Source organism: Eublepharis macularius, chromosome 8, assembly GCF_028583425.1.
Source record: "Eublepharis macularius isolate TG4126 chromosome 8, MPM_Emac_v1.0, whole genome shotgun sequence".
Lineage (NCBI taxonomy): Eukaryota > Metazoa > Chordata > Lepidosauria > Squamata > Eublepharidae > Eublepharis > Eublepharis macularius.
In genome coordinates, this window is record NC_072797.1 from 86,713,822 (window position 1) to 86,785,910 (window position 72,089).

Consider the following 72,089-nt stretch of genomic DNA (forward strand, 5'->3'; position numbering starts at 1 on the left):
TTAATAGCATTGCAAACTTAAAACAAGTATGATAAAAATATGTAAGCTAAAGCAGGGCATTACAAGTTTTTGTTGACTCTAGGAGCCTGCCCCAAAATTTAGAAGCCTGGCTCATTTTGCAGCCTTCATTATTTTGTATTTTAATAACCATATTTTCTCATTGTTTCTACCACAAAAACTCGATCCTAATTCAGTTGTTACCACTTTACATTTTCTTATAATTATATTAAAGCTATAACAAAAGTATAGAAAAAATATAAATAAATATAAGGGTAACCCTGACAGCTAACCTTTTACCACATCATCAACTACATTTATTATTTCATTTATATTCTGCCGTTCTCCGCAAAGAGACCTAAAACATCTTAAATCATTCCTTTCTGCTCCAAAAACCTTATGATGTAGATTACAATGAGAGCGATTGAATGGCCCAAGGACTCCAAGTAAGCTTCCATGGCAGAGTAGTGATTCAGATCTGGGTCTTCCAGATCCTAATAAGAAACTCTAACCACTATACCACACCAACTTCTTTGCGGTGGCTGCTGCTGAACAGTATCAAGTAGCTGGGACTGAGTGAGTCACAGCTGGCCTGCTGGAGTCTTGCACAAGGTGAGGAAAGTGGCACCTGATCCACCAGAACCCTGTGCAAGACAAGGGGGTTATGATGTGGTGCATGAAGGGACAGGAGGGAGGCAGTGCCTGAGCCCCATGCAAAGTGATGGGAGCGAGGTGGTACCTGAGCTCTGCATGAGGCAGAGCAAGGGAGGCAGCTCCCAGCCTGTGGGAGCCCCACTCAAGGTAGGGAGAGTCAAGAGATATCACCCACGTCCTATGGAACAAGAGACATGCAGGCAGCCTGCCCAAGCCTAACATGAGGTGGCACATTGTCAGCCCCTCCTGAGGTGAGGGAAATGCCAGGACTTTGGGGGATGGGCAGGGAAGGCAGATTGCCTTTCTGCTCTCCCTCCCTCCTTTTGGGGGGTAGGGCTGGGACAGGCTATGTGTGGGGCCATTTCCAGGGCTGTTTTTTACTCCCATAATGCCCCTGCCTCCTTCCTCAAAGTCCAAAACAGTTCTAGAAAAGGTCTGCCCCTGTCTTTTATTTCAAAAACCAAGACCTGAAGTCTGCCTATATAATGTGGTATACAGTGTGGCCATTGTAATTCATTTCTTCAAGCTAAAGGAGCTACTTCTACTATTTGGGTTGTTTTGTCCTCCCAATGTGTGTGTTTGGATTTTAATTTTTTCTGCAAACCTGGGGCATTATTCAAATTTGGAGAAAGGTTAGTCTTGCCTGTTCATAGCCACCTTGAGAAATAGAGATATTGATTATCTGAAAATGTAAATAGTGGCAAGTAGACGTGGGCATGGACTGGTTCGGTTTGCCATTTGGGTCGTCGGATGCATGTTTTTCACAGACACAACCATTTTGGGGCCAGTCTGTTGGTCTGTGAATCCAGACATTCTGGCACCGAGCAATTAGTTCCTTAGGCAACATAGTGGAGTTGCATGCAGACCTTCTGCTGCCATTGGAACACACCAGTCTTAGCCCTGAAAACCGTGATAGGCAGCTCTGGCTATCAACCAGAGAGCTCCCATTATTCTCTATGAGAGCAAGCAGTATATACAACACCCATCACTGAACCATGGTTTCACTTTCCAGCCATCAGTTACCGAGGGAGGAACTGCTTGTTGTGGGAGTTTTTTTGGATTGCATGAGAGGGAGGCTTGGGGCTTGTGCTGCAGCAAGGCTCTGGGAACAAGCTTATTGGGCTTCTTCGGTCGAGGGCTCACTTGTATAATTTTTAAAATTTCTACTCTTATTTGCTTGCAATGTTCCCTCTAAGTGGTGCTGTGTTTCGAGCCAGAAATCTACTTTGTGAGCAGCAACTTGCAAGTTTTGAGCATGCCTTTTCCAAAACCAGAATCCATTTGAATTAGATTGTCTGAGGCATTGGCACTGAGTGCCATCAATATGTTGATGACACCTTCTTATGCATGTGGTTCTTGAAAGCTTATGCCTCAATAAAGTTGGTTAGTCTTAAAGGTGCTACTGGACTTTTTACTATTTTGCAACTACAGACTAACACGGCTAACTCTTCTGGATATTAAAGAGTGCATCTGCAATATATGAAATTCACTGCCACATGATGTGGCAACAGTTAGAGGATATTAGGGAATTTAAACATTATTAGAGAACTGTGTGAGTAAAAGGTTTATTTACAGTAATTTTAGCATAAGAGTTAACTGGATACTCCATGTATAGGGGCAGTATACCACCTGAGCCCACACCAGGACAACCCAGGCTAGCCTGATCTTAAATCTTGCAAGTTAAGTAAGTGATCCCTCCATGGTTGTTTCGCAGAGGCAGGTAATGGCAAACCACCTCTGCACATCTCTTGCCTTAAAAACCTTGCAGGATTGCTGTTTATTTTATTTTGTTTGCACTATCTATAGTCAACCTTTCTCACTGAGACTCCAGGCACATTTCACAGTGTAAATCAATACAATTAACAGAATGGGGCATTCAATAAACAATACAATAGGGAATGGGTTGCAGAAATTTGAAAACAACTAGAAGTTGGATACAGAGCTAAGAGTGTTAAGAAACAAGAACCTAATTTCCTTAACATTTATACCAGAAGCAGACTTGATGGGGAGAATACAGCATGAGTCCAGCCCTCAAATCTCCAGGAAGGTCCCTACCTGGAGCTGGCAACCCTAGATGTGTGTGAAGCATGCGAGCCAGCAGAGGCCAGGGTGCACCATGTAGCTGACTGCTCACCCGCGTTTGGCTGCCTGCCTGCCGCCGCTGTCTCCTCCAGCTCCTGGTGCCAGGACAGAGAGGCTGCTTGGTGAGCAATGGGGCAAACTGTTGGGAGTTTGTCCACCAGTGGAGGGCGCCTGGGAAGCCTATTGATTGATGTTACACAAGAGAGGGCCTTTTCTGTGGCAGCCCCATGATTATGGAACTGCCTTCCCTAGAAATCCACTCTCTATCTTAGGTAGAAGCTGAGGACAAGTTTTTTAATAATTGTGTTCAATTACTTTTACTATTTATTGATAGTTTTATTTAGTGATTTTAATTTTGTTATGTATTTTTATGTCTTCTGTAAGCCGCCTTCAGTGCCCTAAGGTAGAAAGACGGTTAACAGACGTTTAAAATAAATAAAATAAATATGGTGGACAGTTTTATTCAGCTGTCCTTTGGAATACATTACACATATCCCTGTTGCGGTCAGATGGAAGCAATTGTTCCATCTGACCACATCAAATGGTTGGAGTGATTGAGTATAACATCATGCCTGAGAGGAAGCGTTTTTCGTGAAACGGGGATTGATAACACAGCTGGCATAGACCAGTAGGCTGCTTGGAAGGACAACTTGCAGGTTCCCTTCAATTTGGAGGATGGTCTACACTAACGTGAAAATAACAACTTATCTGCACCAGTTGGACTGATTACTATCAATCTGGTCTATCTTTGGCTATTATAGCCAACTTTGGTTATTGATATATGTATTGTATGGATGTATTATATTGGAATTGAAGGGTTCACTTTGCACTTTGCACCTTATACATTTGATATTACCATAAATAATTTGATATTAATTTGTCAGTTTGATTATATTGCCTTCCCTTTTTGGTTTGGTTGCGGTAGCTTGTCTAGTGGGTATAGGCGCCCTGGGTTCATTAGCTTCTAGGTAGTGGCTGAAAATCTCTCAAAATTTCAACCAAACTCCAGCTAACAGTGATCAGTTCCCTTGGAGAAAATGACTGCTTTGGAGGGTGGACTCAATAGCATTATAACCTGTTGAGGCCCCTCCCCAAACCCTATCCTCTCCAGGCTCCACTCACAAAATCTTCCGGAATTTCCCAACTGGCAACTTTATTTGTAGACTACCTTGGCTGGTCTTGCGACCGTAATAAATGATTGATTGATTTGTAGAGTATCATGTCCTCTAGAACTTTTACTTTAACTGCTAATTTTAGCAAATCTCCCTCCCCCCATTTTTAAGAGGAAGGATTTTGAGTGAATATCCTTCCTTGAAAAGTGGATATTATACATGCATGCACATCATTTTTGTGAAGCTTTAAAATACATAATAGAAATAATTTTCTTTCAGGGTAAAATGTGCTTACTAAACTGTATTCTTAGCATGAATAATATATTTACTTGTTTGTTTTCTTGACAATGGAATTAATGTTTTTTGCAAATAGCAGAGTATAATCCAGCATAGCCATTTTCTCCAGAGGAACTGATCTCTATAATCTGGAGATCTGCTGTAATTCCAGGAGATCTCCAGGCCCTACCTGGAGGTTGGCAACCTTATAATTACCAAATGTGCAAGCAAGTGCATCCAGAGACTCTTAGGAGAAAAAAAGTTTTTCTTTTAAAACCTCAACAGCTGTTAAAATGTATCAGATTCAAGTATTTCTGGATTGATATGCAGGTCACCCCCTGTGTATGAGATATTCTAGCCTATATCCTTCCACAAACATCTGTTGTCATAAAGCTCATTATTCAGAACTTGAAATGTCAGAAATAAATACTTTGAGCAAAAGCTTCATGTATATTGTTTTAAAATTTCAGTTATCATTGCTGAAGTAAATATGTCTTCCCAATTAAAACAGGCATGTGGTGAGTGTTAAATACAGTTAATGTTTATTATGACTGACTTTATTTTTCCAAGAAATATGATCAGGATACTGTCAAAAATTACTTCACCAAATACCAAAATGGCTCATAAAATGAAATGCTGCCATGAGCTCTGAGAAGAAAATCCCAGGCTTTCTGTTTAAAAAATTTAGATTATTTTATAAATATTTATTAAATATTTCTGTATGTATCTGGGGCTGTTGAGTGAAATGTTTAATGTGATTGAATAGTTTTTAATTAGGATATTGCCAGGTCAGGGTCGAAATTCATCAGGTTTCCCCCCTCTATTTTCATAATTTTTGTGACAGTTCTTTTCAGTGGGGAAGGGGGGGGTGGATGCTGTGGAGCAGTTGTTTTTAGCACCAAAGTAGCTCAGAACACGTCCTCCCTCTAATCTAAAAAACCCGACATTTTAAGCAAATTGAACAAAGCGGGGTGATTTTACAGACCCCCAAAGAAGGTCTCTCTCTACTCAGCTGCAATAACGTCTCTCTGATTTCTAAAATGTCTTTTAAGCAGCAGCCAGCCAGAGCAGAGCTTCAGCCAGCTGCTAACTGATAGGTAGCCAATGGAGTGATTGTAGGATGGATGTTCATGCTGCTGCTCGCTCCTGATAACAGTCGAGCTGCATTTTGCACTAATTAGAGTCTCATAGTTAACTGAGATGGGAGACCTACGTATAGTGCATTGCAATAGTCAAGCCTTGATGTTACCATAGCATGGATCCAGGTGGCCAGGTTGGCTGTGTCAAGATAAGAAGCCATCTTCCAGGCTACAGTGAGGTTGTAGAAAGCATTTTTTGCCACTGCCTTAACTTGTTTTTCTAGTAATAACACTGAATCCAGTATAACTCCTAGGCTCTTCACTGAGTCTGCAAGGGTCAGACGAACTCCATCGAAAGTGGGGAGTACAATATCCTTCAAGATCTCTGCCTTCCCAACAAGCATCACTTCAGTCTTGTCTGGGTTTAATTTCAATTTGTTGTTTTTCAAACATTTCATCACAGCTGTCAGGCAGCGATCTAAGATTTCTACTGCATTCTGTGGGGACCTGGATAGTGAGATATAGATTTGGATGCCATCTGCATATTGATGACATTCAACTCCATAGCTACGAATGAATTTTCCTAAAGGTTTTATGTAGAGGTTGAATAACATGGGAGATAAGATTGCACCTTGCAGAACCCTACAAGATTGTTCCCATTCTGGAGATAGCTGATCTCCGACAGCAACACTTTTGAGTCCATTCCATGAGAAATGATTTAAACCAGTCCAGGGTACATCCTTTGATGCCCACTTCTATTTCTAAATGCCTCAACAGGATGGCATGGTCTACTGTGTCAAACACTGCAGATAGATCCAGGAGAAGCAATAAGGAGGCATGGCATTTGTCTACATTCAGATGGAGATCATCCTCTAATGCTACTAGTGCTGTCTCTGTCCCATGCCCTGGTCTGAATCCTGACTGGAAAGGGCCCAGAGTGCTGGAGTTATACAAGAAGATCTGGAGTTGTTAGGCTACTGCTCTCTCATGGGAGTTTCCCATGCTGTGCAGCCTCGCCTCTGCATTCCTCTCCATGTGTGCACCATGACAGCAGAGATCTCCAGAGGGAGAGGTGACCGGTAGCAGCCAAAATACTCTGAGGATGAGAAGGCAGTTCTGTATGGCCTAGAGGTGGAGCACATCAGCATTGCCCTCACTACTGTCAGAGTGTCTCAGCCACCACTCACCACTGGACCTTCTGGCAAATGGTGGCAGAGTGGGTATATGCTCTGGCACGCTAACTGGATGGAGATGTGTGTATGTTAGTGCCCTCATGGCCAGGGGCACCCCTTTCAGCAGGCAGTGCAGGAGGGTTTGATCGGGGCTGAGGCAGTAATGTGCACAGTGATCCCAACTATTATGGTGGGTAGTCTGGGCATCGAGGTCCTTGCCGGTGAGTGTATGACCCGGGAGCTGAGATCCTGGCTGGCAGAAACTGGAGATGGGCCTCACCTCCCCTTGCTACCCACAAGCACTCTTACATGACTCATGAAGGAGAAATGCTCAGCAGGATGCCACTTTGGAGTAACCAGGTGACACTAGCAAGGAGTCCAGGGGGGATGGCTGTGGGCTGGGAACTGGCCAGCCAGCCCTGGTGCCAGAAGAGATTGGGCCAGTCATGAGGCTCTCATCTGTGCTGTGGGGCACACTGCCAGAAACCTTGTGCTTAGAGCCCCTCAGCCCAAGGAAGAGAGCCAACAGGAAATGGAGGTAGCCAAGATGGGGGATGAGCCCAGTACCCAGGAAGCAGACACAGAAGGAGATGGATGCGAGGAGACATGGGGGGGGCAGGATCTAGCCCAAGTCCAGGATAGCAAAACTGGGACCCAGCCACTTGACTTGAGCTCCTGATTTTGTCCCCCCAGGAGGCTGTACACTGACATTCACTGCTGGAGTGACAGTGTATCTCCATACCCTGTCTCCATTGAGACAAGCCATGGCAGCAGACAAAGCTGTCCTCCAGATGCTAGGCATCACTGGGTCTGCTGGAGCTGGTAGCTGCTGAGAATACAGTGCAATGGGCCAATTTGATGTCCCCTGAGAGGGGCAGAACAACACCCCCTTGGAAAGGGGAGGGGATGGGCAGGGGAGGGGATGGGTCCCTTGCCATGCTCAGCTCATCCCATCCACTTTATCTGCCATACGTGCAGTGATTGAAAGGAAATGGCTGTGTGCCAGGGCCATGAGTGCATAACTGGGCTGGCTGCATTTGTGGCAGGAGCTGCGGACAGCCTGGGGGATCTGCTGGCTGTCATATGCAAGAGTGAGGCATGCATAGAAGAGCTGCTTGGGCATCTGATGGCTCATGGCCTGCCTCCAGCCCCCCTTCCCATTGCCCTGCCTGTTGGGGTGGCCCAAGGCACACCACAATGTAGTCCCTGGTGATGTGGGTGGCCCACAGGGAGGCCCCTTGCTGTTTATCATGGTGCAGCCTTGGTGGGTGGGTGTCCCCTCCTTGTCCATCTGGGAGTTGATGCCCTCCAGCCACTCCTGCAGCATGCTCCAGGGGTGCCTCGACTGGATCCCTCACCCAAACTGGCATGTTCCCACTTGGCAGGGCAGTTGCCCTATGCCTCCCTCACAGCAGCCTGTGCCTTCCAGGGAGGGGACATGTGACCACTTCTTAAAGTAGTGTCAGGGTAAGGGGGCTTCCAGGTGAGTAGTATGTTGGCTACTAGCCTCACCCTAGTAGGTGGTCAACATACACCCTGCCTGCCACTTAGCTGAGCAATCCCCCCCCCCGAATGTTTGTGGGGCCCCTCTCAGGCCAATAAACACTGTAAGGGCACAGCAATCATGCTAACAGGGGTCTTCTTGCTACAAATGTCTGCGCTTTGTAGGGGAAGGGGCAACATTGACAGGCAATGCTGAGGGAGGTATCTGTGAGGTGGCAGAGTCTCAACATCCCACCTACCCCCAGTGGAGAATGAGGAGGCTCATCCCTCCAGCACCTGGGCTATCCCCTAAAGAGGGCTTCTCTCAAGCTGGATACCTCTGTACAGGTGCTGTAATCATGGGGGCTTGTGTTTCCCAGCTGCCTGCTCTCTGGAGTGGGGGAGGCATTGACAGGAGGTGCAGGTCATGGCTAGTGCATTGGCTGCACCTTTACACGCCACAAACAGGCCTGTCAAGAGGGGCAGCGTGGTGACTGGTGAATGCAGGTGGGGTTGTCAGGGAGATGGGTGTGTGTGCACTCCCTGCTGTGGTATCACCACACCTTGCCAGCATCAGCTGCTGGTGTAGCTCTCCCACGAAAGTCCTTAGGGAGAGGATGAGCAGCACCACAGATCTGTGGGCATACAGGCGCCGGCAGGGAGGCAAGCTTTAGAATTGTACTGCCCATCAATTTTGCACCTGCTAAGTTCTTAGTTCATTAGGAAGCCTTTTTATAGAATTTTATAGAATTTTTTTTCTTTAAATGTGTGAATTTAGCTTTATAAAATCATTTCCTTCTCATTATGGTTAATTAAAAATTGTTATCGTCTATGCCATGATGAAATTGTAGCAACTTTAGGGGGTCAAATATTGGTCAGTGTGCTGAAAATAGAAAAGGAATCCAAGAATGTTTAGAATAAAAGGCAGTGATCAGTGCTAAATCAAGAGATAATTCAAAAATAACTTTTAAAAAATACCAGCGGATATTTTAGCTGGATCTCTTGTAAGTAACAATTTTTCATTATTTTAATTGTCTGTATTTCTATTTGTATTTAATTTCAATATTGGTTTTTGGAATACTTTATAAAATATTAAAATCATAAATAAAAATATCCATAAAATATATTTTGCCTTTTTGTGTGGGTGGTATATAATCAGTTTGCTTGTCTTAATTATACTTGCACTTTTAATGAATTAAGTAACAAATCTTATAAAAGTTGCAAAAGAAACAAAGCAAGATCATATATATTTTAATATCAGGGGGAGATTGCAAAGGTGATGAGTTGCATTAAACTATTTTCAACTAGCATTTTAACAAAGGTTTAATAGAACTTCTACCATTTTAATTAGAGCTGTTTAAAGTGTCTTTCTGCATATTCAGCAATGAATATTGATCCTTATTGACCCAGTGTGATACAATACCCCAAATATGATGACATTTATGGTGGAAGTTAATTGCATTTTCAACATAATATAAAATATATTATTTACACAAAACTTTTTTGAAAACACAATAATTATCTAGTCAACACATGCTAAAAATGTCCAATTATTTCCCATGCCTGAATAAATGAATTTCTAGCAGTATTACGGATGTGTTACACTTGAAAACCTCTACTTTTCTGAAAATACTTTTTAGGGCATTTTCAATACTATCAACTTCTCACATGTCACATTTGAATATTTCACTTTTGATTTAATTTTAATAACAACAAAACTCATTTAGGAGCCTGTATTCTAATCTTTAAAAAAATATAACTCCTGAAAAGATTATATGTTCTATGTAATTTGTTCAGCTGGTAACATTCTTCTGAAAGTGTGTAATGGAAAATTACTCTTTTAAAAACATAGCCAAATTTTATGCAGTTGTATGTGCTTATGTTCTTGAGTAAGTATTAGGGGTACACCTTCAGAATGTAACTAATAAAACAGAGCAAAGAATGCCCTCTTCCTTGAGCTTGTAAGAATAGCTAAACTGAAAGAAAATTCCTCCATTTTTCTTATCTTAACCAAACAGGCCAGTTCTGGCCATTTTTCTGGCAATTATCACGAAGTCTTTGGATGGCCCTGCTTTCAGTTTCCCTTTTCCACACTATGTACTGTTCTGGATGACTATGATCAGGCCTGATTCAGATACAGGCATGCACTTAAGAAGCCCTAAACATCTAGTTGGCTTCCCTGTGTCTGATTATTTAACTACTGGTGAGAGGTACACCTCAAATGTTCTGGGTTTGTTATGAGCTATTGTACAGAAGTAAATACTTTTAAAAAATCTATGATTCCATTCTAAGCCTTTGTTAAACCATGATCATTTAGCATGCTTAATATTAGCTCAATTAAGAGAAAATCATATCAGCCGTTATAAATTCATAGCTCATTAAAGAAATTAATTGCATGAATCACAGGAAAGTATCTTACCCAAAAGATAAGCAGGTCACAAGCAAAAAGCCCCATCTAAGAAGAATAAGCTCTCAATCAATTCAAATTCTCATATTTAAAGGGTTTCAGAATTATCCCTTAACATCAAGTAACGGTCATACTTGATAAGGTCCCCCATTCTAGGCTAACTAATTATCTTATAACTTCAAATGTCATACAAGGTTGTCTATAATTGAAACATCTTCTTAAAGTATATGAAAATTGTTAGTTCATTCCTGCTACTTTTTGTTACCAAAGTCCATGTAAAATTAGTGATTAAAAGTTCATCACACATATGAAAATGTCTGTATCAAGCTTCAGTTTATTGGCCATCATCCACTCCATTACCATCTCCAAGCACCTATTTCCATATTTTACTCTGTATCTTTAAAAAATCATAGGTGGCAGCAGCAGTAGACAGGAGATGATGGTAGCAAGAAAGTCCAATCAAGACAAATGAGAAATAGTGTAATGATACAAATGAGAGCCTGTGTAGTGTAGTGGTTAGAGTATCAGACTAGGACTTTGTGAGACCCAGGTTCAAATCTTCAGTTTGCCATAGAAGCTCACCAGATGACATAGGACCAGTCATATATTCTCAGCCTAACCTACCTCCCAGGGTTGTTGTAATGATAAATGGAGGAAATGAAAATGTTGTAAGCTTCTTCGGATCCCTGTTAGGAAGAAATGTGGCATATATTTCCAAGTAGCAGCAACCTTTATTGGCATTACATCCATATTAATGACAGAAACACTCCACAGAATCACAGCTCGGTCTACAAATACATAGCTTGCCCATAGACGCAAGATACAAAAATGTAGCTGCAGTTTTGATCACCTTTTGGTTCTGAGTAGCTAACAGAAAAATAATTTTACATTCATCAGGTTTCCCGATTTGCTCTCTCAGCAAGGGCTCGATAAGCATGGGATCACAATAATAAGTATAGTACAGGAAAATACATTCCAGGGTTTCTATGTCCCACCAAATACAAGTGCATAACATATTAGCCTATGTGAAATCTTCTGTAACGAATAAGCTCTGCGATAATGTGGGGCCATTAAATAGGTAAGATATGCTGCCCTATACCGATGGAGTAAAAATCCCACACCCAGGGGTGAGCACCTGCCTTTTGCAAGACTCCTAAGATTCTGAATCTCAATGTCAAGGAGTCTTTGTCTAATTAGTGCATAAGCTGATTTTTCTGGGAGGGAAAACAAATCTTCGATATTAATCATTATTGAGTTAATTTTCTCTTCTTTGTAGTTTAGCCACATAGATGAGTGAGACTCCATCAGCATATGAAAGATTAGGCTATCTTCATTATTCTTAAAAACGTAGATATAACCAAAATTTGATAGTATTAATCCATGCTTTAGTCTCAAAGAGTCTTTGATTGGTTTCAAGGCACATGGCTGCATAAGACACACATGTGGCATATATATGAAGTAAGTAAATAAATCAACGCTTGAGTTGTGCTTAATGGTTGAGACTAGAGATGGGCACAAACCAGGAAAATGGCAGTTTGTGGCAGTTCGTGGTTCATGAAAAGCGACAAACCACGAACCATGAAGCACCATGAATTTTCCCACTTCGTGAACCAGTAGAAGGAAGGATCAGCTGAAAAAGCTTCTTTCAAACTCCTCCACTTAAAAAAAAGAGGGGTGTTTGAAAGCAGCAACATTTTTCTTGCTGTGCCGATACCCCCTCCCATCAGCTGAAAAAAGCTGCTTTCAAACGCCCACCATTTTTTTCAGCTGAGAGAAGGGACAGGCATTTGAAAGCAGCAACACTTTTCTTGCTGTGATATTGCCCCTTCCCATCAGCTGAAAAATGGTCGGTGTTTGAATACAACACTTTTCTAGCAAGAAAAGTGCTGCTTTGAGCTTCGGTAAACCTGAAGTGGGAAATCCAAGAGAGTGCACAGTTCTAGTGACAAACAAAAAACAAACCAAACAAACCCACCTAAAGTTTTTTAGAAAATGCTGTGGTTTGTCAGAGATGGGCTCTAATGAACCACTGGTTCACGAACCACGAACTGCCAGTTCACAAACCACAGACCAGCTTGGTTCGTGATGAACTTTGGTTAGTATTTTGGTTTGTGCCCATCTCTAGTTGAGACTCCTTCACCTATGTATAACAAAGGTGCTTATGTGTTTTAAGCAATTTTATGTATTTTAACATCATAGTTTATTTCATGTTTATGTTTTGCTTATGTCTTTTATTTAAGTTTTATTCACTTGATTGTGATGGCCTTTGGCCGCATGCAATAAATATTTGGGTATGAAAAGTAAATAAATAAATAAATAAAATAGACACATCTAAATTAATTTGGACACATCAACAGCTTTTCAAACAATTGGCCCTCTGCTCATGATCTGTGAGCATAGACTTACCATTTGTTTGCTTATGTTGGGCAAACTCCCAGAGATATGATCTGTTGCCTGTGCATTTTCTAACATTTATTAATGCAACATATGAATTGGTTTTACATTGTATCATCTTATAAATAGAGTCACAAGAAAAACATTTCTCTCAAGGCTCAAAACATTTAAGGAAAGAAGGAGACCAGTTCAAGTTAACTTTGCTTCTGTTTCATAAATGACACTGAATATTAAAGGCAGCAATTATTTGCAAAAGTTGTTTTACAGAGCTTTAAAACATTGCACAGAAGGAAGTATTGAGCTGCTATAATTTTTGTAATATTTTATAAATTACATTCCTGTCTTAGATAAAATACCACTTCTAATTTTTCATTTCATCTCTGTTGGAGATGTAGGAAAAATAGATAAACTACTCTTAATTAGATAACAACTTGCATATGGTCTTTGCTTGAGGATCATGGCCTTTGCTGTGAAATCCAGAAGGAAATTATTATTCTCCATAAGGCTGGGCAGTATATTTTGACTGTAGTTTAGCACACAGGCTCATTTAAACCTCATCAGTTTTAAAAAGAATTAAGAGTATATAACTGCATGCTGGTTAGATCACACTAAGATTTGGACCCCAACAGAATCGATATTCAGTATGTTCCTAGCATTTCCGTATGTCTGTGAACAGATGCATTTGTCCACCACCTTTCTGTACTGGAGTTACTTCAACAATTCAAGTAAACAGGGTATTATCTAAAAGCTCTACTACCATGAAAGGGAGGCTGATTGGGTTCACTGTGAACTACCACGACAAAGAATGTCCCCAAATTCTTATGCCCTTGGGAGTCCCAGAAAAAGCAACAGGAAGACTGACGCATGGATGCTGAAATCCTTCATCTACACATATCTTTGAGATCACCTCTGCCAGATCAGGCAGGGAAATTTTTAGGTACTGATGTGGATCCGTTTTGCCTTTTAGATCTAAAACCAGGTAAAAAACACACCCTCAAAATTATGAGACTACCTGACAGTTACCTAGTGAATGAGATGGAGTCTAGGGTAGATATGGGCACGAACAGGGGGAAAAAAGAACTGTGCAGTTCATGGTTCGTCGCATTTCACGAACCATGGACCATGAACTTTCACGAACCTTCCCCAGTTCGCAAACCGGTTTGTTTGGTTCATGAAAACGTCACATCCAGATCAGCAAATCATCATTTCCAGGCCAGCAGAAGGTCACTTCCAGGCAGGCAGAAGGCCAATTCCAGGTCAGCAGAAGGTCTGCAGGAAGTCCATCCCCTGTTGCCTAGGAAACTGATTGATCACCTCCAGGCTGTCTGTCTGCGGTGATGAACCAAAAAATGAACCAAACGGACCAGCCTAAAGTTTGTGGCAGTTTGTCAGAAATAGGCTCTGACGAACCGCTGGTTCACGAATCATGAATCACATTGGTTCATATTTTGGTTTGTGCCCATCTCTAGTCTAGGGGTGTGCATAATAGAAAAAAACAAGCCAAAGATAAACATAGAACTGGCTGGTTTGGCTCATTAAAGTAGCTTCTGGGATACTGAACCAAATCTGGGAAACTAAATTGTAACAAATCCCTCCCACCAAAAAGTGTGAGTGTTTCATTTCATTTTGTACCTTCCAGCAAATGGCAGGCATTGGGCTTGCCTCGTAGGGCAGCAGTTGTTTTCCTGAACAGCACCAATCAGATCCCAAGGGGAGAGAGATCTTACATTATTAATTAATGCTGTTGACAGGAAGGGGGAATGAGACCAATGAGTGTGAGTGCATCTCCCCAACCCGTATCCTATAGCTACCCAGGAAATACCATTCTCTTCATCCCTGACAATCTGATTCTTGCATGGGGAGACCTCTCCCCTTCTATCAGCTTTGGAAACATTTGTAAGGGTAGCTGAAGTCACCCTTACAAATGTTTCCAAAGCTGATAGAAGGGGAGAGGTTGCAATTCAAAAGATACTCCCTGGGAGTAAGCACTATTTTTTAAATCTATTTTTACAAAAAATTAAAGAAAGAAAAAAAATACAGAACTATGTGTTACAAGGGCTATTGGTACAAAAATTTTATACTATTTAAGATATATATTTTCTAATAAACAACACATACAAAATTCAAACCTATTTATTACCCTTATCTTATTTCTGCATACATTTCAATATTTCAGTACTGACTACAATACATTGTATTCTATTAATTACCTTACCTTGATCAAATTGAAAAAAACATATCATTATATATACTATATATATCTTTTCGTTATGTAACATGTCTATCCATCCTCCATCTCAAAATTTAAAGCTTAAAACAAACAACTTATCAGTGGCCTCTAATAATCAGAAATCATAATTATAATCAAAATTACAGAGCTAATTTATCTTATTCATTTAGTTCTTTCCAGTTTTTATCTATTATTAGCAAAAGAAATTTCCCATTTCTATTCTGTTTATATAACTCATCAATTTTGCCATTATTGCATATTCTGACACTTTATCTTTCCAGTTTTCTCTGGCTGGGCATTCTTCATCTTTCCATTTGCTTGCCATTACTACTCTAGCTGCCATCAGCAGATACCTAAGTAATTCATATAATGTTCTGTCAACATTATCTAGCATTATTCCCACAGCACGGTCTCAAGTTTCATAGCAAAATCAATTTTTAAAATCTTCAGGATCTAAGCATGTATATGTTTCCAATTTTTTGGGTTTTTTGCATCTCCACCACAAATGGAAAAAAGTGCCACCTACTTCCTTACACTTCTAGCACGTACCTATATACTTAATATCCACTTTTTTCCAATATTTTTGGGGGTGATATACCATTGATAAACATCTTATACCAATTTCCTCTCAATGTTTGATTTGCTGTAAATTTTATGCCCTTAGTCTATACACTTTCCCACTGCTGAAATGTTATTTGCAACCCCAGCCGGAAGGAAGAGACAGACACAGGTTTGGAATAAAGGGCCGTTTATTAAAATGACCATAAAGGTAATGCACGGCAAGAGCTAACTAAGTGGTACAGGTCAAGCCCTGGGGTCAGCACACTGACCACCGCCTTGCCTGTCTGGGCGAGCCCCAATGCCCCGGGTGTAGGCCATCTCAGGAATGGCTGCAACCCGGCCAGCTAGGCCATAGGATCCCCACTCAAGCACCTGTTGCGCCCCAGCCGCCCAAGCATGAGGTTAGGCCTTGTTCCCGGAGATCCACTCAGGCATCTGCCCTCCCTGACGGTAGCCGCCCAAGCATACCGCCCTAATGACAGACCCTGTTCCCCAACCTTGGGGAATGCCACAGGGGCTCACCAGCCCACACCCTATTCCCAAAATCTCCTGCCACCGCAAGGGTCAAGCCTCTGCTTAGACCCTCGTGCCCCACAGGTGGCCTAGAGCCACCCGAAGCCCTTGCCGTAGGTCATCTAGGAATATATCATTGCCCTCAGGTGACAGATGGACACCATCTCCTCTGTAGAGGTGGACAAATTCAGCCCTAATCTTGGGGTGTGGCAATAAATACCCAAGCCTTGCCCCAAAGACCTCTTAATGGCGTGGTTAGCCTTGCGTCGGGCCCTCTCTAATGCCCTGGTGTCAAAGGCCTCCTGCCATACCTGTCATTGTAGCATCTCTGACCATATGATAAGCACACCCGGCCATCGGCTGCTTATGTATTCAAGGTCCTAAGCTACCTGCATCGACAGGGCCTTGCCCTGTACCAGCCCAAGGTCATTACCACCCAGGTTAATGACCACTATGTATGGGGGAGGACCTTACCGTCCCCTAAACAGGAGAGGCAGCAGCCCGGGCCATCTGAGACCACGCCTGCCCTGCCAATCCACCATGGCCACAGCTCTCAGGCCCAACTGGGATCCAAACTGTGTTCTCTTGGCTTGATTGGCCGCCCAGAACACCATGCTGTGGCCACAAATCAGGATTCTGTTCCTCTCCTGGCCCGACATGGCACCTGAGGAAAGAACAAGGAGTTTGCCATTTAGCACTGATGTAGGGGCCGGACATAGGACTGAAACGCCCTTGACCGCCACCTACCCACTCTCTGAATCACCTGCTGAGGGTATCCCATAGCAGCTGCTGTGGAGGCCGCTCCAATCCGGAAGGAGTGGGTTCCAAATATGACCCCCGACAAGCCAATTTTCATAAGTGCCCTCTCTGTCACCGCCCAAAAATGATATTAGTCAGTGGGACCTGATCTTCGTGGCGGAATAACACCCCTTGGGCATCCCCATGAAGCGTGACATATTCCCTGAGGGCCTTAACAGGGCACAGCTCCTGCTCAGAGCAGGGGCCCAAAAGCAAGGCGGTCCCCTGCTGCCGCTGGTCTGTCTTGGACCTTCTAATCCCAATGGAGACTTTGTCCCCCACAAATTTAATGTCCTGGGCCTTCAAGGCCCGTCCAGACGCGTCTGTACGCGATGAGGCCACCAGCTCACTTACTTGGGGGGCCCCAAAAATGCCGTTAAGGCAGCAGCGTAAAAAAGCTTCCGTTCAAACACGGATGAGCAGACTTCCGCCCACGCGGTCACCAGCCCCCTCAGCACTGCTGGGGAGATGGGCTGCCTTGGGTCACTTGGCATTTTAATGCCCCCTAAAAAAGACTCCAAAGCCTGTAGACCAGGAGGCATCAGGGGTGACTTGAAGTTTGGCTTCTAGCAAAAGCTCCTCCCTCCAAAAAGTCACCCCATTAAAGGTGTCAAGGAATTCCTTCCCCACCAACAGGTCATCCCGCGTGCCCTTATTAATTCTTAAACGCTGATGGGGCAACCGTAAGGCCCTCATAGCATCGTACAGCCACCTGAGGAAAGCCCTCCCAGGCACAACTGCCTTACAGGCAAAGTTTAAATGGCCAACTAATTGCTGCAACTCAAGGAGAGATATCTTGGCTCCACTCAAGCAGCCCTACAATCGAGCCCAAGATCTACCACCATCTCTAAGGGCAATCTTAAGGTCTGTTGAACTGTGTCTAGTTCTATTCCCAAGAACGTTATGACAACAGATGGTGTCTTGGTTTTCTCATGAGTTAAAGGAACCCCCAGTTCCTCGGAAAACTCCATGAACCCTGCCAAAAGCCTGGCACACTGCCCCAAGCCAGCTGGCCCAGACATCATAAAGTCGTCTAAACAATGGATGAATAGTCAGCATCCCTGCGCCTTGGGGAGACCTGAAGAAACCGTTCAAGTACCCTCAGCTTTACTGGGCTGGGCCCCTTTTCCAGGCTCTTGTTGGCCACCACTGCCCCCAAAGCATTTCCCACCCTGTCTTCCTTTGGGGCAGGCAGATTATGGGTGGGTTCCCATGCATGCAGGGCAGTCATGCATATACCTGCCCACTTTCTTGTTGCAAAGCTCCTCGGACATGAAGTCCCAACAAAGCAGCCGTAATTAAACCTGCTGCCCTGCAGAAGTGCGGGAACCTGAACCCTGAGAGGGTAGAATAATCATATGATCATTCTCGCTCCTATTCCTGAGGTTGGACTTGGCAAGGGCCATGACCTGCACCCACAGCTGTATCAACCAAGCCATCCCCTCAAAGTCTGTGTACCCCCTGTATATAATATTCATGTATTGGAAAAGGGGGAGAGCCCTACCTGGCTGTGCCCTAGCCAATACCCCTGCATAAACCAGGAACCCAGACAACCACTGAGTCCAGTTCCTGTCAATCTGCCTGCAGCAGATCTTCTCCTTATCCCTATCGTACAGATCATCTACATCCTTCTTCTCCTGTTCCCTGAAGAGAAGGGTAAAGACATCCATGTACTAACCCTTTGTATATTCTCCCCCCCCCCCTTGCAGGCAATGCCATATCTCCCGGGGGAAGCGTCCTATAAGGAACCATGCCATATCCCTGGGGTCCATAAGGGGCCAGGCCCATCTGCTTGCCATCACCAAAAGGCCACCCAGTCACAGGCAGAGGGAAGGCCTATCCATCCCAAATGGTAGCACAGCCTGATACAGGCAGTACTTGCGCCTGCTGCAGGTGCAAGGAGCCACTGGCATAACTAGGCCAAATAGTTGGGCCTGCAGAAGGCCAACCAAGCATGGGATATATCTCCAAAACAAAAGATGCAGGAGCGCCGGTAGCAGCTACCTGTCCCAAAGAGCCCCAGAGCCAAGTGGCACTCCGCTTGGGCAAAGGATCCTTACCGTCAGGCATGGGTTGTTCCACTGCTATGGCAACTTGCCCACTGTCAGCTGACCATTCCTGGTCAATGTCAGCCACACTCTCAGTTAATGTTGGATGGTCCTGGCTGCTGCCTCCATCACCTGCCACCACTCCTGATACTCCATCCAGGGCAGAAAGACAAGAGGCAAAATCCTTATTAAAATCAGCCCTTGTAATTGTTTTAGCACCCTTGCATGGCTGAACAGGTGCAACAGCTGATGCTGTACCACTCCTAGCCCTCTCAAGAGCAACAATGCGCTCCATAAGTTCCTGCCTGCCTGGGCCATCATCCTCGTCTGAGGGAGACAGAGCCCGAGTAGGGTTCCGTGGCACTGGCCTTTTTACAGGCCACTGCCCCATTGATGGGCCACCCCCTTTTCTGGGCGGCATAAACATTCCCAAATGATGACACAGCAGCCGTTAATAATGTGTTGGACTGGCTCGCAGCTTTACCCCTTAACCAACTGTTGACGCTAGCCTTGACAGGTAGCACTAAGCCCCAGCAAAAGTAGCAATTGCCAGGAGCAGTACCAAGCTGCCACACAAGATGGTGCCGAGCACAGTCCTGAGCAAATCCGCCTGCCAACAAAATGGCTGTCAGGCAGAAACAGGCCACCAGTAATTCTCCACCACAAGATGGCGCCGAGCACAGCCCTGAGCAAATCTGACTGCTACCAGAATGGCTGTCAGGCAGAGACAGGCCACCAGGCCCTCTTTTATGGCCCACAAGAATATAGGCTTAGGTGCCGCTTTACCAGTAGGCCAAAGTGAAGAACACCAGCTCTGTTTTATAAGTTACTTTATTTTACTTCTTGCCGGGGGTGGGGGGGAGGCTAAATGGAAACAAACAGGCTTATGGCAGGAAGAGGGGTTTATGTGTAAGTGGGGGGGGAGAGGGCTCTCACTCTCACTCTCACTCTCTCCAAGACAACTATTAAGGGGAGCGACCACATCCAAGTTGGGCCAAAGTCCCTCTGATACAGCCTCGTTGCCCGCCACCCCAGTGCCCAACCAGCCTGCTCAATTAAACTGCTCAATTACTCTAGCCCCAAAAGGCCCTGAAGCCCTGGCCTGTATTGTACGCTGCAGCTGCAGGTGCCAGCCGCCTCCGACAGCCTCCAAGAGCTGACTGCTATCGCCGCTTTCCAACTGCTTCCACTGCTGCCATCAATGCTTGTTCAGCACACATTCCTCCCTTCAGCTTCACCACTCAAAGGAGGGCAGAGCAAAGAGCTCTTGTTTCATCGAGCGCATGAAGAGACTGCAGCTGGAGAGAGCGGAGCCGCCTGGATCAGGCTCTTGGCTCCGCCCCCCAGCTAAGCCCAGGATGCCTGGGAAGGGAGCCTGTCTCCTTTCCTCCAGGGCGGGGCCGCAAAGGACGGCTCCCAGCTTGAGCGGCATTCTGCCGTGCTGGGAGAGCCGCATTCTTCACCTAGATTTTGCATCCATTTCAGCATACATGTTTTAACTTGCTCTGTTTCTGTATCATATTGGAGTAAAAGTTTATAGATTTGGCCCAAGATATGATTCTTCCACTGAATAATTATCTTCTCAAAATCCCTCAATTGGCCTCTGTAATCATTAAGAGCCACCTGAATTTATGCTAGCCATTGTATTTTTTTACCTTCGTCACTGATTTCTTACCACAATTTTATCTTTCCTTGAGGATTTATCATATTTTGATAAATTATGAAGTCATTGGTTTTCCTCAGGTTCTTGTCACAGAAGGCATCAATTAGTGACATTATTGATGATGTTGGAGGACTTGTCCTCATTTTTACTGAGTCCCAAAGTAAGCACTATTGAATAACATGGGACTTACATCTGACTAGACCTGTTTAGGACTGCTTCCATAGTCTTTTAGGGCTCTCTCTTTTTCTGAGTCAAATACCAAACATCTACATACTCCCCCTTCTAAAAACAATCCTTTCTGCCCCCACAGCAAAAGGAAAACTTACAGAGAAAACAGAGGTCTGTTTGGGCATGGGAGGGACAGAATTCAGCCAATCATTTTACCTGCCTGCCTGCACTTAAGGGATGGAGAAGAATGGGGGCAAGAATGCCCCTTTTTGCAAAGGAATGCTAAGCATCAAAAGGAAAGATTTGGATTCACCCCTCATTGTGGAAACAAAACTACAAAGAACAAGGAAACATAGCAGCTACAAGCAAGCAGAATGCAAAGCTAATAAGTGATTGGCACTATGAAGTGGAGAATGCCCTCAAGTCATAGCTAATTTAAAGTGACCCCTGGCGGGGTTTCCATGGCAAGAGATTAACATGGGTGGTTTGCCATTGCCTGCCTCTGCAACCCTGGCCCTATAGAAAAAGAAAAAGTGAACATGAAGCAAGGTTGTTTTTAATGTTGTTGCACTGCACTGGTTCGAATACTCTCCTACTTGGGAACACTTCAATACCTCTGCTCCACCCTCCAACACTGCCTTCTATGGTCCATTGTTGTGTGTGTGTGTGTGTTATTGTGCTTGAGGAAAAACTCAGTGGATCAATGGTTTACACCATTGGGGAACTAATGGTTGATGCTGTTTTTGGTTAAACATGAAATCAGGTGCATCAGAGCCTCATTTCCTCACCCCACCCCTCTTGAAAAGAATGCCATGCATTTGAGAATGTGTGGCCAACATGTGCACAACTGATTAAAACTCATGAAAATGAACAAGCAAAATGGATCTGCTCTGTGCCACACTGGCTGACCTGGAACAAACTAGTAATGAAATAAAATTATTCCAGAACTCCCCAGAACCAAAACTGAAATGGAAAATTTCTTGGTGACCTAAGGAAGTCCCTATAGATCACAATGGCCATTTCCACATGCTGTTAAAGAGACAGGCCACTTACTGAATGCTGATGTCCCCCCCCCCCAATTCCAGACACCTCCAATTTCAAAGCGGAAGCAGGCAGTTTGGCTTCCATGTGTTCAGCGTCTTTTCTGAGAACAGGATTTCCCAGTCTTTCTTGTGCCTGCTAAAAGACGCTGAACACACGGAAGCCAAACTGCCTGCTTCCACTTTGAAATTGGAGGCATCTGGAATTTGTGTGTGTGTGGGGGGGGAACACCAGTGTTCAGTAAGTGGCCCGGAAATGGCCACTGACTCCCCCTCTTTGTGAGTTGAATTGGAGGTTACTGCTGGACTGAGAACCTCAGCTAGAGTAACTTCTCCAGCAGTATCCATCTATTGCCCCTGAGTGGACAAATCCTGGATCATTCTCAATTTACAATTCACTAACTTGGCATTAAACCACAATGGATAGCTAGCATGATACTCAGGTTAGATTTGGATGATTGTAAACAGCACAAAAATATTTCATCTGCCTAGTCCTGTTTGATGTTCTTCATTATGAGGGAAACTGTAAGTGATGGCTTCTCTGGTTTTTAACCCATGTCTGCTGATACAATTTTTAATTGATTTGTAATTTTTTACACAGAAAAAATACTGCAGAACAGGAGCTCAGAGGGACAGCCCTAGTTGAGTAGGCTTGCTGACTGGCCAACTCACCTGAGGAAGATGCAGGGAGAAGACTGCAACCCAGTTGCCCCTCTCCACACATCTCTGATCATAATGAGGATGCTTCCTGTTCGCCTCCCCTTGGCTAGCCGAGTGCTGAATCCATGTGCAGGGAGGGAAAGGCTTGGCTTCAGCTTCAGTTATGCTTCTTTGTGAAGGGGACAGGGACAGAGAAGGCAGACAGGCATGCTGGACTTCAGCAGTCAAGAAAATGGAGGTGTCTAGTCCCCCTCCCAATCCTTTCACTTTGGAAGGTCCCCTGATGCACTGTGGAACCACCCACATGAAAACAGATTCTGCCAGCTTACAGACCCTGAACATGGTCCTGTGGATGCTGACAGCAATGGATTCAGGGGACCTTCCAAACTGTTCTAGGTCTATATGCTGGGCAGAACCTTTGCATTCATTTGAGCACTTTTACAATGCACCCCACCCCTTCTAGGATAATTATATGCCCATGAATCACCCTGCACTATTCATGAGTAGACATAGGCACAAACCGCATTACCAATTTCAAAAACCCATGAAATTGGCAATCGCATGATCGCAACCCGGCATTTCGTGATTGTCCTTGGCCAACGAATCAGTGTTCGGAAGAAGGCTGGTTTGGTGCGTTTGGCCATGGTTCGGGAAGCCAGACAGTCAGGCGTCATCAATCAATTCCCCTGGCAATGGAGCTGGGGGAATGCCTGAACTCTGTCTGCGCTCCTTATGTCGCCCTGGAAACCTGAATGGAAGCCCAGCTTACCTTGATCGGCAGGTCTTCCTTCCAACCATGGAACTGCAAAGCGGTTACAAGACCCAGGGGAGGGAGGGGGAGGGGGTGTTCTGTAGCCACGAGTACTCCAATCTCATCCCTGCAAACCATGATAGGCAGCTCTGATGGCCACCCACAGACCTCCTGTGTTGTTCAATGGGACCTCAGCTTGTAAAAAACACTGTGCTCCCAGTTCTGGTTTCGCTTTCAGCGAGCAGTGGAGTGGGAGAGAGCTGTTGCTTGCTACTTGCTAGCCTTTGGGGAGAGAGACAGAGAGAGTTTAATTGAGCTTGGATTTTGGGGATAGGCATCTATCTCCTCTGGTTCCAGGGCTGCTGCCTGGCTCTGGGGCCAAGCTCAGTGGGCACCTCAGCTGAAGGCTCACACTGTATTATTAGTGCCTGATCGGGTCAGATCAGTGGGAGGAGTGGGCTAGGGCTCTACTCCCTCCCTCCCTCCCTCTGGTGCCAGGGCTGCTGCCAGGCCCAGGGGCCAAGCTTGGTGGGTACCTCGGCTGAGGGCTCACATTAGTGCCTGATCTGTTCAGGTCTGTGGGAGTGGTGGGCTAGGGCTCTAGTGCCAACCTCCCTCTGGTGCCAGGGCTGCTGCCAGGCCCTGGGGCCAAGCTCAGTGGGCACCTCAGCTGAGGCCTCACATTGATTATTATTAATCAGTGCCTGATCTGTTCAGGTCTGTGGGAGTGGTGGGCAAGGGCTCTAGTCCCTCCCTCCCTCCGGTGCCAGGGCTGCTGCCAGGCCCTGGGGCCAAGCTCGGTGGGCACCTCGGCTGAGGGCTCACAGTGTCATCTCCTTTCCTCTCCTCAATTGTTGTTTGCTGGCACTATGATGCTTCGGGTGGGTGACAAGAGTGGTCGTGGGGGGAAGTGCAGAGATTGTTCTGGTTGTAGCACAGGAAGCAGTGCTGTGCAGGGCTCTGGAGCAACAGAGATTCTCGCTCCCAAAAAATCACCTGTTGAGGCAGTAGAGGAGGCCGAAGAGCTCTTGCCAACAGTGGAAGAGGAACTCCTGAAAAATTTTGGGGAGGAGGAGGCTGAGGGATCCTTGGAGGAATGGTTGGGGTTCGAGAAAATATCCAGCCCATTCCCATCCCAAACTACCGGTGGTGCTGTCTCTGCCTGCAGTCCACCCATCACTCTGTCTTCCATTGCCAGCTCCGTGGCACATCCAGCAGTAACCCTTTGTCCTCCTTCCCCTGGAACTGTTAGTGGGCCACGGTTCAACCTCAATGTATGGAGGCACTTTCAGGCCCTTCCTACTGACCTCCACATGGTGTGGTGCTGTGTGTTTGATGGCCTGGTGCGCAGGAGCAATGACCCAAAGCACCTGTCATCGACGGCCCTGACTCGGCACCTGCAGAGGTACCACCCGAGCCAGTGGTCTCCATCCTCAGCCTGCAAAACATCCTTAGGGGGGAGACCGAGGGCCACCAGCTTGTATGATTCAGGATCGGTGGAAGAGTCTCCAGAATGCACCCCGAGCAAGAAGCCTTGCCAGGAGGGTGCTGCTGGTGGGAGCGGAAGGTTCAGGCAGGCTGCCCTGGAGGAAGTTGTTCCATCGGGGGTGGGGGGTGGTGCCGCTGAAAAGGTTGAGGTCAAGGGCTCAGGAGGTGAGCGTTTGTGTTGTGGTGCAGACGATTGCCCTGCAAAGCTTCCCCCTATCAGTTGTGGAGGGTGTGGTCTTCCAACTGCTGCTCCAGCACTTTGCTCCATGGTTCTCCATGCCATCACGGCACACCATTGGGCATAGAGTCATGCCTGCCCTCTATGAGTCAGTGCAAGATGTGGTGTGCAGAGAGATATCGGCCGCCAAAGGCAGAATGGTGCACTTCACGGACGACCTGTGGAGCAGCTGCCACCATGGGTACCTTGCCATCACTGCCCACTGGTGGCAACCAGAGGACCTCCGCCACCCCAGGCCAAGATCTGGCAGCCATAAAGAGGTGCCCAGCTTGACACCGGGCTACAGGGTGGTTCTTATTCAGGCCCAGGGGATGGATGAGGTCCGCACCGGGAAGAACATCGCCACCACCATCAAGGTGGCTCTGAGGGAGTGGACGTCCAAGGTGGAAGGGTTTGTCCGTGGCTTCATGGTGACGGACGTGGGAGCCAACATGTTGGCAGCCCTGAAAGAGGCATCCCTCCTGGGCCTGGTGTGCATGGTGCACAAGCTGCACCTCGTGATGTGGGACTTGCTCGGGATTGGGAGCAAGCCGAGGGACAGCTGGGACAAGGGAACCTTGCAGACACATGATCTGCTGGACAGCTGCCGTCGCATCGCTTCCCACTTCTTCCGCAGCATAAACTCTTCCCGCGAGCTGATCCAGAGGCAGGGGAAGGCAGGGGACCCTGAGCACCAACTCTTCCAGGACCTGCCCACCTACTGGAACTCCATCTACGACATGATATGTCATCTGGTGGAGCAGAGGTGTCCATTGCAGGACATCCTGTCCTCTTTGGATGTGCTGAGGAGGGGAGAGGAGTTGAGCCTCAGCTCCATGGACTGGAGAGTCCTTGCCCTGATGTCCCAGATCCTGAAAACTTTCAAGGATGCTGCTGAGCTCTAGTGCTCCTATGAGGCCAGCCTGGGTCAGGTCCTCCCTCTGATCCATGACCTCGACTGGTTTCAGGCCCAGGAGCTCCAGTGCGAGCAAGAGCTGCTCCCTAGGGTCCGGGATTTTGTCCGGAGGATCCAGGCCTGTGAACACTTATATCCTCTATGCCATGAGGCGCCGTACCAACTGGTCTCCCTCTGTGACCCCCGCATCAAGGGCAGCATCGCCATGCAGGCAGGTCAGATGCAGCACTGGAAAAAGGAGCTCTGCACAGCGGTGCTCCATTTCCAGAGACAGAAGGCAGGAGAGAAGGAACCAGGCAGGGGCGAGGGGCAGGCGGTGGAGAGGGGGGGAGGAGGTGGGAAGAGAGCCATGCCAGGGAAGAGCCAACCAAATGGCCCCATCCGATCTCTGGACCTCGTGGGTGGGCTGCGTTTTTGGCTGCTGCACGGTAGGCGTATCCCTCTCAGTGGAGGACTCAGTGGGGGCCATGGTGCACGAGTTCCTTGCTGAGCCCACTGAGCCCCCCCATGCCAACCCATTACAGTATTGGGCAAGCAAATCTGACCGATGGCCCAACCTCTCCATCATCACTACCAACATCCTGTCCTGCCCTCCCACCAGCGTGCAGAGAGAGCAGGTGTTCTCCCACCTGGGAAACCTCCTCTGTCCTCGCCATGCACGTCTGCACCCACCTGGTGGACATGTTGACATTCATAAAGGTCAACCTCAACCTACTGGGGCACCCGTCTGTGGACTTGGACCTACCCGGGCTCTGAGCCACCCTGGGGTTGTAGGCCCAGCTCCTCTACAGCAGGCTCAATCCTCCGTCAGTTCTTGGGGCTGCTTCCATGGCTGGTGACCCTTTGCCCTCCACTCCCAGACAAGTTCCCATTCCCTCTTCACACCTCTCCCTCTGGAGCTGCTCAGAAGCCTCCCAACCTCTCCTGTCTTTCCCATCCTGTCCTTTCTATGAAGGCAGGAAGGTGTGGGGCTGCCAGCTGATGCTGCTTTTGGCCATGAGGAACAGCTCTGCTGCTGTTACTAATGTTAGAGTGGCACTGCATGGTACCCCCCCCCTGTCCATGGCACCTGGTGTCCCCTCTGAGCAGGGGGGAATGGGTCCCTCCAACCCTTTCCGTGAGGGCAAGAAGGTAGGTGCTGTCTGCTGCTGCTGCTTTGGACCACGAGGGGCAGCTCAGATGCATTTGCTGAGCTGCCAGGCTTGAGCTGCATGGTGCACCCCTCTCCATGTGCACCTGCTGTCCTGTCTGTGCATGGGGGGAATGGGTCCCACGACCAGTCACGTGTCCTCTTCATGAAGGCAGGAAGGTGGTTCAGGTCTGCTGCTGCTGCTTTTGGGCATGAGGGGCAGCTCAGGAGCTGTTGCTGGTGTTAGTCTGGCACCGCACAACCCCCCTCCCTTTCCATGGACAGCTGTTGCCCTCTCTGAGCAGGGGGGAATGGGTCCCTCACCCTCACACCCTTTCCGTGAAGGCCGGAAGGTGGGTGCTGTCTGATGCTTTGGCTTTTGGCCATAAGGGACAGATCAACTGTGGTTGCACATAAAATTGCATGTCACGGTGGCCCCTGCCAACAGCAGCGGCTGTCCCCTTTGGGCAGGGGTGAATGGGTAATGCCACTATGCCCAGTCATGTCCTTTCTGCGAAGGCAGGAAGGTGTGGTGCTGCAAGCTGATGCTGCTTTCTGCCACGAGGAGCAGCTCTGCTGGTGTTAGTGTGGTACTGCACACATACCCCTTTCCATGGGCACCTACTGCCCCCTCTGAGCAGGGGGGAATGGGTCCCTCACCCTCACACCCTTTCCGTGAAGGCCGGAAGGTGGGTGCTGTCTGATGCTTTGGCTTTTGCCCATGAGAGACAGAGCAACTGCTGTTGTACATAAAATTGTACATCACGGTGGCCCCTGCCAACAGCAGCGGCTGTCCCCTCTGGGCAGGGGTGAATGAGTAATGCCATTACGACCAGTCACATCCTTTCCACAAAGGCAGGAAGGTGAATGATGCTGGTGACAGCCTCCACTGTGACACAGGAGGAGCGGACAAGCTTCTGCCACAGCAGTTTGCGCACTCCTGCAGGGTGGATGTTGGGTCCCTCCATCCCAGTCCTGCTGCGCAATGTGGCCAGGAAGCCTTGTGCTCGGCCCTCCTCTCCCACACAAGTACATGGTTCCTTTTCTCACGTCGCCCTCTCCGGAACACTCAGTCCCCTCCCAACAACCTCTCTGGTCCTGTCATATTCCATCCTTTCTGCAAAGGCAAGAAGGTGGGTGCTGTTGGCTACCACCACAGAGTTCCTCACTGGGATCCACAGAGGAGGCCTCACGGCTAATGGGATCTTCCGACTTCACAGACCCTCTTTTGACCTGTCCCTCTCTGGAGCACTCTGACCCCTCCAAACAACATCTCCTCTCCCTCCCATCCTTTCCGCTAAGGCAGGAAGGTGGGTGCTGTTGGTGGCCACCACAGAGTTCCTCAGTGGGAGCTTTGGAGGAGGCCTCATGGCTGTTAGTGGATCTTCCCACTTTCCCTCCAAATGGCATCTCCTGTCCTCCTGTCCTTTCCACCAAGGCAGGATGGTGGGTGCTGTTGGCTGCTGCCATACTGTTCCTCAGTGAGACCCTCAGATGAGGCCCTGCGATTGCTGGGGGATCTTGCCACTCCCCCTCCAAATGACATGCAAATGCTACAGATAGATTCAGAGTCAGACAGAACAAGATAGACAGATAGATAGAAAGAAACAAAATCATTAGAAAAAGATCGACACACAAGCATACATATAGATGAGGATAGAGAAAGGTTTGTAGGAAACGATATAGTTATAGAAAGAGAGAAAAATACAGCGAGAGGTAGAAAGAAATAGGAAAGGGCATACATAGAAAGATATAGATTCAGATAGATAGTGGTGGAAACACATAGAAAGAAACAGAGATAGAAAGAAAGTGACAAATATATAGTAAGAGAAAGATACAGAGAAACAGATAGAAAAGGGTACATACATATCGACTGTTCTAGATCTAGAAACAGAAGGTGAATACAACAAAGAGATATTGAATCGAACAGAACATGACACATCCATAGATAAAAGGATTGAAAATCAAAAACAGAGAAGGCGACAAACAATTGAGAATGTATAAGTATAATGAACATACACTAGAATGTGTGTACGTACATTAGAGAATGTATGTTTACAGTTAGAGAATGTTACATAGTTAGAGAATTGTATGTAGTAAACAATAGAGATAGAAAAAGAAAGAGAGGGGACATCACCCACCTTCTGGCCTGCACTGGGAATAAAGGCGCGCTCCTCTGAGGCCTGGTGGGCAGGCACATGGGGGGTGCCACAAGTGAGTGGCCATACCCACCACCCCCTAGAGGGGAGGCGGCCTGCCTTCGATTACACCCCTTGTCCACTGGGCCAACGTCAACTGGTGGCTCTGTATCGAGTGGGGGTTTCCTGGGGGCCTTGGATTGGAGAGGGTATATCTCCAAGATCCCTCTTGCAATCTTGACCAAACTTGGCTGCTGGCTGGAGGAGAGTCTGCTACACACTCCCTGTGAAAATGGGCTCTGTAAGTGCAAGAGGGGCTGTTCCGGCACCCATGAACCGTGAACCGTTTCGGCAACGGAAAATGTTCGTTGCAACTTCGGGATCATCATCGGCACCGAATCACAAACTGCTGATTCATTAATTTTTTTTGGTTTGTGCCCATGTCTATTCATGAGTAACACTTTGACCCTGCTTTTCAAAAGAAAGAAATATAAAGCAGCTCATAATACAAGATCTGTTCATTTTTGTACACAGTGAGGATTGCCAAGTGATACCTGCGGGCCCAGAGAACAGCCCAGCAGTCTCTTGCACATTGAATACAGCAGAGAAACAGCACCAGGGCTTGCTAGCCAGGCCACCATCTTCCTCCTGCGAAAGGAGGTGAGAGCAGGAGGAAAGCAAGCTTGCACAGTTAAAGCTGTCCTGCGGCATGCCTCTTCTGGAGAGGGGGCCTTGTTGCTCTGTTAAAAAACTAGAAATGGTGTCAGCAGACACAGGTTTAAAACCCAGGAAAGTAGTTTCCCTGTATGAGTATAGGCATCTTGACAAATAAGGAAAAATACATCAACAATCTCTTATCCTGAAGCATTACTGTAATATGCATGCATACAACCTCAAATCTCAAGGTTTTAAAAATAATCAACACTTGTCAATTCCAGTCTTAGATTTTTAAAAAATGTAACCAAGAAATCCCCTAAAAATCTGAACAAGTCTTGTGAAGGCAGAACATCAAAAATATGCTGGATCCACTCAAGTAAGGAGAGAAGGCCATTATACTTCCATTTCTTGACTGGGAGTTGTGAAATATGTAGATAAATCACCATGACTCAGAGCTATATAAAAATACTATAGGTCCAAAAGGTCAAGCCAAGAATATTAAAAGTAATTGAATACGTGGCACAAGAGGAATGAATCTGAGACACAGTCACTGCCACTAGTAAAATAACCCCATCCTTCTTTGCAAGAGTGGCAGGGGAAATTATTTCTGCTCATAAGAAAGCCTTTTTCACATGTGCATTTGGATTAAAATGTTTTGTGTTTTTTGACTGATCTGGAAAATGCATATTAAAGCTGAACTATTTTATTTAATCATAAAGAAAGCAATACAGTCTCTTCTCAACCTACCTAAAAAAAATCACCTGGAATTTTTGCATATAATGTCAAACTTGGATTAAAAGACCAATGGGGTGGGTATTTTGTTTAATTTCTGAATTGATTAAGATAACACACTTGCACTTTACCACAAAGCAATGGTTTGTTCATGTCATCAAGGCAATAAGAATAGAAGATGTGTCACAAGAGGAACATTTGTAAAGAGGACTGTCAAATCAGTTTTCAGAAGAATCAATGCATTACTATTAAAACTAGTGTATGGTTTGATTAATGGTTGTAGCAGGTGCAAAACAGTGAGAAAGGCTGGTTTTAGGAAGACTTGATATCAATTAATGCATTTATTACATAAGTAGCAAATGTCCATTCTGATGTTCCTACCTTATTTTGATGTGTGTAAGCATTTGTTTGGAATAGTCCCCCAACAAGTAGATCACCAAGTTACCACACTAGAAAGACTCTTCAGAACTAACATTGTCTCTGATTCCAGTAACATTGCAGGTCTATTTCACTGGGTTTTTTTACTACCTTTTATCCTAGTGCAGGTACACCTGCAGGCCCCTTGGTATGCCTGTGCAGGGATAAAAAGTGAGTCGTTGCCAATACAGCTCAGCTTTTTAATAGTAGTATTTTATAACTGGGTATAACTTTTTTCCAAACGTGAACAGCAGTATGCAACAAAAGTCTTGCACATTTATAAAAGTTTTGACATAGATAGCTCAAAATACTTTGCTAAAACTTACTGTCGTTTCTTTATGCTGAGAAAGACTGTCTACAGTTCCTTCCTGGCCACTATTTTTTGTCTGTTTGCCATTTAAAGCTGGCCTTGGGTAAGCCACTCCTCTCAGCCTCAGCTCCCTACCTGTATTGTGGAGATAATAATACTAACTTGTTCACTGCTCTGGGTAAGGTACTAATCTGTCTAGAAGAGCAGTGTATAAGTGCAGTTGTTGTTATTATTATCATTATTGTTATTAACATTAAACCATTTTAAAAAACTAAATTAGTAGACATCATTATGGTCTGTGACAATATTATCCACAAGTTAATTGCTCTTTGACCGAGAATATCTTCTTTTGTCTATCCTGAATACATAGCCAATACTAACAAAGATGTTCTATTTACTTATAACATATATGTGCTTTTATAAAAACCATTATGTTATGAAATAGAATTTTTATTAATTTGTAAAGAATTGCATATCTTGAGAATAAAATAACACAGCCAGTCATCTTTAGAGACTTCTCAATAGCTTTTTGGTGCTTACAACTTGCTTTATACCTCCTGAGAAGGTTAAAAGTTTAAACTTAAACATTTTATGCACTCCAAATTGCCGTAACAACTGCACAGCTGGGTTAAATTACAGTCACATTAATTGATTTGTAATGATAGTAACACAAAATACACCATTAGTCTATTTAACTTCTTTGGTATAGAAATTAAGGAGAAAATCTGGTTTTATTTCGCCTTTAGAAGGAACAATTTACCATCTCTAGATGGGCACATAAGTAGTTTAATGCTTTTTCTAAAGTTCTTTAGTGTCTTCAGTAAAAATAAAAGTATGGCTAAAAACCTTTCATACTGTATCGTTTCTCTGGGAAGTTAATAAAAATAAACCAGCCTAAAGTTTGTATGTATTTTTGTGTACAAATGATCTGCCTTTGTTGAAAAACATTAGGTCTGAAAAGAAAATGACAAAAAAATTCAATAAAAATATTTTGTCAGAGAACCTGAAGAAAATACAGCTGAAGTATTTTGGCCTCTAATCTTTGCCAGTATAAAAGTGCACTTCAGTTGCTTTAACACAAAATTCTTGGAGGTTTTACTTAACACTGAAAAATGACTTCTGAATGTTAATAAAAGTAATATCTGCACTCTAGCAGGAGGGTATATTTTTACATCCTAGAGAGTTTAATGGTATTTCCAAGGAGATTTTTTATAAAGAGAGATAAAATGTAGATGCAGAGATGGGAAATGAATGTTTCCTTCTTTCCACTATGAAAGTCTACATTCAGGACACTGAAATCTAAGGACATAATTTGCCTGCCCAAAAAAATAAGATTTGCTAAACCCCATATCCTGGTGTTTGTAATTAACATTTCTAATGTATCACCATCAAAAATACTGCTGTCAAGGTGCCAAATGAATCTATGCCACAGTAACATCAATTCTAGACCACTATAATGCACTTTACATTGGTCTCCCCTAAAAATCAACTTGGAAGCTTGAGTTGGTGCAGAATACTGCAGATCATCTATTTTTGAGTGGCATCCTAAGGGCACTTACCTGGGAGTAAGTACTGTTGAATCAACCTGAGTAGGTTTCTGAGTAGAATTGCTTATGATTGCTCTCACTGGGAGCTAGACAGAGCATGCATATTGCTCCTGTTCTGCAGTCACTCCATTGGTTGTGCATCCGGTATCGGTTTCAATTTAAGGTTTTTGCTATCACATACAAAAAGCCCTTTATGGACTTGGTTCCTCATATCTGCACCTCTCTCTCTAAGTACTGCTATGAAAGTTTTGCTTCTGAGCAAATCAATAACTGTCCATACACGTGCATTCTTCATTCTAATCCCCACTTTATGGAATGCCCTGCCTGATGAGGTCAAGAAGGGTCCCATTTTCCTGGCTTTCTGCAAACTACGCAAAATTGAATTATTCAGTTGCTCTAAATAGGGATCCTGCTATATAAAATATGCATTGTCTAACACATCATGTTAATACTTTGTTTCAGCTCAGTTTCAGATTTTTGGGTGGTTCTAGATTTCAACAATCGAAATCCTGTTGCATTGTTTATTATTGATTGTATTGAATTATTTTGTGTAATTATTCTTGAATTCCAGCAAGAAAAGTGCACTATAAATAACATAAATAAATACAAAAATAAAGGTTCATATATCATCAAAGACTTCAGTTTTGAGGTCCACTCTAGAATACAGATTATAAACACAAGAAGTCTGCTGGGCAATTGTCCATCTAGTACATCACCCTGTTTCCCACAGCAGCTACATGCAGGGCTATAGAACCTCTACCTGTTGTCAACCTCCTCCCAAGTAACTGGTATTAAAAGGTAACGGAAAAGGACTTCCAAGGATTCTTAGGAACTCCCCCTCCACAAACTCTAAGTCCCCCCCCCCGCTCTTTGCCACTTCCACCTCCTGCTGGTCATCAGCTTTGCCATCACAATCTTAAAAGCTATCTCACTACAGTGCTTTCTTTTTTAAAAAATAAAAAAAAGTAAGAAGGTTTTTGTTTTTTGCAAACTTGGGAATTCCTTTGGGATGGCAGAAATAATTTCATGGATTTGCCTTTTATTTATTTATTTATTTATAGTTCACTTTTCTCACTGAGACTCAAGGCGGATTCACAGTGTGAATCAATATGACTAATGGCCAGGACATTCAATAAAGAATACAATTAGGCTATGGATTGCAGAAATTGAAAAAATAAACGTAATTCCAAATATGGAGATAAACCACTGCTGAAACAAAGCATAAATTATTTGACATTACATATTAAACAATGTGGAAACTACCCAGTAGGAGCATATATACATCAACAGACAATGCCTAGTAGTATACTCTGTGTCCCTGTCCCTTTACCAAAAAATATCTCTTAGCCATTTCTTACAGTGCAGCCCTATTATCTGAGTAAACAAGCATTCCTAAATACATCAGTTTTGCAAAGTTTGTGGAAAGCCAAGAGGGTGGAAGCTTTCCTGACCCCTTTATGCAGGCCATTCCACAAGGTGGGAGTCATCACAAAGAACATGTAAACGGCCAACAACCGATGTAGCCCAATTCCAGGGTGTCTCTGTAGAAGGCCCTGTTCAGACGAGTGAAGGTGCCATAGTGGGAGAGCGGCAGTCCTACAAATTTGAAGGGTGAAGTCCATGGAGGGCTTTGTTAGCCAAAATCTTGAACTGAGCCTGGTAACTGATGGGTAGCTCCTGATAATAATTGCGCAGCAGCATGGACGAACCTTTCATTAGTGATACTGTCACTGAAAATGGAGGTTTCATTTAGCCATCATGGTTGATAGGTCCATCAGTGATTGTCTTCTATACATTTGGCTAATCCCTTTTAAAAGCAACAGTATCTATAGTAAAGAAAAAATAGTGAAGCCATCACTGCATCATATGACAGTGAGCTCCACAAATTAATTACACATTGTATGCTAATTATATGTTGATTCTACTTCAGCCACTGGTTGCTTCATACTGAGTATTTGAAAAGGCATGCAACCCATCTGTTCACTTCCCAGACTTCGAGCATATTTTTATAAACTTCTATTCATATTTTTTTCTAAACTGAAAAAATCATACTCATTAACTTTTTTTTATAGAGAAGATACACTTGAAAATTTGGGTTGCCCTTTTCTGCACTTTTCCAATTTTATAATATCATTTTTAGATGGGCAACAGTGTTCCAAATGTGGTTACAAGATCATTATGATACCGACCGTTACATTATCAACCCCTTTCCTCATAATCTGCCATACACCAAATTGATGTTTTCATTCATGCTTTCAAAATGACACAAAAATTACATTTCTAGATTTTCTGATTGCAAAATTCTGAATAAGTTCATCATATATATGTTTTGTACTTGGAATTATGCTTGTCTTCAAATTTCTGCAATCCATAGCCTATTCTATTGTTTATTGGATGTCCTGTTCATTGTGTATGTGTGATTGAAATCTAGGTCTGCAAAATTTTTCATATTATACCTGTAAAAAACAATATCAAAATGAGATGCATAAAGCAGCAAGAACAATTATGTATTCATAGAAATAATACAAAGTGGTCACACAGTTGTGGAATCTGGATATAAACTCACAGACATACACTTAACAGTAGTCACTGGATAGGAGAAGAAAAGAATATATATTCTTGTATTCTTTCTGTAGTAAAAGAAAAAATGACACAGGATTATACTGTTACGATGATGTCTGACAGTACTGAAGCAGCAGAAGAACTTTCTAGTTGTCATTTGTGCTTGCAGGCCAGCGCTGAGGGAGAACGAAAGCTGGAGGGGTTAAGGTGACAAAAACACACCAGACAACAGTGATGGAGTTGAATTAGGACACAACATTATTGATTTACAGCTCTGTGATTGGAGCTCTGATTTACAGCTCACAGAGCATTGGTGCTGCATATGGCACAAATCTGAGCATCAGCTGACCAACCTGCCAGCTGATGACCCCCATGCCCCCTCAGACCCCAGATGAGTGGGGGAACCATGGGATGACAGCTAATTTATTTTATTTATTTTATCATATTTATATTCCGCCCTCCCTGCAAGCAGGCTCAGGGCAGATAACAGCATTAAAAACATTTAAAACATTTCATTAAACATTATCACAATGGGATACCACGTGGGTGGACACTGCTGTGTGGATCCAATGCCACCTGGGAATGAGGTGGACCTGACAGCCCCTGATCTAGGCATGAACCTGCCATGCTTCACTCCTCAGACCCCTTAAGGGGATCCCCATAATAGGGAGACTGAACCTGTGGGCCCAGTTTCTCCCAAACGGATCGGTTCTCATGCCCAAACCACCACAAGAGCCACAAAACAACTGCCAAATGCTCCTAGATCTGCAACCAACACTACATCTGGATGCCTGCAACCAGATGTCCAGTCCACCACTGCACAGGCACACTCCAACTATTCTGAAAGGGATGTCCAGGTGAGAGATCTTCAAACTTTTCCCAAGATCCTACAGATTGTGCCATTGTCTTGCACCGCCTCTGCCTTGCCATGGTGAAGAATTGACCACCCTGGGAGTCCTCTGGCAGCAACCTGCTGCTGGACCAGGTGAAGTCATTGGCACCAACCGGGCTAGGCTGTGGATCCCCCCAGCCAAAGACAGTTAGTGGAGAAAAGACTGGCACAAAATGCTAGGCCACATAGTGGGACTTCCCCTTATCAATCTTGAAAGATGCTGTCAGGCTAACCACCGAGATCCGTGGACTATTTGGCATAATCCTGGAGCATTCCTCAGGGTCAAGCCCCCATGAAGCTGATGGCCATGAGTTGCAATGAATCCACTGTGCTGTGGCATAGCGTCCACCTCAGTGACCACTGCTGCACCCCTTAACCCATAACAAAGTTTGCAGATCTGTAGCAACTAGAAAGACAATGTCAGCGGTGGAGCCCAAGCTCCCAATGCATGTACCCTGGAGCCCACCCAACACTGCTGGTGTGTGTGTGAAAAGCCACCCCCACTCCTGTAAAGTGAGCTGGATTGATCATAAAGAACATGTGGTTAGGGTGGATCCCCTAAGGGTAGTCCAATCTAAATCCCTAGTGACCCTAGCTCTATGCCCAGAGGATGGTGAAAAACCTCCAGGACCCATGGGCCAATCGAGCCTGGAGGAAAATTCCTTCCTGACCCCAAATTGGTTATTGGCATTACCCTGGGAAGGTGAGAAGGGGCCATGTGACCCAGGCCCAACAAGCCCCACTCGCTGAACTGCTGGCAGGGGTCTGCAGCGGCTCGCTGAACCTGTACAGGAACAAACCAGACAAGGGAGCAAGAGGGGAGGGTACAAGAAATTAGAGTGGCTGGAGAAGAGGGGGCACGCAGTCAACTATGGGCAATTGCAGACTCGAGCCTGACTGGACTGTCCGTGGCTGGCCTTATAACCCCCAGGCTCTGGAGCCCTGAATTACCTCCTCTTGGCCCCTGGGGCCATGGCCGGGGCAGAACCCACTGGTCCTACCCAAGGGGGAAGCAGTACCAGGTTATCCTACTTTGTGTTGGGAGCAAAGCCCCATTCCTCCCCAGTGAGACCAGAACATACCTTGATGTGGCCAGGGTAGGCTGATGGAATAGCAAGCCATAGATGTGACCATGTATAACACAATCAACTGCATTGTGGGGATGATAATAGCTGACTTAGTCCACTGCCCCGTGTGGTGCCAGTTTGTTCAGTAGGGTAGCATATAAGCACATTTTTGTTGACATTATCATTAATAACCCTATGAGGTAGGTTAGGCTGAGCAAGAGTGAGTGACCTAGGTTCACCTGGCGAGCTTCCATGGCAGAGTAGGGATTTGACCCAGGCTCTCAAAATAGCTCTTAAGGTAGAAATGCTTCTCATAAGACCTTTCAAAATTCTTTGACAGTGGTAGTTTACTTGGTTTCAGAATACAGTGGGAGTAATGAATCCTAAATTCATAGGGTCCAGTTTGGTTTGGAGGCTGGGTGGCCAGATGGTGGCAACAACTTTGTTCAATAATGGATGGCTTAACACCTGGAAGTGTCTCTGCTATATTTCTGTACAGGATTTCTACTGGTTATTATCATGGCACCTCCATATATATGCCCAACTGCACGTGTAAAATGTCTTTCAGATGGATCATCCCACCCACATTGTGTGGTTCGCCTTGAGTCTCAGTGAGAAAGGCAGACTATGACTAACATAAATAAATAGTTTCCTTTTCTTCCCGCACAACTCCTGGGGGCAGATCCAGAGGGGGGGCTGAGATGAGCAGCCCACCTAAGGCTCCTTCCTGAGGTCACAGCAGTCATGGGAGTTGAACTAGCAGCATACCCCCTTAACCACATGCCACAGCAGCTCTCCTGTTGTGCAGCTAAAATGGAGGAGAGGAGAATGATGTGTCATTAAATCCCCCGCTGGGGAGAAGGTGGGGTATAAATGAAGTAAATTGAATTATATTTAATTTTAATTTTTTTAAATAAAATGTATTCCACATACAATATAACAGATACAAGAATAAGCACATACAATAAAATTTAAAAATTTCTTAAATAACATCATAAAAACCAAACATTCCCCTTATATTATCAAAAATCATTTCCAGCTTGAAGGTGTAACATTGATCATTTAAATAGTGTACCTCAAGTGCCCATGTATCGTCATACCCTTGAGGAAAGAAATGTACTTTAGTCTCGAAAAAAGCATTATCTGTAATTCTACTCATGACATAGTTGTGCCAAAGTTTCTCATGCCACAATGAAATGGAGGGGAGGTAGGTGATTTCCATCTAGCAGCTATTCATTTAATTGAATAAAATTTAGAACTCCACAATCCAGTAAATTCAGTGTGCCACCACTGAGATGTTCCCCCTGAAATGCAAACTTACAACCTGGCAACATGGGAAGACCCAAAATTAGTCTTCTGACCCTTTTACCAAAAACCTATTAAGATACGAAGGCAACCAAATCAATGCCAAGGCCGGTATACATTTTCTTCTCTCTTTGTTTGTTACTTTGGTATATTTTTAAAAAATCCTTATCCCCTGCAGGCTCCCTCCAACCACTTTCCCACCAGCAGGCTAAAGATACAGGGTCCCTGTTCTGTGGTTGGGGCAGACTGGATTAAGAGCCTGGTGATGACCTCACTCTTACCTCTAGGGTCCCATGCTGGTCCAAGGCACTTGACCCATTCACTCTCCTTCGATGCAAGCTCAGACTGAGCAGCGAAGTCAGGAAGCTGAAGCTGCTGCCATATGCCTGTGCAGCCCAGCCTGGCCTCCGTCTCCACTCCTCATTCCGAGCTCTGCTCAATCAAGGCACCTGGCCTGTATCCACCACACCCATGGCCATGGCCCTCATGCCACCACAGCCATCTTGCATGGCCTAGTAGTTACTGCTACCAGTACCCTCTGGTGTGGCCTTGTAGTTAATGCTGGTGCATCCCTCTTGCACGGCCTTGCAGTTACTGTCATCCCAAGCCACCCACGCCACCATGTCCCTCTCATGTGGCCTTACTGCTGCGGCAGTGGCCCACGTGCATGGTCCTACTCTTGTTGCTGCTGCTGCTGCTGCCGCCGCCGCCACCACCACGTACTTCTTACCAATGCAGCCCCCTGGAGCAACCCTCTCGCTGCCCCGTCTTTCTCACCTGGGTGCCAGCAGCTGCACAACGCACTCATCTTGCAGTTTGGCTCCTGCATGTCAGGCTTCAATGCTGGCCATGAGCCAAGTGCTGGGGGCAGGGGCCAGTCTCTGCCATGAGGTCTGGCTGCGGGCCTGGGAGGAAACTATGCCTCCCAGGTCAATACCCCCTTCCCTGCCCCTCTGCGCCCAGGTGAGCCCACACTATGGTGGCTGCTATGCGTCCCCAGATCACCCTCCCATATAGTCCACAACTGAGTCCCTCCAGGTGAGTCTGGGGGCCTGTGTTTCTGGTTGATATTAAGATAACAATGTCACATCAAGGAGAAAAGTGAGAGAAAGCAGAAATGAAATTTAACATATCTCAGTGAGATTTAATGCATAGCTGCACCTTTAGTACACTTTTTCAGAACAAAGTTTCACAATCTAACTTCCTAGTAAATGTGCTTTGGTTTTCAACCTGAACTTTAGTACAGTTTTAATCAGTTTATAGTGCCACCTTAAGACGACTTACATCCTTATAAGCCCCTTGACTTCAATGGTGTTATAAGGGTATTACTCTGTTTAGGATTGATGGGCTATTTTATCTCTAAAACAGAGAGCAGTTAACAGTTATTTTCAAATCAACTCTTTGAGTTAGTCAATATTATTCCCATTAACATACAGAACAGTAATAAAATGATGCTCAAGGTTATCAATGAATAGTAGCCAAAAAGCAGGGGCAAATTGTTGCAGAAGCCATTGAGAGGGCGGGTCTTCAGAGGGCTTTGGCTGAGAACCTGAGGCTCTGGGGTACAGAATAGGTGTCTGCAGTACACCAGTGCACTAAAAATGGTATTATTTGGATTTTGGTATCTGGAATACCATATATATTCAGTATTCCCATATCTGGGTCCAAAAATATCAGTTATAGTACTTGGATTTGGGTTTTATTCAGAATCCATTATATATTCAGCTCCATTATTCCCTATGGTGAAATCTTTTTTGGGGGGTGGGGCTGGAGGGGGTATTTTCCAAACAAACTACACCAAAGCTACAGGGACCGTAATCCTGCTTGTCCACTAAATACCTCCAAGTTATAAGCTAATTGGACCAAAGGGTTCAGTTCTACAGGCCCTTGAACAAGATGGCCCCAGGCACTCTTCATTGTTTTCTATGGGAGAAAATCCAAGGTTTTCTCCAGGACACAGGAAGCCTTAGCCATCCAAACACTCAACAGCAACCATTCACCAAAAGACTCTGAATGCAAACAGAACCAACAAAGCCCAACAGAACCAATGTCAAACCAGAGAATCCAGGCATCCCAGCATCAAACCAGAGACTCACAACTGAATCAAAATGAAGCAAGGGACACGGTTACATGCCCAACAGAACCAGTGTTACTAACAGATCCAGACAGAACCAAGGGCTAATGCAAGCCAAACAGAACCAACATCAAACCAGAGAATCCCAAGCAGGCAAGTCAATAGCACCAAAGCAGCCAGCCAGACCTGACAATGACATATGCAAAGCAAGCAACACACACACCTGGGAAGCCCACAAAGGATGGAAAACAATCTACTTCAAAATTTTCCCATATATATCTGGATTATTTGGAAATGTAAATAGTTTATCTGAACATTTTTGGAAGCAACTTCTAGGCATTTTCTGAATGGGAAGTTTGAGTCTACAACACATTGTGCCTATGCCAAAGAAGTTATTAAATAACTAATCATTATAAGCTCACTTTTAATCATGCTTTCAAGATCCATATATTAAAGATCCATAAATATATAATAATATTCATCTACCTTAGTTCTACCTTCTTACCTTTATACGTTAATCAATCCTACTTAACTCCAGCAACATCTCCTTTTCAATCATTATTAAAGAATCCAGTACAGCTTGTTTACCATAATATTTTGTACATCTGGAAGAATAATAACTTCTTTGTTATTTTATATCTGCATCCTTAGTAAACAGACAAGCTTTACAAAACACCTACTGCTCTGAATTGCAAGTACTTGCTTGTAACACTGAGATGCAGGTGCAGTGATGCTGGTGAACAACCCAGCCTCCTAATTATCAACATTAAATGGAATTAGGTCTTGCCATCTAAAATGAGTCTGAGCAGCAGACATAATGATGAAAGCTGATACTTATTAAGGTATGAAAATGATGTGAAGGTATGAAACAAGCATTTCATGGCCAAGTGCTGTGATTAACTTTGTCAGCAAAACTACAAAAAGCAGTTAGATTTGTACCTGAAATGTGTTTTGTAGCTTACAGAACTGTCTTGATTGTTTATGTTTTCATTAAAAAATTGCCCTTGAATTAAACAGAAACAAATTAAGTAGAATTTTTAAAAATATATTTGAAGGATCATATGTAGACCTAGGTATGCACATTCTTGCAGGAGTCAGTATACTGTTGTAGATGCAGAGGAGTTAGCCGTGTTAGTCTGTGGTAGCAAAATCAAAAAGAGTCCAGTAGCACCTTTAAGACTAACCAATTTTATTGTAGCATAAGCTTTCGAGAATCAAGTTCTCTTCGTCAGATGCCTGATACAGAGACTGTATCGTCTGTATCATGCATCTGACGAAGAGAACTTTATTCTCGAAAGCTTATGCTACAATAAAATTGGATAGTATACTGTTGTGTGTCCCCTGTCATGGCTGGGGACCATTTTACGTTTTTTCCATACTGCTATTCACCTAAATTTCAAATCTGTAGAAAATTAATAAAATAAAATTAAGAATCATTAATAAAATTAATAAAAAAATAGCCTGTATGTACAATTGATTCATTGGTTCATCAGTTGTGGATGGACATCTTCTTCAAGCAATAATTAGAAATATGCCATTGTCTCATTTGAGTATTGTGCTTGTGGACAGCACAATTTGTATATCATCTCCATGGCTAATTGTCGAACAGTTGCTGGCATTCTATCTATACTTAAAATTCTGTCCTCCAGATAGGTTCAACATCTTTAATGAGAGACTAGCATTCTAGAGATAGAATTTTGAAATCAAGAAGGCTTAAAATATTAATTCTGGTTTCTTTATACATGCCTCTTTACCCCAGTATGTTAGCATTGTTACTAGGGATGCAAAAGAAATTCTCAGGTTTATTGTCTCGAGTAGCACAGTGTTTTAAATAGTATCTATTTACTGGAGTACAGAAGTAGTGCAATCAGACTTCTGTGGTTCCTTGTTTAAATTTGAGTATATCAAATTGCATCATATTTCTATTATAATTATATTTGAGTTTTCTACAATCTTCTCTTTTATTATTTGGTTGTTGTGTTTGTTCTGTGTACCACACTATTTTTTATTTCTTTCCTCTATCATTTGGGATGCCATTATGATCCCCTACAGATGATTTCCTCCAGGGTCTCATGCCAGGTGCTCCACTGAGATCTGTAATAGTGTGGCTGACAAATTCTGATTGTGAGCCACTGCACTGAGACCCCTGTATCCCTGGAGTGTAGCCAGTAAAAAGAAGGATGGCACCCTGCTTTTCTTTGCCAACCCAGGGTTGATGCAACCAGTGAGGAGAAGAATGGACACAGTGGCATCTGACTTATCTATGGCAGCTCAGACATGACAGGAGGAGCATGGCAGCTGCCAGCTTTGCCCTGCCTGGAAGCACCTAGCTTTCCCAGTGTTGGTCTAGACCCAGTGTAGCTAGTGAGGAGGAGTACGGCAGTACCTCCTTATCTGCAGCTGGCTCTTTGGCCTTCTATCAATTAGGTGAGCTGGGAAGAGAGGAGGGGAGGGGCCCTTTTGCTGAGTAAAGAAAACACAGCACTCCCAGCTGGCGACAACAGCTGCTTCAGCTGGAGGCCATGATTTGCCACCTCGGAGGAGGAGAAGGAGGTAGCAGCGCTTTCCCAGTCAGCTGAGAACACTGATGGGGTGGATCCAGAGGCTTGTAAGGCCACTGCATCTCAGACATGCCTCATGCTTGGACCACCCATTCCACCCTGTGTCAGTGCAGGTTTAGCCAGTTGCTGTTTAGGAATTTCTTCTCCATTTCCCACAATTGGCAAAAGGGTTGGGAGTATTTCACCTACATTGCACTGTCTGTATGGGGGGGTGTAATTTGTTGGAAGAGGAGGATTCAGTGCTATCCCTTTCCTCAGGTTTTAGAGGGGGACAAACCAACAAGTTAGATAGATAGAGAGGTCAGGGCACTCTGTATGCTGTTCTGACTGTTCTTTGATATGTAGATTGCTATTCTCAGGATTTCCTCCTCCTGACTTCCTCCCTCTCACCTCTTCTCTTCCTGGCATTGTTCCAGGCAACACCTCTCTCCTTCTCCTCCCTCCATCTTGGCAGCATGATTGTAGGACTTGTCCTAGCATCCATATCCACCATTAGACTAGATAGGTAGTTAGGATCTGTCTCTCCTCCTTTCCTATCAGAGTATGGAGTTCCTACAATAAAGAACTCTTATTTCTTTTCTAAATATAAAGCAAGTGTATGATTTATTTTTCTCTTCTGCACACACACCAGCCAGCAGAACAAGCTCACAACCACCTATAACCATGCTTCCTATGCCAAATGATAGACTCTGCTAACAACCCAAACATAGAATCCTTTAGTTAGGTTTCTGGGGCCTACATAATGATTTATTTATCAAATTGGCTTAAGGTGGGTCTGTTAGGTCTTTCCTCTGGCAGATTAGAAGTTGGGGGAAATGAGTGGGCCAGTGAGCCACCTTGGTGGGGAATTGGGGTCTGTCAGGAGTGGCTGGCTGCTTTACAATCCAGCTGTGAGGCTAGACCTCCTGGTGGGGAACCCCTGGACATGTCACTCCTCCCCCAGCTTCACAGCTGGGTGGTGGACCTTTAAGGGGGGGGCACTTTGCCTGGCCAGGACCAGGTCCCAGCGGTGAGTATGGATGGCTTGCACCCGGGGTAGTGGGGCATGCCCAAATAGGTCAGGGTGGAGGTCCAGCAGTGACCCCAGGGCCTGACCTGTACCACTAGTTAGGCCCTTGTCGGGTTGACAGTTATGTTATTGTAATTTAATAAAGTGGACCTTTTGTTCCCAACTCTTGTGTCTGCCTCTTCATTCTAACTGGGGAGGGGAGCGCAATGGCTAATTCTTTTTAAGAAGAAAGAAGAAGAAGAGTGTTTTACTCAGTTTGCAGTAATATCCACAGGCACTTAAAGAAAGGAAAGAAATGCTATTTTAAGTACAATTGATTTACAAAGGAAAGGCTAAAAGTCCTTCTTTTAGACTGCCATTGTTTATCAAACCATGTAGCGTAATGCCATTCACAACTCTAGCAGAAAAGGGTTTTTTTAAAAAAAATTCACATACAGCAATTAATTTTAATCAGTTCAAAATAAAACATAACACTAAATAGACAAATTTTCTAAAGTCAGGTTTTTGGAACAAAAACAAAAAGCTAGGCCCCTTGCAATGCAATCTTAAGGGGGGGGCACACTGGGAGCCAAATAGGAGTTACACTGGCATATGCTGGACTTATCCCAGTATAACTCCCCTACACTGGTGCAGCAGCCCGGCACTGCTCCACCTGGGTCCTTCACTGATGCCTGCTATGGTGGCTGGGGGTGGGCATAACTGGGGAGTAAGTCCCTGAGCCAGCAGGCCAGGGGTGTGGGCTAGGGGGAAGGAAACAACTTAGTTGGCTACCTAAGCTGTTTCAGGCATGTGAAAGCTGCCAGCAATGGTGGAAATTTATGCCATGAAAGATGATGACCACCCCTGTACCCCACCAAACCAGCCTGGAGGAGCATAGGATGCCTATTACCACAGGGACTAATCCACTTGTGCCCTCATGGTGGTTGAGTTCCCTTCCCCACTCCCAAGCAGCTCCCCAGACACTCTACATAACCTCTGGCTGAGGCGCCCACAATGCTAGTTAAGTGAGGAGCTGGCTGAAGGCTCTGCTCCAGAGGACCCCTACCATGGGGACTTAGAGCACAAGATGGGAGAGTGTGCTCACAGTGGTGGGGCAAGAGTGTGCAGGGGGAACTTTGCAAATAACAGGGTGCACCTCACTCATATGTGGGAGGAGAGCCACCCAGGTTGCTTTTCAGGTTACCCATCTCTTGAGTCCCATGGGAGCTGTCACTGTACACTACCCCCATCCCATCCAGCCCCACTTCAAATGGCATGGAGACAAATGGAGTGGGATGCGGGGTCTTGCTCATCAGTCCCCCTTAGCACCACTGGGGTCAGAGGTGCCAGGCAGATGGCTGTGGCAGCCTCCAGGGGAAGGGATGATCTGCAGGAAGGGGGATAGAACAATCTCCGCCCAGCACACACAGGCCTGCAGGGGGAGCTACCTGCCCCAGAAGGTTCTTCCCCTCACCAATGAAAGTAGGCAGGTGGCTGCCCATCATTTCCCCATTCTGAATGGGTCCATTAACACAGGAAGTACTGAAGAAAAGAAACTGGTGAACTTAGGCACCCCCCCCCCCTGAATCAGTGCTTCCATGTGGAATATCACCCTGATATTCCATGTGGAATATCAGGGAGCAGACCACTATCCCTTACACTCATATTTGCATGGTCAGGTGGGGGAAACCGGCTCTGTCCAGTAGGCCATGTGATGCCAGCATGGGAGGGTGTTGTGAGGTTAAAGGCACTGTGGCTGGGGTAGGGTCCCTCTGTGGCAAGGGTCCAGCTACCTGGACTGAGTAGGGCAGCTGGGCACCCCTAGCAGAGCTGAGGGGACCGCAGGTCCATGACCTGCTCGATTGGTGATGGGGCTTCCCCTGCAGCACTGGGGCTTCCCTTGGATGGCTTCCCCGCAGCTGGATGCCCCAACCAAGGTGCCACATCTGTAGGGGCATGTGGTTCCTAGCTGCCTGCTCATTGGTGGGGGAGGGGAATGGAAGTGTCGATGGGCAGCAGGGATCACAGCCCATGCATTGGCTACACCTTTGCTTGCCACTCATGTACCTGTCATGGGGGCGACGCACCCATTGGGGGATCCTGACAAGGTTGCCAGGGGAATGGTGGCACAGGCACTCTCAGCAACAGCCTTGCTGCACCTTGCCGGGCTTGGTCACTGGCATAAATCTCCTGTGAAAGTCCTTAGGGAGCAGATGAGCGGTTCCACAGGTATGTGGGTGTGTGGGCACTGCCAGCAAGGCAAACCTCAGAACTGCACTGTTGAAAATTAAAGAAGGTCAGAAGAACCACAAATGTATTGGTCCACAAATCTGTGGGTATAACTGCTTTTTTTCACATTTACTTTTCTTAGTTTCATTATTAAAGAAAATGGAAGATCCTGAGGTTACATCCTCTTTTACTTAGCAAGCTTTCAATGGGAGATGGTTGTTGGGGGTTTTCCGGGCTGTATTGCCGTGGTCTTGGCATTGTAGTTCCTGACGTTTCGCCAGCAGCTGTGGCTGGCATCTTCAGAGGTGTAGCACCAAAAGACAGAGATCTCTCAGTGTCACAGTGTGGAAAAGATGTAGGTCATTTGTATCTACTCAGGAGGGGTGGGGTTGAGCTGAGTCATTCTGTAAGAGTTTCCCAGGGTGTGGAATGCTAATGGCGGGAGGCTTCACTGAATCCTGAGGAGGTTCTTTTGCATATGGATTGGTGCTTGATGTGCTAATCTTCTCTGCAGGGCTATTGTCGGGTGTGGAGTGTTTTGTTGGCCTGGTGTTTTTCAGAACTGGAGCCCATGCTCTGTTCATTCTTAAGGTTTCTTCTTTCCTGTTGAAGTTTTGCTTATGCTTGTGAATTTCAATGGCTTCCCTGTGCAGTCTGACAAAGTAGTTGGAAGTGTTGTCCAGTATTTTGGTGTCCTGGAATAAGATACTGTGCCCTGTTTGAGTTAGGCTATGTTCAGCCACTGCTGATTTTTCAGGCTGTCCAAGTCTGCAGTGTCTTTCATGTTCTTTTATTCTTGTCTGGATGCTACGCTTTGTGGTCCCGATGTAAACTTGTCCACAGCTGCAGGGTATACGGTATACTCCTGCAGAGGTGAGGGGGTCTCTGCTGTCTTTTGCTGATCGTAGCATCTGTTGTATTTTTCGGGTGGGTCTGAATACTGCTTGAAGGTTATGCTTTTCCATAAGCTTTCCCATCTGATCAGTAATTCCTTTGATATATGGCAAAAACACTTTTCCTGTAGGTGACTGTTTTTCCTTGGTTGTTTGATTCATCCTGGGTTTGATTGCTCTTCGGATTTCATTTCTGGAGTAGCCATTTGCCTGAAGTGCGTGGTTTAGATGATTAATTTCCTCATTGAGAAAGCGCGGCTCACATATCCGTCTTGCACGATCCACTAATGTTTTCATTATGCCTCTTTTCTGTCGGGGGTGATGATTGGAGTTTTTGTGTAAGTAACGATCAGTGTGAGTTGGTTTCCTGTAGACCTTGTGACCTAACTGAAAGTTTGCTTTGCGGATGACCAAGGTATCCAGGAATGAGAGTTTTCCCTCACTTTCTTTCTCCATTGTGAATTGTATGTTCAGGTGGATGTTGTTGAGATGATTCAAAAACTCCCTCAATTCTTCCTCCCCATGGCTCCAAATGATGAATGTATCATCCACAAACCGGAACCATACACTGGGTTTGTGGGGTGCTGATTCTAGAGCTGTTTTTTCAAAATGTTCCATGTAGAAGTTTGCTATAACTGGGCTGAGTGGGCTCCCCATGGCCACCCCATCCATCTGTTCATAGAATTCGTTGTCCCATTGGAAGTAACTGGTTGTCAGACAATGATGGAATAAGGCTGTTACATCCTCTGGGAAAATCTGATTAATCAGTGCAATAGTGTCTTTTACTGGAACCTTGGTAAACAGGGATACAACATCAAAACTGACAAGTATGTCTTGTGGATTGAGTTTCAGAGAACTGATTTTGTTGATGAAATCTGCTGAATCTTTGATGTAAGACGAGGTTTTCCCGATGTGGTCCTGCAGGAGATCTGCCAGATGTCTAGCTAATTCATATGTCGGTGAACCAATGGCACTCACAATGGGTCGGAGTGGGACTGAATCTTTATGTATTTTGGGGAGTCCATATAGTCTAGGTGGCTGTGCTTCAGTCTTGCATAGTTTTCTGTGCGTGTCGGGATGTAGTGAGGAATTCTTGATCAGCGCATTTGTTAGCCTGGTGATTTTGCAGGTGGGATCTCGTTTTAGTTTTTTGTAGGTGGAGGGGTCCAGGAGTTCCTTAATCTTCTTTTTGTATTCCTCCGTTTTCATGATCACTGTAGCATTGCCTTTATCAGCTGGTAGAATGATGATGTCTGGATCTGCATTGAGGGTCTTGATGGCATTTCTCTCCTTGCGTGTTAAATTGCTGGTGGGAATCCATATGCACCAATCCATATGCAAAAGAACCTCCTCAGGATTCAGTGAAGCCTCCCGCCATTAGCATTCCACACCCTGGGAAACTCTTACAGAATGACTCAGCTCAACCCCACCCCTCCTGAGTAGATACAAATGACCTACATCTTTTCCACACTGTGACACTGAGAGATCTCTGTCTTTTGGTGCTACACCTCTGAAGATGCCAGCCACAGCTGCTGGCGAAACGTCAGGAACTACAATGCCAAGACCACGGCAATACAGCCTGGAAAACCCCCAACAACCATCGTTCTCCGGCCGTGAAAGCCTTCGACAATACATCTTTCAATGGGAGGATACCACTTCAGTGCTATGGCCCCGAATAGCTGCACTACATTATATATATTAAGTTAAAAGACTGCAGGCAAAAACAAAACAAAACAAAAACCACTAACAGAGGAGCAATTGTGGCATTGGTAACATTTTAGCAGTAGCATGCTAATACAATTGGAAAGTAAAAATGTTGCTCTTCTACTGTTACAAAGTGTCTTATACTTTAAGATGATTATCTGTGCTTCTTCTGATTTTTATTTTGCATGAGGGCTGAATCTTCAGTCTCAGAACACAAGTTAAACCAGACAGAAATTAATGACAGTGTCACAAGACTGGAAAACAATGCTGGCTGTGGCCAAATAAGCAAGCAGGATGAAGTGATGATATCTGTCAGGGATAATTTACTAGAATGAAACAGTTTGAGGTTTGGGGTAATAGAATATATTTCTGCTACGAGCATCCATGCTAAATTTTTGATGTCTTGGGAACAGTTTCTGTCTTTTCACCTTCTTTCTTCCTGTCCACAACTATATAAATATAACATGATACTCGTAGTTTCCTGGGTGTTGACATTTTGGTGATACATGCTACAAAGAAGCTGTTGCATGCATGGAAAGTACTACATTTAGCATTCTGCATAGGGATAAACATATCTGAAAATGTAGAGATCCAGAATAATCATTTGACCTAAAGCACAGTCTGCACTGACTGATATAACCATAAGCATTTCCTCTGTGGCAGCACATGGTTTGCTAAGGAGAAATTTTGTTAATCTCATAATGGTAGAAAATCAAATTTGTAGATTTTGTCATTCAGCTTTAATCTTCTTTCATTTCATATAGCCTCTGTTTAAACTTATCCCAAGTGATTTTCTCAGATGAATGATGGAATCAGTAACAATTAGTAGAGCAGACCAATGGTTTTCATTAGAAGAAGACAAGTTGAGGTTTTATAGGCATTATATATAGCACTAAAGTTACTGTTTCATACTCCCTCAGGACCCTATAGCACCCTGTAGCTCTTTCTATCCAGGGAGCAGACTTAGAAAAGTCCCACAACACACATGTTTGGATTGTTATAAAGCATACTTTTTGAAGAAAAAATAGTACCTACAGATCTCAGGAGTAGAGATGTAGCTAAAGGATCCACTAAGGGAACTAAGACAACAGAAGAACAAATTGGCCTGGTATGAGATCTTAAGTTTTTTTTGGTGTGGGGGGAGTGTCAGAAAAATTATTAAACATAATAGAGAGGGCTAGGTGATATGAAAGGAAGACAATTCAAAGCAAAAATGTATACTGGGTTGAAGGAGACTAGGGGCAATACTTAGTAGGATTTGATGCCAAACCACAAAGACCTTGTATGAAGAAAGTATGACACTTTTAAAAAATGTTTAAGCCTAATATAAGTACATGAGAAAATCCTTGCTGGATCAGCCTAATAATTCATCTAGTCTACCATCCTGTTTCCACAGGGGGCAACCAGGTGCCCTATGAAGGCCTAGAAGCAGGTATAGTAGCCATAGCTTCATCTCGATGACCCTTGCAACTGGCATTTAGAGATGCTTTGGCTCTAAAAAACAGGCATTGCACTTACCTGTAACTGCTGTTCACGGAGTTCTTCATGCAGGCACTCATTAGGACTATGAGCAGAACCACAAGTGACAAAAGGCACAGATTGGACACTTGTCAGCTTCCCTCAAGTTTTGATGGGAAATGTAGGCATCCTGGTCTCGCAGCTTCGCTCTCTGACTGCTGTCCAATGGACTTTTCAACTGTCACTTCTCCAACATTCCGCCAAGCTGCCTACATTTCCCATCAAAACTTGAGGGAAGCTGACCAGTGTCCAATCTGTGCCTTTTGTCACTTGTGGTTCTGCTCTATATGTTTACACAAGCCTGCTGCTTGGAGGAATTTTTGCAGCTGTGGAATTCTGGGGGGCACACCCTCCATTAGAGCACAGCTAACCATTACTTCCCCTGCCTAAATGGTCACACTGCCAAGGGGCTGACTGTCCCTCTCTCCACCAGTTCTCCTTTAATGCCATACACTGTCCAGCAGTAATCACAAATGAGAGCTGACCCTGGTGCAGGAGGGAGGGAATGTGTGCCTGCACAGAAGGCACACATGAACAACAACAGCTACAGGTAAGTGCAACCCTGTTTTCATCTTTATTGTCCTCTGCACTCCCACATCAGGAGACTAACAAGCTAAACACCATGGGGGCTAGTAAAGCTCTCAACACCAGCTTTGTCATTTTTAAGCCTGTTGAAATTAGCTTTTCTAACGTTCAACCTATGTTTATGTTCAGCTTTCCCTTTTCTCAAAAATCTTGACTTCCAAAATGACATGGTCACTACTACCAAGAATTCCCACTACCTTCACCTAGTCAACCAGAGGAGAAGCATTACTCAGTGCCATGACACTCTCAGAATTCCCCAAAGTCTATGGTAAAACCATATGCAAAACTATATAGTTTTGGGAACTTCCCACAGCCTCATAATGTTAATTGCCCTCACCCACCCCCTTATTCTCTCACTGTTCATTCAAACAATGGTAGGGACCAGGAGGCCCCCTTCAGTCTATATTGGGTATGTGGACAACTCTAGTCCTATCCTGTCAATAACCTTACTTTTCCTAATCTGTTCCTTGGCTGGTCAAACCTTTGACTCAGGTTTCTAGGTCTGGTTAAGCTTAGAGCGCCTGTGTCTGAAACAGTACAGTCAGCATGTCTTACAGTTTTCAGAGGTAGAACTGTATCATGTGGTACAAAGTGACATTATAGCTTTAAGGCCAAGCCAGAAGGAGTTTTGTTCTCTGGATTTCACTATCAGAAAAAGTGTGGAGTAAGGACTAGGGGTGTATGCTTCGGGTTTCTGATTCGGGGTTTTAACCCGAATTGGGCCCAATTTGGAAAGACTCGGGATTTCTGAATCACGGCCAGCATGTTGGTCCTGATTCGGAAATCCAAAAGCAAAGCTTTCCGAAGCGATTTGGGTCACTTCGAAAAGCTTTGGGGGGGCGGGGTTAAGTTTAAGGGGCCCTTTTGTGAGCAGCAGGGCCCTTTAAATTTCAGCTGGCAGGCGAGGGGAATTCCACCTGCCAGCTGAAGGGCGATAAGGTAGGGAATGGGACATTTTAAAGGGCCCTTTCCTGCTGCTTGCAAGTGGCAAGGCCCTTTAAATTTCACCTGGCAGGCAGGGGGAACTCCCCCCTCCCAGCTGAAGTCCAAAGGGCCCTTTCCTGCCACTTGCAAATGGCAGGAAAGGACCCTTTAAACTGTCCCATTCCCTACCTTATCCCCCCATCTCCCACTTACCTGGCACCGTGGAGGAGGTGGCCCTCCCTCCTCCCCGCTGGCCTCTGGTGGCAGTGGCCCTCTCTGCTGGCCAGCTGGGTGCAGTGGTGCGGCAGCAGCCCTCTCTGTCAGCCAGCCACTTGTGGCAGTGGCGGGCCTCTCTGCTGGCAAGCTAGTTGCGGCTGTGTGGTGGTGGCGGTGGTGGTGGCCCCCTCGGCCAGCCAGCTGGCCAGCCACACCGATCATACTGGCAACAGCTGAGCAGCAGTGGCAGTGGCTGTGGGGAAGGCCTTCCGCCCATGTGGCCAGTAGCTGCACCGGCAGGCTATGGCAGCAGGGAAGGCCTTCTCTGCTGGCCAGTTGGCCAGCACGGCAGTGGCTCCAGCGTTCCGCCCTTCAGGTAAGTCAGGTGGAGGGATGGGGTTTAAAGGTGGGAATGGGAGTTTAAGGGTGGGGGTGGGCCTTCCCCCTCCCCCTCCCCCATCACTTCAGAATGCTCCAAATCTTTTCAGAGCATTCCAAAGTGACTCAGAAACCCAAATCCGAAGCGGCATGCCACTTTGGATTTCAGGGTTTTCCGGATCTTTTTCCCGCTTAGGGTAAACCTGAAGTGGGAAACCCGAATCTTTTTCACATGCACACCCCTAGTAAGGACTCTGCTCTTGGATTTTGAACACTGGAATTCTATCTGGACTTTGTTCTTCTAATCTGACAAGGTAACTTCAGTGTTAAAGGACCAAAGCCTGTGTAGCGTCTTAGGATATTTATTTAGTTTTTATTATTTTCTTCTCTGTTTACATATTTTTATGTATGTATTCTTTTGCACTCCTCTATTTATTATACTTCTGTTGTGTTATTTGCAGTTTAGTGCTTCAATCTGTGTTCAGTACTTTGGCCTGTTTTAGTCACAGCTGTCTAAATAATTGTTTTGTGAAATTCAAATGGCAGGTGCCCTACCATTCTTCCTGTTTAATTCCTGATAGGGCTCAGAGCTTGTCTCTTGGTTCCAAAGCTGAGGATTCAGCTAAGAGAGACAGGTGATAGTATGTTACTTGGGTACTAATGAGGTTTCACTTCCCAGTTTTGGGTCTCTTGTTCTGGCCTTTCCACTGAGTGTGTCTTGTGGATACAACTATCCTTGACATATCCTAAACAGGCATTTAAAACATTCTAGCTTCATAATTCCTGAAGGAATGTATAACTTGGGGACGGGGTGGGGGTGGATATGGAATTTCTGTTTAGATAAACGTGTTTTGCAATTTGACATTAGGACTTCACCAATAATATTATGAAATTGTAATGTTTGATAACTGAAATATAGTAACAAAATGCTTGATAACAAAAATCTTCCGGATATCTGATACTGTGTAAAGCCACACAAATATTCCAATATTTTCATACTAATAGCAGAATGTAATCAGCTTGACTGTGGTGTAGTTTCCCCCCATAAATTAGTTACATATTTACAGCTTGAATCCATTAATTTGAACTAGTTAAATTACTGATACAATATATCACATAATAATTGAATTAAAACAAAGAGTAATTAAGGAAATTGGCAGGCATCACTTCATAAAGCATGAGGTATCCTTTTCCTGACAAAAACACTTTCCTGAAGTATTATAGGCAGGTGCAGTACTGGGATTTATTTCATTCATGTCAATTGATTCCAATCGCTATTAATCAGGCCACAAATTGGGATTTAACTATTATGTTATAAATTAATAATTTGGCTATACCCCCTGGCCAAGGTAGTCAGCTTTCTCATGGGAGTTAGGATAGCCAAGCTCTATTATTGATGCAGATGTAGCAAATTAGTATATGATAGGCATATGAGTTTGCAACACAGGAAAGTATATGAAACTGCCCCAGGGGAAATCAATCTACCCTTGGAAACTGTGACTGAGGAATGACTAATGATCCTAACACCTGTATCTGAAACTTTTTTATTTGTTCTGTGACTGGTTTTGGCTCATTTTCCTATATTGGAGAGGATTAACAAATCATGTTTATTACACCTGAACAGCTTGGTTATAAATTCTCTCTTAAATTCCGTGGTCAACAGCTGAACAGACTTCTTGTCCTCAGAATTGTCTGGAAAAAATGGCTATTCTCCTGTAGAATTCAAGATAAAAGTTTCTCACTTTTCAGTAGATTGAGAAAAAAGGAGGGAAAAACCCTCACTTCATCTAAGTTTCCCCAGCCTTTTAAAAAGGCTGATTTACACACTGTACAAGAGTAAAGGTGTTGACAGAGTTCAGCAAATAATCCAACCCACACTTTGGAATTTGCTTTCAATGAATTTACTGCAACAGGATTTTTGCAAAAAAAAACCCCTGCAGGCCATTAATGCAATAGAGAAGCCTTCAGAGCACAAGCACTAACATACACTAACACAGAGAAGAGCAAAAAAACCCAATAAGAGGTAGGTTGAACTGCAAGAGAAAACATTCAATAAACCCTAAACTCTTGAGAATACTCCACAGCTTCCCCTAGGGTACAAGTGGCCTAAACTACTAATTCAGCAGTATTTACAGTAACTAGACTCTTAGCAGCTACTTTTGTCTTATTGATGTTCAGTTGTAATCCTGCTTTGGCTCTTTCTCCTTTAACCTTCCTCAGTAGTCATTTCAAGTCTTCACAATCTTCTGCCAGTAACATGGTGTCATCTGCACATATCAAATTGTTAATGCTCCTTCCACCAATTTTCAAATCTAATCCATCTTTTCTTATAATATGCTCTGCACAGAAGTTCAAGAGGTAGAGAGATAATATGCATCCTTATCTGATGCCCTTGCCAACTGGAAACCATTCTGTTTCCCCCTAACAGTAGCCTCTTGTCCAGAGTACAGGTTGAACATCAAAACAATCAGATGATGTGGCACACCTATTTCTTTTAACACTATCCATAGTTTTTCATGATCTACACAGTCAAAAGCTTTGTTGTAGTCTATAATACAGACTGATTTTCTTCTGAAATTCCCTGGTATGTTCCATTTGCCCCCCTCAGTCGCAAGGAGACAGACACAAGGCTTGGAACTAAGGGTCACTTTATTAAATATAACATAAACTAACAACATTCAACTGTGGCAAAGACAACTGCGGTACAGGTCAAGCCACGGGGTCAACCCCTGACCTCCGCCTTGACCTGTCTGTGCGAGCCCCACTGCCCTGGGTGTGAGCCATTCTTAGAATGGCCTCAACCTGGCCAGCCAGGCAAAGGGTTCCCACTACAAGCTCCTAAAGCCTCAGCCGTACAGCATGAGGGAAGGACTTGCCCCAGGGGTACCCTGTAGGTGATCTAGCCAGGTGGTGGTAGCCATGAAGCATACCATATGCTCCTGACAGACCCCTTTCCCCAACTATGGGGAATTACCAAAGGGGTGCTCACCGGCCCGCTCCCTAATCCCTGACCTCCTCCTGCCCAATGGCTCCCTAAAAGGCACCACCCTGGCTAATTACCTTAAACCACCTGCTACAGTGCAAGGTAGGTGAAAAACCAGCCAATTGGTGGAAAGTGGAAAAAATTCCTACCTGGCTCTTCTATAGCAGCCAGCTAATCCTGCACTGAAACTGGGCAAGGTGGGTGGGCCGATCACTCGGAAAAGCTGTTGCGCACAGGGGCAGAGCAGCCTTATAAGGCCACTTGCTCCGCCCCTGTGGTGAATACCCAGATGCCCGGGAAGGCTCTCTGTCTCCTCCAGCATCCGAGGGGGCAAATTTCAGCACCCGGCCCAAGCTGCTACGCAGCAGCTGGGAGTGCTGCATAGCCATTGTTAATTTGCAATGTGGTCTTTAGTGCCTCTTCCTTTTTTGAACCCAGCTCAAACATCTGGCATTTCTTGTTCCATATATGGTAAGAGTTTTTGCTGTTGAATTTTGAGCATCATTTTGGTTGCATGGGAAATAGTCTGATAGTTGCTGTACTTGTTTGCATCCCCCCTTTTTAGAATTGAAACGTAGACTTAACATTTCCAGTCTGTGGGCCATTGTTTTTTCTATATTTGTTGACAGATTCTTGTTAACGTTTTGATGGACTCAGTTTCTGTAGCTTGACAATTGGTAGTACAACATTAAAACAGGAATACAAACATTAAAAACTAATAATACAATAGAATACATACATCTAAAAGAAAATAGCAATTAATGCCTTTTTTGTTCCTCTTATCTAATTTAGCTAATCCAAATTGCCACCCTAGTCGGAATGAAGAGGCAGACACCAAGTTGGATCTAAGGGCAACTTTATTAACTATATACAAACAATGCTATTAACAGCAGCAAGGGCCTACAGCGGTACAGGTCAAGCCACGGGGTCCCCACAGACCACCGCCTTGACCTGTCTGGGAGAGTTCCAAAGCCCCGGGTGCGACCCATCCACTGGATGGCACAGACCCGGCCAGCCAGGCAATGTGGTCACCCCCCTCTTAAGCTCCTAACACCTCAGCCGTATAGCAGTGAGGGAAGGACTTGCAAGCGGGGGTTTCCAAAGGCAGCCTGCCCTGCCTCTGGCAGCCGTCAAAGCAGTATCAGGCCCTTAGGCAGGCCCCTCTTCCCACTAATGGGGAAGCGCCAAGGGTGCTCACCAGCCCGCACCCTATCTGCCCCAAACCTACCATGACACAGCTAGCAGGCACCACTCTAAGCCAATACCCCAAACCCTGACATCGGTGTAAGGTAGGCAAAAAACCCCTCATCCGGTGTGTCAATTAGGAAAAGGGGGGAAAATTCCTACCTGGCTCTGACAACAGCAGCCGGCTAATCCTACACCAATACAGGGAGAGTTGGGTGGGCCGAGCAACTCAAGCAACTGCGGCTGGGCGAGGGCCACACAGCCTCTAAGGGTCTTGCCCTGCCCCACCCAGCCAGCCCCAAATATGGAAGGAGGGTGGAGTTGGTGCTGCCTCCTTCCTTCCAGAGTGGCAATCTACGGCACCCGGCTAATGCAAAATCCTGCATGCCGGGTAAGTGCCGCATTGCCACCCTAGTCGGAATGAAGAGGCAGACACCAAGTTGGATCTAAGGGCCACTTTATTAACTATATACAAACAATGCTATTAACAGCGGCAAGGGCCTACAGCGGTACAGGTCAAGCCACGGGGTCCCCACAGACCACCGCTTTGACCTGTCTGGGCGAGCCTCAAAGCCCCAGGTGCGACCCATCCACTGGATGGCGCGGACCCAGCCAGCCAGGCAACGTGGTCACCCCCCTCTTAAGCTCCTAACACCTCAGCCGTATAGCAGTGAGAGAAGGACTTGCAAGCGGGGGTTTCCAAAGGCAGCCTGCCCTGCCTCTGGCAGCCGTCAAAGCAGTACCAGGCCCTAGGGCAGGCCCCTCTTCCCACTAATGGGGAAGCACCAAGGGTGCTCACCGGCCCGCACCCTATCTGCCCCAAACCTGCCAACGCCAGGGCCAAGCCTCTGCTTAGGCCATGGCGCCCCACTAGTAGCCTAAGGCTAACCGGAGCCCTTGCCACAAGTCATCCAGAAAAATCTGGTTGCCTGCTTCAGATAGGTGCACCCCATCACCTCTGTAGAGGCCGGGAAAGTCAGCCCTGATCCTGGGGTGAGGCAAATAGACACCCAACCCCTCCTTCATAGCCTTCTGAATGGCCCGATTGGCCTTCATTCTAGCCCGCTCAATGGCCTGGCGGCTCTCCGCCTCCCTCCATACCAAACAGGGAATCATGGCTGACCACATGATCAGCACCCCCGGCCAATGTGCCGTAATAAGGTGCAGGTCCGACTGAGCCTGAGCCGACAGGGCCTTACCCTGCATCATTCCAAGATCGTTGCAGCCCAAATGTATAACAAGGATATGGGGGGGCTCACCCCGCTCCACTCCAAACAACAAAGGCAACAGGCCTGACCATCGGAGGCCGCATTGCCCCCGCCATTCAACCATGGCCCGTTCACTCAGCCCCAACTGGGACCCAACAGACATCCGTCTCGCTTGATGGGCCGCCCAAAACACAAAACTGTGTCCACAGATCAGGATCCTCTGCTTGCGAACAAGCAACACCGGACCTAAGAAAACAATCAATTAGTAACATTCAAACTTGAGGTAGAGGACGCACGTAGGAACGATAGGCAGAAGATTTCCACCTGCCCACCCGCTGAATCGCCTGTGCTGAATAACCCATAGCTGCAGCCGTAGACGCTGCCCCAATTCTAAAGGAATGGGTGCCAAAATTAACGCCATGCAAACCTAACTTAGATAAAGCATGCTTCATCACTGCCCAAAACTGGTAACAAGTCAAAGGCGTGCCATCCTGGTGCAAAAACAGCACACCCTCCGCCGCTCCACGTACCTTCCAGTACGCACGCAGGGCCTTAACCGGGCACAAGTTTACATCCCTACAGGAGCCTAACTGTACCACTGCACCCCTCTGCTGTTGGTCTGTCTTAGACCAACGGATGGTAAGCCCGACCGTATCCCCCGCAAACTTCAGATCGCTAGCCATCAAGGCCCGACCAGAAGTGTCCCTGCCTGACTGAACGACAAGCTCGCTCACCCGTAACGCCCCAAAAAAGGCTGTCAAAGCAGCCGCATGGAAAAGCATGGCCTCATACCTGGAAGTACAAATGTCCCTCCAGGAAGCCACAAGGCCCCGAAGGACCGCCAGGGAGATGGGCTCACGAGAATCGACACGAGCGGCACCTTTCCTGGCCCAACCTTCTAGCATCTTCCTCACCCGAAAATCGCCCGTGGCCTCAGGCAATCCTCGGGCCTTGCTGACGAAGGCCAAAGCCGCTAACTGCCCACGCAGGGACTTGACTGCCATTCCCCTGCCCTTCTGCCATATACAAAATTGAATAACATGCTCAACCGGCACTGGCCAGCTCTCTGTCAGACTCGCCATCTTCCTAAACTCTCCTAACTGGCCTACCGCTCTCCTGTATGCTCTTCGCGTGCTGGGTGTGATGGCTAATTGAATGGCCTGGTATGCTTCAACCTCCCAAGCTGCCACAGCTCCGGTGGCATCCGCACCGGTTGACGATCTGCCTCTGGAGCCAGTCACCAAAAACGCTCCATCTGCAGGCGAGACAAGGCGTCTGCCACACCATTGTCGACCCCCGGAACGTGTTTGGCCCTAAATAAAATATTCTGACGTAGGCAAAGCAAAGTAAATGCCCTCACTAACCGCATAACCCTGGGCGACCTGGAGGTCAAAGAGTTTACCACCTGTACTACAGCCTGATTATCGCACCAGAAGTGAACCGTGTGGTTCGCCAGCTCTGAACCCCATAAATGAACCGCCACCAAGATGGGGAAAAATTCCAAAAAGGTGAGGTCCCACACCACTGCAGAAGCCAGCCAATCAGGAGGCCACTGCTCCGCACACCAGTGCCTATGGAAATATACCCCAAAGCCCGTAGATCCTGACGCGTCTGATGTAACTTGAAGCTCAGCCTCAAGTAATAATACATCGCGCCAGAGGGTAACCCCGTTAAAGTCAGTAAGGAAGGCCTCCCATACCGCCAGATCCTCCTGCATGCCCCTAGTCACTCGCAACCTATGATGAGGGGCTCGTAAGTGGGACATCGCGTTGCATAATCGATGCAAAAAGGCCCGCCCCGGGGAAACTGCCTTGCAGGCAAAATTAAGATAACCTACCAACTGCTGGAGCTCCGTGAGAGACACCTTATGCTGGCACCTAAACGCACGCACCAGGGCCTTGATCTCACCAACCTTCTCCATTGGCAAGCGCAGAGTCTGGTGGACAGTGTCTAGCTCAATCCCAAGGAAAGTTAAAACTGTGGAAGGCCCCTCAGTCTTCTCGTGTGCCAAGGGGACCCCCAACTCATCGGCCAGTTCCATAAACGTGGCCATAAGCCTGGTGCACTGTCCAGACCCTGCTGGCCCAACGAAAAGGAAGTCATCTAAATAATGTGCCGTGCCGTGGCTCACCATGCGGCGCTGCACCTCCCACTCAAGGAAAGAACTAAAACACTCAAAGGCCGCACAAGAGATAGAACAGCCCATTGGCAGGGCCCTATCCATATAGTACGCCCCTTCAAAAGCAAACCCCAAGAGTTCAAAATCATCAGGGTGGATGGGGAGAAGGCGAAAAGCAGACTTGATGTCGCATTTCGCCATCTCAGCCCCCATCCCGTTCTTGCGCACCACCCTAACTGCCTGGCCGAACGAGGTGTACCAAACAGAACATAAATGCTCAGGTATGGCATCGTTCACAGATTCCCCCCTGGGAAATGACAAGTGGTGAATGAGGTGGAACTCACCGGCCGCCTTCTTAGGCACCACTCCCAAAGGGGAAACCCTGAAGTTAGGAGTCGGAGGGGCCGAGAACAGCCCCCAAACCCAGCCCTCAGCACATTCCTTCTCAATCTTTGTCCTAACTATGTCCTCTTTACCTTGCACAGAACGCAAATTGTCAGCCATGAAAGGAGCCCGTGTGCCACATACCAGAATCCGAAAACCTTCCCTAAATCCCTGAAGCAAATAAACTGCATCTGCCCGCTTAGGGTACCCAAGCAACAACTGCTTAAGGACCTTCAGTCTTACTGGGCTGGGACCCTTTGCCAGGGGCTTGCTGGCCCCCTGAACTGCCCCATCCTGACTTCTTGCTGCCTCATCCCTGCTTAACCCTTGAACAGGCATTGTAAGGGTGTGAGCCCGCGCAAGAGGGACACTCATGCCTAAACCGGCATGGCTTTCGAGCACACGATCCCTTGTAAGCAAACTCCCAACACAACAGCTGGGGTTGAACCGACTGACCCGCAACACTGCGGGAGCTTGAAGCCTGCGAAGCGTGGTGCACAACATGCCCACTATCTGACCTATCACCTAAGTTAGGCTTGGCTGGGGACATGACCTGAAGCCACAACTGCTGGTGGACCCGATCCCATGGCAGATTGGGGTTCATGGCTGCCCTCATACGAAACTCTTCATCGTATTGCATCCATGCACCCCCCAAAAGCCCGTGTACCCCTTAAAAATAATGTCTAAGTACTGAAACATCTGTGCAGCCCAATTGGGCTGCGCCCTGGCGATGACCCCTGCATATATTAGAAATCCAGGCAGCCAGTTGTTCCAAGTCCTCCGTTTAAGGCGCTCTTTATCCCTATCGTCCATCTCATCCTTATCTTTCTTCTCTAGCTCGTGAAAGAGCAGAGAAAACACATCCACGTACTCCCCCTTCAGGATTTTGTCCCTAGTGGCCTGAGTTAAGTGGTCGCCTAATGGTAGTACTGTATCCCCGAATGGCATAGCATTAAAGGGGACCTGAGCATATGCAAGAGCTGGGTAGGGGTAAATACCCCAAGGGCCCCTGGGATAACCCGGCCAGCCCATGGGAAAACCAGGGAAGGGAGACACTCCACTACCGCCCCAAGATGTGGGGGTTGAAGCCTGCTGTTGTAAAACCCCTCCCAAGCCCTAACCAGACCAAGCAGACTGGCTTGCTCCAGCTGCAGTCCCTGTATAAGGAGGGAAATTACTCTGGGACAACCCAAGAGCTGCACCAGAAGCCATCTGCCCCCATGGACCCCAAGGCCAGGAGCCACCCGGGTGTAATGTGGTATCCTTACCAACAACATCCCCTGGCTCGACAGCAACAGCAACAGGTGAAGTGTCCTCTGGCCACTCTTGCTCCAAGTCCACCGCTGACTCCTGCTGCTCTATGGTGGCTGCTGCATGTCCGCTGCTACTTTCACCGGCTGATGCTCCAGCAGCCCCCTCTAAAAGAGACAAACAGCGCAAAATGTCTCTATTAGCTGCATTTCTAGAGGCACGCCTAATAGGCCGAACCGTGCCAGTGCCTTGAGCTCCTGTCCCTAAGGCTCCTTTGGATTGCTCAAGGGCCACCAAGCATCTCATTATGTCCTCCTGATCAATGGATATATCTTCATCGGAAGCAGACAAGGCAGAATGAGGCCGCTTAGCAGCGACCTTCTTAGCAGGCTGCTTTCCCTTATTGGTACCCTTGCCTTTTTTAGAAGGCATTTTCAAAGAAACAGCACAACACGGCTGCCAACTACCAATGCTCCATAATCAAACCAGCACCAAAATGGCCGCCGGTATAGAAGCTTCCCACAAAATGGCCGCCGCCGGGCAGGGTGAAAGAAAGGCTAGCCCCCCGTCCAGAGACTGCCCAACCACTGACCAACAAGGCGATCAAATCCCACCCCCACTGAAGATACGGGGGGGAAGGCTTGCTCAGCCCCCTATCCAGACCAAACCAACCTACAAGAACAGCTAAGCCCCCAAACTCAAAGGGGGTAGTGGTGGGGATAGACCCAGCCTTGGCCCTCTACAGCTAAGGGCCAGCTGCCCACTGTACTCAAAACCCTGCAGAGGGAGCAGGCCGCGCCGCCCAGCTATGCCAGGACACTCCCTACCAGCCGCCCACGCTCCCCGGGGAAAAACAGACAGGGGGAAGGCTGCAGCACCTGCTGTGGAAAAAAAGGCGTGCACACTCTGCCCCGGCCGTGAAAGCGGCAGAACAAAGGCACGTTGCGAGCTGCCCCTGCCACTACAGGGCGACTAGGGGGGGGCAGCCGCTGCCCCCGCTGCGGGAACAACGCCACCGCCCAAACAGCCCAAGCCGCAACCGCGGCAAGAAAACAAGGGGGGCGCGGTACAAGCCTCAAAACAAATGCTGCCGCCTTCCGCCGGGGCCGCTGCTGCACCGCTGCACCGCCGCACCAGCAAAAAGATGCTGCTGCGTGCGCAGCCGTGACTCCCTCGCTGTGAAGCCTCGATGCTGCAGCCTCTCCAGCCTCCAACTCGCCGCCGCTGCCCGAGGCCTCGCCCCTCCACGCCCAGTCGCTCGGAGGAACACGTCCTGCCCTTCCGAGCAACTCAAGCAACTGCAGCTGGGCAAGGGCCGCGCAGCCTCTAAGGCTCTTGCCCTGCCCCGCCCAGCCAGCCCCAAATATGGAAGGAGGGTGGAGTTGGTGCTGCCTCCCTCCTTCCAGAGCGGCAATCTACGGCACCCGGCTAATGCAGAATCCTGCATGCCGGGTAAGTGCCGCATTCTCTTTCTTTTTTCTTTCTTCAACTGCCAGTTTGACCAACACTCTCCTTAATTCTCAACATTTCCATAGTGCCTGATTCTCTCTCTACTTGTCACTGCTCATGACTTCAGCACCTCCCTCTTTCTCTGCAGCTGGCTTAATTTTCTTAGCTGGCATATTAGTGACAACTCCCTACACTTTACTGTTTCTCATTTTTCCTCAGGAACATCAGTTTTTTTGTCACACCTATTCTATTTCTTTTAAATGCTCTGGAGTATTTACTGCAGTTCCTCCTTACTTTTTACCATAAAGTTTACCTCAGGAGGGTAACGTCTTCTTATTAAATCATTCCTTTCTCTTAATTCCTTCTATTACTCTCTCCACAGCACCTTCTTACAATTACCTTAACTTTTATCTCAGAAAGTTTTTTGATCCCTCTGAATTCCTTCCCACGTGCACACAGCTACAGGTGTTCTCTACCATGCCCAGACATTTACTTCAACAACATCTTCGATCTGGAGTTTGTATCCCACTTGTTGGGAAGCTGTAGTTGGAACGGAATGCTGTGGCCAGAATGTTGACTGGAGTGTGTCACAGGGACCATATCACTTGTGTTTTACTATCTACACTGGCTCCCAATATGCTTCCAGGACCAATTCAAGGTGTTGGTATTGACCTTTAAAGCACTATACAGCTTGAGGCCAGCATACCTTAAGAACCACCTTCTTTCACATGAATCAACCCATCTACTCTGGTCATCTTTGAAGGCCTTGCTTCAGGTCCTCCCATCGTCTGAGGCTAGTTTGGTGGTAACCCAAGAAAGGACCTTCTTGGTTTTAGCGCCGAAATTTTTGAACCCCCTCTCAATGGAGATTCATCTGTCTCCCTCTGTCATTGTCTTCTACCAGCAGATGGTGTCTTTTTTGTTTCATTCAGTGTCTCTCCAGTATACTCTTAGTGGCCCTTCTCCTAGTTGTGTTGTGTTTGTATGTCTATATATTTCAATTGTATTATTAAATATTTTACATATACATTTTAAATGCAGTTTAAAATGTTTTAATGCCTTGATTTTCACTGCCTTGTGAACTCTATTTGGCTGGAATAGTGGTGTATAACTGTTTTAAATAATTATACTAATAAACAAATAATTAACACATCATCAAGAATTTCCATGCAACTGTGTGCTACCCATTATAGCAGGCAGCAGAAATTCATGCCAGGGAAGTTTTGTCATTGGGAGCTTCCAGAGACATGATACACTATTACATGTATATTAAAGCATCAAAGGAAATCTAGCTCATTATGAATATTAGTCAGTGTACAATACCAGCCCTTAGAAATGCAGAATGCCACTGTTGAATGTATATGTGATGAATGATATAAATATGAATCTTTATGTTTCAACAATCCAGATTGGGTTTAAGTCAAAGACTGTATGGAAAAACCAAAGCAACATTTAAAATGTGGTAAGATGACTCAAGTAGCATTATATTATAAAGAAAGAGCAAGTTTGATGTAGTGGTGTAGTGGTTGAGAGCGCGGGACTCTAATCCTGAGAGCCAGGTTTGATTCCTCACTCCTCCATTGCTCTGAGTGGGTATTAAGTCATCCTGAAGGGCAGTATATAAATCAAATGTTATGTTGCTATTATTTTAAAAAGTGAGATTTTTTACAAAGCAACTATATTGTAGCCAACTGAATTTGGGGAATTGATAACATTTTAAATAGATTTCATTTTTTATGTATCAGTAGTTCTTGATATTATTTCCCTGAAACTATGTTATAGCTCCATATCTGATGTTAAATGAGTTAACATCTTTTTTTAAAAAACAGACAAAAATGCTTTGTTATAACTTTATACTAAGAATTAATTATCTTTTTAAATACATGATAAGAAATATAATGCAGGAAATGATTGTCATCAAAAACAAATTGGAGTAAAGACAAAATCAATCTGATTCTAATACTCTTTTATAATAATAAAAAAAATCATCCCCATATCAAAGATTAGATTTCCCCCCCTTTTGTAGATGGGGAATAGGTAATTTGAAGTAATATCACATGCATTTGCCCAGGAATATGTGGCTGCAAATCTGAAGAAATTTCTGCAACATGCTGAGTGCATTCATGCATCATGAAAAACCACAGTTAACCTGCAATTGGGCACAAATACAGCTTGCTTCTGTGTTTGTGCTCTCTCTTCACTCCTCCTTAAAATTTCCTGTGCACACATAACAAGGTCAGGATTATGCCACTGGTTTTTACATTTCTTCTTCTTCTTACACAAGTTTAATTTTCTTTAAATAACCATTTATATTGGACTTCAAATAGTTGCCTTGGTATATTGAGTGCTAAACTGAACTCTTAGGGACAAGTCTAATATTTTCATAGTTAGCATGTATTTGAAAATAATAGTGGTTTGAGATAAAGCAACTCACTAATGCATTAATAAAGACATTCTCCCCCCCTCTAAATATTATACATACAAATGCAGACATAAAAATGTCTGTGTTATTAAGTTTTCCAATGCTCCTTACTTCACACAATTATTAATAAGGGAAAAAAATATGTTTCATGAGTGTTAGGATTAGAATTTTTTTTAATTTGAAAAACTTTAAAAATCTGTTTATGGTAATACTAATACTAACAGAAAACAAAATTTTACTTATAAAATGAACTTTAAAGGAAATATTAGACTTAGATGGTTGTATTCCTGGTATGCCAATCTTTTAACGCCCAGTAAAATAAGTGAATAGGAAATAACACTTAATGGTCTAGTATAGTGCAGTGGTTAATGGTTATGAGCTAGAAAGCCTTTTGTCAAAGTTTGGCTTAGTCATTAACTTACCAACTGGCCTTAGACAGGCTCATTGCCTGCTTACTAGGCTATGACCTCTTTGTCCATAATCTCAGGATAATTAGGCAAAAGGACAGTCATAGTTGGCATTTCAATTCTATAGGGGAACAGTGTCCTAAAATTCTAGATGTCTGATTCATAGAGACTCTGAAACACCTTTTGAAATTTTCATACAGGAGCTTGTTGTTCACTCATTTCAATCCCAGCAAAAAAAAAGCTGTGCTATATAATTTTAGACAGACTCTCCAGCCCTTGTTTTCATCTTCCTATAAATGCTGGGTTTTTTTTAGAATGGCACATTATTATTGTATCAGCTGAATGAACTGTTACATGCAATCCTAAGAAGAGTTACCCCAGTCTAAATCAATGGACTTAGACTGGAGTAACTCTTTTTAGAATTGCAGTGTTAATGTATTTGGTTGGATCCAACTCATCTACAAAGAGAAAAGTTCATAAATGGAATTTTGCCACATTCTCTGTCCCAGGGCATCACCCAGTACATCACCCTAAACCTGCTCCTCTGGATTAAGGGGCATTCAGGAAGACTATGGAGTGTAGCATGTTCAAGCTTGTTTTGTATTCATGAAGCTTGCTTCATTTGTACAAGGGTGGAGAGGGGAGGGGTCTGTAATTTCTTGGTGCAGCCTTCTATACAACAGCCTCTGTTCTTCTTGAGTATCCCTGACCTTCACAAGCAGCTTAGAGTCACTTGACATCATTAATTAACATCAAATAATATCCAGCATTATTCACACCTTAATGTATTGATTTAACATTCGATATTTTATCCCTTAAATGATCATCTGGTCCTTCAATCAACTGAACAATAATTTATGGCAAAATAATAAGTGAATATTTATTGTTGGCATGTTGGATTACATCCCAACATTACATTAATCTCTCTTTTTAAAAAACAGAATACTTAAAATTACAAAGTGAACATATTGTACTTGAAATCTGAATTTCCTCTCTCCTGTATTTCATTTTCTCTTCTAAACAAGGCTGTTGTAGGTAATGGAACTGCTTAACATTGCACTTTCTATTTGACAGTCTAGTTTGGAGTTTTGTTTCAAGGACTGTATAATCATTTCCCATATAATTATGTAGTTATGCCAGATGTTTAGCAAAACCATGTTTAGAACTGGGATTTGTATATTTCAAATAGCAATCTGTGTATTTGTGTGTGTGTTGACTTGCCTATTTCTTTAAAAGAAACTGTAACACACAACTATAATATATTCTTAAATCATTTATTTTTCTGTGACCTTGTTTTATAGGGTTTTTTAAAAACTTTCTTTAACCCCCAAATCTCAGGAAAGGGTATCAGCATTTTAAAACAGTTAATAAATTGCTTGGCTCCTTTCCAATCTGATTATGGGACCAAAACAGCCTTGATCACCCTGATAGGAGATGTATGCACCAGTAGATGGATGAGGGAATGCAACTCTTTTGATCACTCTGGACCTCTCAGTGGCTATGAATATTATTGACCATGGTATCCTTCTGGACCGCTTTCAAGATTAAGTCAAGGAGGCATCTTCTGCAGTGGTTTTAATCCTACCCAGATGATAGGTACCAGAAAGATAGATATTGGGGACTGCTGTTTGGCCCCTTAACTCCTGCCTATGAGGCCCCTGCAAGGCTCCATTTTGCATCCTATGCTTTTAAATATCTACATGACACTAATGGAGAAAGTCATCCAAAATTTTGGACTGAGTTGTCACCAATATACATATGATATTCAGCACTATCTTGCACTTGCATGGAGACTATAGAAACTCTGAACCGGTACCTAAAGGCAGTTTTGGGATGGATGAGTATTAATAAGCTGAAATTTAATCCTGTCAAAACAGAGATGCTACCAGTGAAGGATGGACCTGGGAACTGAAGTGTCTCCTGTATTGGAGGCTCTCTTTGAATTTACATAGCCTTAGGCTGCTGCTGGATCCAGGCCTCCTGTTGGATAAAAACAAGTGGCAGTGGTAGCCAGAGGTGCCTTTTACCAGCTTTGGCTGGTGAGCCAGCTGTAGTCTTTCCCAGGCAAAAAAGTTCCTACCACTGTGGTACATGCCCTGGTGTCAGACTATGGATGACAGGATATGACATGTAGATCCCTGGATCATTTCAGCAAGACACAGGTCCTTGGTTAAATGACTTTTATTCAGGAAATTAGCCTTTTTCCATATAGACAGGTCCATAGGATTACATGAGGTAGAATGCATATGAGCATGACAACTTCTCTTTGAAAGGAATAAGGATTAAGGCAATTACAAGGCAATATACCCAAACAACCCACTCCCTCCTAAACCACAAGTTCAGAGGCAGTCTGGGAAACATTTTCGGAGTTTACACACTAGGCAGACAAGATACTGAGCTATGCAACATTTCAGACACCCAAGGTCAGTCTAAAAAATATCAACGGGAGAGATTGTCCGCAGCTTTGCCAGCTGCTGGGCTATGCTGTGAGAAGGAGAAAACGAAAGTGGTTTTCAAAAGCTAAGGAATGTACTCATCAGTTACAACATGAGATCAGTTACAATACTGAGGTAACCATCAGGACCATAAACTTAACATTGGCATGGATGAATGGGTACAGTCAAACATGACACCTGGTAACGTATCAATTAAACTACTTCAACATGCTGTATGTCGGGCTCCCCTTGTAGACTGTTCAGTAGTGTAAGGCTCCTCCCTCACTGAAGCCTCCATCTGGTCATCCACCATTGTGCCGGCTGTTGAAGATAGGTATCCTTGGGCCTCCGATGGGCAGGGGTTGCACCACCTTGTTCCTTCTCATGCCCTGGGAGTGACAGCAAGCTCCAGTTGCTTCTTTCCTAGCCTTCCTTCTTGGCTTTCAAAGGAAGCTACTTTCCTACTTTCCCACTTGCTTGGGTTTCCTCCATATCCCAATCCAGCCTCTCTGAGTGATCATTCTCTTAGACTATTTGGTGGGAGGTCTGTATAGACTTCACCCTCCTGGTCCCTCCCACCCACTCTCAGCCCATGGTGGAGCATTTGCTCTGTCCTCTGTTGGGATGACCCCTGCTGCTTTTGGCCTGTCACTCTCTTGACATCCTGGGGCCTGCACTTGCCTCACCCAGGCTGCCAAAGGTTGCCAGTCAGCCTGGCTGTTGTTGAACCACCTGATTTGATGCAAGAAGGTGAATCAGCTGCATGGCCAGGGGTTGTTTCCTGGAGCTCAGAGTGGACATCATCAGCTGCTGTTCCAATGGGGAAGGTGGCCTGGGTCTCCATGGAGGTACCTACAACTGAGGTGTCAATGGAGAAGTTGGTGATGTGGGCCCTGAGGAAGGTGCCTGCAGCTGTAGTGCTAGTGAGGGAGAACAGAAAAGTGGATGGTATTGCCAGACAAGAAGGTACAGTTGGTGCAGAATGCTGCAGCCAGAATGCTGATTGGTCATAGGGACATCAAATTGACTTCCAGTTAACTTCCAGGCCCAATTCAAGGTGTTGGTATTGATCTTTCAAGCCTTATGCTGCTTGGGCCCAACATAACTTTAGGACTGCCTACTCTCATATGAACCTACTGACTGATGCGAAGGCTCTTTTGGATGCCTGGGCTGTCTAAGGCTAGATGGGTGACAACCCGAGAAAGGGCTTTATCAGTTATGGCACCAAAGTTATGGAATTCCCTTCCCAGGGGCTCTCTCTCTCCCCCTCTTATTATTATCTTCTACCAGTTGGTGACAATTGATCTATTTTTTCTGGTGTTTCATCACTGACCCTCCTTACTGTGTATGTGTTTTAACTGTGCCTGTATCTTGTTTAATTGTTGTTTTTAATCATTTTATATTATGCATTTTAAAAGCTTGTTTTGATGTTTTTGATTTCTTGCCCCGTTAAGCTGCATGGAAAGACAACATAAAAACATTTTAAAGAAATAAAACCCCATACATATATGAGGCATTAAAAGAATCCTCATGTTAAAAGCAACCATAGCTCAACAATAAAGAATGGTACATATAAATCAGTATCAACGTAGCATGGATTGAACATCACTCCAAAGCTTTCAAATGAGCAAGGCACCTTCTGTCTATCACATTTTATTCCATTCAAGGAGCTCAGCGTGGCAAACAAGATTCTACCATTCTCTCTAGCAATCCTGCAAGGTATTTTTCATTGATGACTGTAGATCCAAATTAAGGTCTTCTCAGTCCTTTTATGATTCTCCAACCACTATTCCACACTGAACTTAAACAATAGCACTTTTCAAGGAAGTCAATTCAGACATTCAACTGTTAGTCAACAAACAACAGGTGCCTACCTAATATTGTGATGCTATCCAAAAAACTATGTGAATTGTAGATCAACCATTTGAGCAATTTATCAAGCGTTTTCATTTTAGTGAGCTATGGTTCTCTAGTTACCATTTGCCTCAGTTCTGATGGTAGTCTGGCTACTACATTTTGACCCAGCCGGAGTTTCTAGACTGCTTTTTTAGGCAACTCCACACAGAGTGTGTTACAGTAACTTAGAGCCAAGCTACAAGTGACGAATTACACTTGCCTGGCAAGTGAACAGACTCACGTGTATTCCTCCCTGTTCACTTGCCATTCACTTGCCCTCCACTTGATCAAATGGAGTGCAAGTGAATGGCAAGTGAACAGGGAGGAATACACGTGAGTCTGTTCACTTGCCAGGCAAGTGTAATTCATCACTTGTAGCTCGGCTCTGAGTATGTATGTAATCAGAGAATGGATCACCGAGGTCACAACACACTTTTCAAGAAACATCTGTAGCTGATGTATTAGCACAAACTAATAAATGTTACTGCATGCCATGGAGGAGACGTTTTCTGTCAACTGTAGGCCAGGATCCAACAGAACCCCCAAGCTATGAACATGCTCCATCAGGGAGAGTGCAACCTCCTCCAGGACTGGTGGCCCACTGCTGGAAGCTATTTTGGTGCATGGGGTCCAGGGGTCTCCAGTGGGGCTCTCCTTTCTAAAGGAGGGGTGTCAAAACTATTTCTTTCAAAGCAGTCAGAACAACACCATCCCTCAGAGAGGTATTTATTGCCTTCCAGACCCACTTGACCAGTCAAGCTTGGCTTAATGCCAACAGCCATTAAAAGCTAGGGTCAAGTCTAGATATGGTGAGCTGCACACTTCTAAGCAGCCTATCTATTTCATCAGGCCTCACCAAACAAAAATCATCCATGCAACTAGGACGAGACTGCATGTTCTGAAATTAAATTTATCAACTGTGGAACCCAAGTCACAACAAATGTGAATGATTCTATCTGCAAAATGCATTGCAAAATTGTCACAGTGGGCCTGTACATTTTCTAGATCAACATTATTAGAAGCCTGGGAGAAAAGCCTCCTCACAAACTGGAAAAGCTCTGCCACATGGCGTTGTGTGGCTGCAATTGTGGCAGAGAAGTGAGCTCATTTTGCTTCCATCACTGCCACAGATTAGGCAATGACAATGTTCTCTCACCTGTGTTCAGTCACACGCACTTGGATTTTTCCTCTACCTGTGCTCCAAACATCAGTCCAATTGCTTTATCATTCCAAGATCCTCAATAAACCCAGGAGCATTCCAGGCTCTGCATGAGAGAAGAAGGAGCTCCAGAGTGATTGCATCCACAGCCCAGGTCATCTCTGCATTCCACATAAAAAACAGGGCTTCAACAGGAGCACCAACTTTGCTAGACAAAAAATTCACAAGTGGTGTCAGGAAACTGTCCAGATCCATTGATCTCCTGGGCGGGCTATTGTAATTTGCTCCACCCTCTCAGAGGTTCCAAGTGTTTGTGAGTCTAAACCTCACTGGGTAATGGTCAGTCCATGACTAGGGCAGAGTGTAAAGTCCCTCTCCCATTATTAAACCCCATTTTTTCCATAGAGATAATCAAATTAAGTGTGTGTCCTGCTCAACATGTAGGGTCTAGAATGTTCTGGGACATCATTGTCATGTCATTCATGTATTTATGAGCTGCTCCCATCAAGGTAGTCTCAGCATCAAACTTGAAGTCCCAAAGAATAACAAACTTGAGGGTCCTCAACACCAAATCCAAGATGGTCTCAGCTCAGGCTGGGAGACTGTTGAGCAGCAGGGTATTGTTGTAGGGGGCTATTATGATGTGTTGTTATGGGG